General features: G+C 46.9%; 1 protein-coding gene across 6 annotated transcripts; it reads left to right on the top strand.

Moving 5' to 3' along the window:
* Positions 1–10,497: 10,497 nt before the first annotated feature.
* IL1RAP (interleukin 1 receptor accessory protein) lies at positions 10,498–60,377 on the top strand. Of its 6 annotated transcripts, none has more exons than XM_032119645.1 (11): positions 10,498–10,620; positions 27,597–27,664; positions 39,260–39,545; positions 40,288–40,480; positions 42,204–42,369; positions 43,296–43,367; positions 44,526–44,655; positions 45,569–45,717; positions 48,267–48,416; positions 49,273–49,416; positions 59,513–60,377. In XM_032119645.1, the coding sequence occupies exons 2-11, from the start codon at positions 27,598–27,600 to the stop codon at positions 60,235–60,237; spliced, it is 2,082 nt and encodes a 693-aa protein (XP_031975536.1). In that variant the 5' UTR covers positions 10,498–10,620; position 27,597; the 3' UTR covers positions 60,238–60,377. The 6 variants fall into 6 exon arrangements, with proteins under 6 accessions (XP_031975536.1, XP_031975534.1, XP_031975538.1 ...); XM_032119643.1 differs by having other exon boundaries at positions 39,224–39,545; XM_032119647.1 differs by lacking the exon at positions 59,513–60,377 and adding an exon at positions 52,073–55,432 and having other exon boundaries at positions 39,224–39,545.
* Positions 60,378–64,116: the final 3,739 nt, after the last annotated feature.

The raw sequence follows: 64,116 nt of genomic DNA, 5'->3' as shown, positions 1-64,116 counted from the left end.
ACCCTTGTATGATACGTCTGACAAACTGAGTGTTTATTGCACTAGCATGAAACAGGGGTGAGGAGTACTCATCAGAAAAAAGGTATAACTCCACAAATTTGATTTTAAGAGTGTTTAGAACAATCTTTCCACTTTTTTGATTCATCACCTAAGCCAAAAGGTTCCCAGTTCTCCCAGGGAAACTCATGTGTCTGAGAACTGGGCAGGTGGGCCATCAGCCAGCAGCTCTGCTTGCCCCGCCATTCATTAGGCCATGGTGATGAAGCAGCTCTGTTTGGATCTTTAATCCACTCCTTGTTACAAAAACCCATAAGATAGAGCTGTCTTTACCTGGTAGCATTTTATCAGGTAAAGCCCTGGACACTGCCTGGAGGGGAAAAGGGCTGATCTTCCACGTTTCTCTAGGCTAATCTTAAGGTTAATAGAAAGAGGACAACAGATGCCTTGTGAATTATTGCTTTGCAAATTAAACCTTCTTCCTTTTGTTGAAGGCAAGGCTGGAATGTTCCTTATTTTGTTACAGAAACCAGCAGTAGTTGAATTGATCCATAGTACCACCAAATTTTATCTACTGCACGCCCGGAGAGTTTTTTCAGGAGGGGATGACAGATGCTACCAGCAATAACAAAGGTACAAGTCCTTTGGATATGTAACTGAAATGCAAAAGACTTGCTTAGCTACTTCCAGATGTACAAGCACACCTGGCTACAGCAGGAGAGGAAAATTGGAGAGCTGCTCCCTGGGGACTTGCAACAGCTCCCTCTTCTGCAGGCAGGCATGCAGGAGGCCTGTGGGATTCACAAGCTCTGGGTGTCCATGCTCTGCTTTAGGCAAGTCTCTAACAATCCCCTCAGCTTGGTTTTTCACTGTGTAGAACAAACCCCAGAGAGGACTTGTGCCATGGTTTTTGAAAAACCCAGTTCCACGGAGCCACAAAAATTCACAGTGCCAAACACTCCCATGTTAGGGCTCATCAGGAGTTCACGAATGATAATATCTGTCATAAATACTGTTGGGAATGGCAAAACATCACCCTTCATTGCAGTTGCGCCTCATTCTTTGTAAATACCTGCTGAATATTTTGAACAAATAATTATTACACTTCAGACTCTCCCCTTCAAGATATTCCTGAGTGACAATTTTTGCTTCACATCAAAAGAAACTGGTTCTTCATTCAACAAATTAAATGTTTGCCAGAATGGCATATTAAGAATCATAGAATGGTTTGGATTGGAAGAGACCCTAAAGATCATCCAGTTCTAACACCCCTGCCACTGGCAGGAACACCTTTCTCTATCCCACCTTGCTCAGAACCCCATCCAACCTGGCCTTGAACACTTGCAGGGATGGAGCATCCAAAACTTCTCTGGGCAATCTGTGCCAGTTTCTCACCACCCTCACAGTAAGGAATTTCTTCCTAACATTCAGTCTAAAAGAAACCAAACTCTCTGCCCCTCTACTTCCAGGCAGGATGTGGCTTTACCAGCCGGCAGAAAAGGCCCAGCAGTGCATCAGGCAGTAACTGCCTTGAGCCTTCTTTGAATCCCCAACAAATAATCCCACAAATAAGCCAACATTTCTGAGGTAACCATGACCCTTGGGGACTGGACCTGAGATACACAGAGCAGAGGTGTCAGCCCAGAGTCAGAGTCCAAAACACATGAATCCCTTCACAAGCACATGCAACATCTGTGAGCTGTTTTGCCTCGAACATCTGGAACACTTATTTTGCTTGGGCAAGTCATCAGTAAGTGTTACCTTCCCTATGTGTAAAAGAGCACTTGAACTTTTCCTTAATTTGCAGATTCCTATTTAAGGTTAAACGCATGTTTAAACAACAAGTAATTCTTCTTCTTTTAATTAAGATTTATACAGATTCCCATAGGTAGATGAAGCAATGAAGTCCTAATGAGCAGAGAGTCTTAATTATGATCATTCTGTAATTGAAATAGTGGTGTGCCTCAGAACAAGACTGTTATGTTGCCAGATAATGGACTAATGAGCACCAAAGAAGTAGTAAAAAAGGTCTGTAAAAGTATCTTGCCGTTCCTATGAGGACATGCTTATGTGTGAGCACCTCAGTGTAGTATTCAAACACGTATAATGGAATATATAGTGCAATACGTCCAAAGATTTATATCAAGGTGTTGGAAATGGCTGAAGGTCAAGGGCATACCAAAAGCAATGGAATTAATTATTAATGCAAGACAGAAGAAAATAAGCCAGAGACAGCTGCATGAAGTGATTTGGGAGACAGATTAAAAATATAAAAAGGGAAGCCAGTGGGAGGCAACACTGGGAAATGATCAACACGCACCACAATATTGGTCCCATCGGCTGAAACGAGCTCCCTCCATGTTCTGATTGATGAAATACACCAGAGTCCGATATTTTTTCTTGCCTAAATGACCAGCTCTAATCATGAGCTCTACACATTGCTGCTTTCTTCATCATTCAGCTGGTCAGGAAAGAAAAGATAATTACAGAATGTTTGTTTAGTAATTGTCTGCTTCTATTTTGGAGTTTGCTTCTGGTGCTAACGAATGCGACTCCATTATGTCATTTATCATGTGAACAGTCAGGTTGAGGAACATTTTAAATCAGGAACTATTTTGGTTTGCATGAGAAATAACCCCACAGAACAACTGACAGCATGTGTGAGCAGAAAAATTCCATGCCTGAAAAGGATAGGTGAGGTGATTTCACCGGATAAAAAGCTTAAGGAAATATCTCTTCACCAGCAGAGCAGTGTTCATGGAGAAGGGAAGAGTTGTAGCCCCATATTTTTCCTCACAATGAAGTCCAGATTTGAATTTATTTACCTGGCTTGCTAGGTAATGTTTGTTTTCCATTACCTTTTCTCCTATCACCCTTTGCAAGGGAGAGCTTTCATTTCATTGGATGTGTTAAAAATTGTACTTTAAACCTGACTTAAGTACAGGTAACACAGGTTTTAATTATATCTGAGGTGTGGCAAGAGCAGAAAAGTGGAGCTAAAGGGAAGAACCAACCAGATATTACCCACAGATATATCTGGAAAGTGATGGGGAGTCACAGCTTTCTATAAACAGCTCCCTCCCTATGTTTATATCCAAAACATTAAATTTCCTGTTATACTGTAACACCAGGTACCTGACTTCTTCCTGACTTAATGCAGCCCAACTCAATGCAGTTGTCCATTAGGGTGGGATCCCACACATATTCCCCATCCTATGGACAGGTGTAATTCTTGGTGAACCTGAACATGGTGGCTTGGGCTCAGTCAAAAGGCTACTGGGAGCACACAACCGTGTGAGAACAAACTGGAAATTTCCTCCAAGCATATTCTTCATCCTCAATTTGCGAGCTCATTTCACAACTGTGGGTTGAGAAACCTGTCTGAAGTGACTGGCCAAAGAAAAAAAACATCCCTTTAATAGGGTATCCTCCCAGTAATAGTGGAACAGAAGTTGTTTGACAATACTTTGGGTAATGTCTTGAAGACTGTAGATGACTAATAATAGCAGTGCCTTTTTTTCCAGAAATATGAAAGTCACAAAAATGATGGTTTAGAGGGACCAAAACTATTTATAAACTGAAGAAGAATTCAGTGAAGAGTTTTGACTAAAAAGGAGTGGAGGGGAGAATTTTAATGTGCTTGAAATAGAAATGAAATCTTAAGGAAAAAAATGCAAATCTGAAGTATTTTAAGTGGTTTTAAAAAAAGTTGAGTGGCTCAAACATGAAAGGACACCTTTTGTTTCAGATCAGATTAAGATTTTATGTTTACCAGGATGAACAACCTTGATTTGAAACGTCCTCTAACTTCAGCCTTCTAAAGATGGGCAGAGGACTCCAGTTCACCCAGGATCTTTCATCCATGCTACATACAGAGAAAGAGTAATACAGAGAATGTTAACTGAAAAAAATTAAAAGTTCTCAGGAGCATTGACTTACATCATGGGGTTTATTGTTCATTTCCTTTTGGCCAATTACTCTCTTCAGAAGTGTCTCCCGCATATTATGAAGACTAAGTGTTAAACCTGGGAGGTCGTTTCACTTGCAGCCTGTCGAGAACATCTTTACATTGCTGGTTAACGACTTGTGAACTTCATTGTCAGATGCTGCTCTGCGACTTTGCATCTCCCAGCTGATGGCTCCGTGCCATGAGCCGAGCAATTGCCCGGGTTCGAGGGCGCCTCTCGCCCTTGTGAAATTCGAGTTCATTCTTTTTCTGCTCCCCGCGCTTTCTTCCTGCAAATTTATGACTTGCTAACAAATGCGTTGCTCTTGATTCCCTCCTCTTCAGTGATCTTTAAGATCTCTCATTTCATAAGGAAGAGGCAGGTGGGTGATCTGCTTCCAAAAAAAAGAAGTTTCCATAAGCATGACTTGTGGAGTAAGGCTGCTTGTATATCCATCCAATTTCCATTGACTTAATTCAGTCTTTTTTTGTCAAATTGCATAGCAGTAATTAACTGCCCTAACCAAAGTGTTTTCCTCAAGATGCCCACATTCCTGTGAGAGCTGAAGGTTTTACCCACACAACCAGGCAGCAGCCTTTCATCATTCTTCATATAAATTGAATACTTCCTCTGCTTGCCTTTACAGCTGTTGTCTGAACACCATCTACAAAACTAATGAAATGCTCCTGTGGCTCACCCATTCCTTCAAAAACCTTTGTCCAAGCTTGTTATATCCTGGGAGGTTAATATTTTTTGCACCTTTGCAGTGGCAGAGGGCTGCATTGTGCTGATCTGGCACCTGGGAGTAAATAGGAGTAGGAGGAATTACAGCACATTCCTAGTAATTGTGCAAATGCAAATATATTACTCCAAAATCCTCTCTAATGTAAATCCAGTGAGGTCAATAGAGGTCGGGCAAAACTGGCCATTCTGCTTCGTCTGTTATCCGCAGGATATAAGGATTGATAGCAGCTATTAAGAAAAAGGAACTCTCAAATGTCTGGAAATACACCTGGGAAAAGAGCTGCAAGGATGCCAGAAATCACTCTTGGTGAAGATGGGTATTCTGCCTAACCAGAACAATCAGCACTGCCAAACACCTCCACCAGTGTGAACTGCTACATCTCCATTAGCAGGGCTGATTAACAGCAGCAGAGAGTCCTGCCCTTTGGTTAAAAAGAGCCAGCCTGTTACGGAGGAATTCCTGATTTTGGCAAGTAACAGCATCTCCCTACATCAAGGTCTTGCTAACCTGCAGCTGCGCTTTCCAGCGATTGTGTAAGGTTTTCTGCAGTTTCTTGAGTTTCCTCCTAAAATCTTCTGTTGCTTGTGCAACATTTTTATGAGCTACACAAAAGAATTGTTTTCCTTAAGAAGTGCGTAACATATGCACAGATAAACTCAGAGTCTAAAGGTTAATATTGCTTCATCACCGCTGAAGTGAAATCAAAGATTTCAAAAGTCATTCTGCAGAATGATCTTGCATCTTTAGGGGAAAATAAACTGTTATTGACTATAATAATAATATTCTGGAATATGCTAATGGAATTTTTTTTTCATTTACCTTGATGGTCTCTTTTTTCCCATAACCACTGCAGTTCATCATCAGACAGTTATCCAGAGAAGTTGGGTTTTGTTCAGAAAAAAAGACTGTTGCAAAATTATTAAAGCATCAAAACATCGGTACAAACTTATGTCAAGACAGGAGGAGCTCTTACAAATAGGTATGATAAAAATACACTGTATTAAGCCTTTTCTTGCTTTCTTAAGATCTTTTAATTGGCTCCATTTAGCCAGGGAAGACAGTGTGTTAATTCAGTGCCTTTTCCCTTCTGCAATGGTGTCAGCAAACCATCAGCCAGAGAAGCCAGGAGTCTGAAATCATCTCCAGAGACCACTCCCTGTAGAAATACCCATCAGTAGGGAATTGCCTCGATGCCAAGGCTGTATTCAGCCTATCTAGGTTTATTAATCTGCTGACAGCCTGCTGCTTCTCACTGGCATCACTGGGCAAGCGAGGTAAACTGCAGCCTAATTAATGGCCAGGCTAGAGGCTTTCTTCAAAGACTGTCTGAGACAGATGCTGGTCTTGCCCAACAGAAATGCCAACCCAGTTTAAGTGTTCCTGCAACCTCTATGGTCAGGCAATTTATACAAATTTGGTGTGTTTGAATGCATTGTGCAAAAGGATGTTCAGGCATCCTAAACACAAACGGTGTCCAACGTGCATGTACTTGTGGGTCAGATACCTGCCAAAAGCCAAAGCCTTTAGCAGGATGAGAAGATATTCCTCTCCATCACTGATTTGAAATAGCTTTAGTTTTATGAAACACAGACTCATAGGACTGGAAATATCTCCGGCCTTAGGCTGTATCAAAACATGTGTGATGGAGATTTAAAGGGACTTGGATGCAAGTCATATAAGGTCAAGTTTCCGTTTAAGAACCATTTGCATTAGCAGTCCTACCACCGTGGTAACACAGGGGAAGAGACAGTAATGGTATTTAGCACATTAACATGGACAAAAGCTATTTGCTACATCCTCAGGAATAAACACAGACGAACTCATAACAAAGCTGTGCTTCCAATCCCTCCTCATTGTGCAGGGCTCTTATAGAGGTTCACACAAAAGGCTTCACTGGGCAGTGAGATTTGAGATCTGGTTTGGACACAGTCAGTACAGCAGAGAATACACAATCTGCGTCAGTCAGGCTCACCTGACACATACAGTTGTGACTCCTCATGCATTTTGGTGAACAAGCAGTTCATACCTGTCTGAAAGCCATGCTTGCCTGCTCAGCCAGGCACAGGTTCCTTGCTGGAAAATGGTCTCAGCAGAAAATGTTCAGCCCCATGTGTGGGTAACATCAGCTGCCTTGACAGAAGCAGATGGAAGGTCCATGTGCTGCTATGTCAGAAATGTCTGTCATTCTCCTGTTTTCCCTGTGTCCTGTATCTTAGGTTATCAGGCATGCTTCTCTCAATGCCAGTTAAAAGGTAGGTGTCAAACAGAGAAGGCACGTTCATTTATAACTACACAGACTATAATTATATGTAGTCTAGGGCTTATTTCCTGAACTAGGAAGGAGGAAAAATGGGTTAGGTGGGTGTGAATAACGAGCAAGAACATATCTTTTAGAGGTTATGAAACTACCTTGATCTCCCAGTATCAGAAATGCTGGCTAAGAACAAACAAATCAGAAAACCCTGTGCAGGCTGAGAGCTGGGACAAAAACAAGGGAATTTGGAACTGACAAGGGAATAGTAACAAGTTTCTGATCGAGGCTGGGAACTTAGTATTGCAAGCAAAAATGGAGGAGAAATATGAGGTCACCACTACAGCTTATTTGCAGAAAGATAAATGCAATCTTGGGATTACCAGGTGAGGTATTTCAGTGAGAAATGGGGACTTTAATGTCATTGTATGAAGCATTAGTGAGACCTCCTCCCATTTAATACTCTAACTACTTTTGGTAATCCATATGAACTTTAAGATTAATTGAAACCACAGCAGATGGAGGGAAGAGGTCTGAGGTGAACCGAGAGTCATTTAGGAAAGAAGATTGAAAAGCCAGTCCTGTGTAGCTCAGCGAGAAAGGGAGACGAGAACCATCTCCATAAAAATACCTGAGTAAGGAGAAGTGAGCAAAAGAGCTACTGAAATGAGAGCCAGTGCTGGTGCCAGAACATGTGGGAAAAGGCTCCTGACCAGCAGGGACATGGACAGCCTGGGAGAATCTCACAGAGGAGTAACAGGCAAAAACACAAAATTGTTTTAAGTCCGAGCATGGTCCTTTCATGAAAAGGACCATAAACAACATTATTCCTGGCACAGCAGACAGCTGGGCTCTGTGATCCAGGATCCTCCTGTGCTTGTAACTTTAAATTGCCGAACGGGACTAGAACAGCAGCAAAACAAAGCCTTTGGCCACTTGTTACTGGAGGTCTGTGGAATATTTTCACAGCTCTTGCAATGCCAGAAGCTCCAGTGTCCTGGCTCAACACCAACACATTCCTCTGCTACTTAAGTCCCCCCTGTGGTTTCACTTAGTAATGCTACTCTTTGCTGCCTGTCCAAAAATTGTGGAACAATGCTGCCTTTTTGAGCTTAAAAATGTTTTCATTTTACTGAATTGCTCTTCAAAACGTAGTATAATTCACTCTAGGGTGTAACTGTGTTGCATTTTAACCTGCACAGAAATAGCATGTGCAAGTGTGGAGAGAGGATGGGAGAAAAAATAGCAATACAAAAATATCCTTATGACAGCACTGAGCCCAACTGAGCAATATTGCCCTTATTTTACAGTAGGAAATTGTTGATTCTTTTAATCCATAAACAGAAGGGGTTGAAACATTTCCCATGAAAACACAATAAGCAGGTCTAGGGCTTTGCTATCAGCTGTAGCTTTTAACCAGTCTCTGGAAACTTGGTCTTGAATCTTATTTTATAAGCCTTTCAATGAAGTCTAAAGCCGAATTCCGGCTTTTCATCAAAATCAGAGGAAATTAATGACCGTGGCCTAAAGACCCTAATTTGCACTGGCAGGCTTGGGGTTTGGAACAGTATGAATTTCCCAGGGTGTGTGTTAACCTTCATTACCAGTATTGCAACAGTGCCTGTATCCTCCCAAACAAGAATAATGACATGTCCTATCCCAGATCTGTATCTATGGATGGCAGATACTTTGCAGAACAAGGAATCATTATTATTATTATTTAATTCTTATAACAATCACCAGAAGAGATGAGCTACTCCCACAGCTGCATTAAGTATCATGACTAAAATATGCAACCATTTTGTTATTTCATCTTCTATGGGAAAAGTGGACTGTCGTATTTCAACAGATGATTTTAAGCACATATTTCTCAGTAAGTATGTTGGAAAATACAGCTCATAAAATGTGCCTTGCTATTCCAATTTTGTCTATATTCAGTAATGCAGCCAAGTTACACAGATACCTAAAGTAGCTCCAGACAAGATTAAGTCCTGGAGCAGTGCAGGTAGCATGGAGCAAAATATGCACTAATCTGCCCTTCGAGTGGGGTAAATTAGTCTTCACAGAGCTCTGCCTTAACAAGTTACTTTAATATTTGGATGGAATTGTGTTAGAGATGGCTTGAGTAGAGCTGATTCTAAGCACAAGCCAAATAGGCAGATTTTCAAGGGCATTCACCACCAGGACACAAAAGCTGCTGAGATAAGAAACTTTCTGCCTAATTTTGCTGTGCCAGAACCCTGGGAAGGGAAGGAGAGAGAGGTACAGGAGGAAGAGTTTTCCTGCTGGAGCTGCAGGAACAGCACTGGCTTCCCACCACAGCCCCTTCACAGCCAGTGGCGCAGCCAGGCTGCAGCTCCTCTTCCTCAGGGTGGGAGGGAGCTTTAGATGTGCCCTCTTTGGTGAGCTGGAGGGGCTACTGAGGGCAGGGACCCCCTTTCACAGCAGCCATGTGTGCGGCGGTGCCTCATGTGGCAGAGGGATGGGGAGCTGGATGCTAACAATGGCTATGATGCCTTGGTCAGACCCTGCTCCTCAGGACAGGTTTGTTACAGAGGAGCTTCATGGGGTGGGGTGAAATTTGGCCTCCTAGATATCCTGGGATCACCTTCTGAGGATAACAACTGAGGTGCTGAACTCAGTCCAGGTGTTGTAGCCAAGAGTGCTAAGAAGTGCTGCAGCACTTTGAGCAGACAGGAGTTTCCTTAGCACTACAGGCTTTGTGTCCAGCCACTTCATTCTGCTGTCAGCCTGCCAAGATGTGATAAAAGTACCAATAAGGGCAGGTTCCTCACTGCCAGGATGGAAGAGACTCCAGGCCAACCTGAGAGGACAATGAGCTTTCCTCACGGACTGGGGCAAGGGCACTCCTATGCTAGCAGCTGCACTGATAATCGCTGGCCACATTCTCCAGGAGCAGGTGCTAGCCCAAACCTCGGCAGGTTTTACTCCACTCCTCAGACTCCCCGACTCTGCCCTTGCAGCCTGTTTCAGGTGCCCATTCCTCATCCATCAACAATTTCAGCCTCATCCAGGCTGCATCTGCGATACAGTAAAAACGGTGCCACTTCTCTGGGACGAGGTGGCATCAGAATGTCCAGGGAGCCCTGGGAGAAAATTACTGGGAAGGAATCGCAGCACACCAGAGGGGAGAATGGGAAACTTTATTTTCCGGGGGGGCAGGTGGCCCGCAAAGCGCGCAGGGGCTGCGGCAGCGGCAGGGCTGTGTGCGCCAGCCCGCTCCACTCAGAAAGAGGCAGCGGGCCGGCTCCGAGCGCTCCGGGCCAGCTCCGAGGGCTCCGGGCGCCTCTCGGCCCCCGGCAGCTAGCGCCGGCAGGACGGCTCCGGCCAGGAGAGGGAGCCGTGGCCCCGCGCACCCCGCCTCGCACCCCGCCTCCCCCGGCCGGAGCCGCCAGCTGCGGGAGGGACGGAGCCGTGCCTTCCCCGGCACCGCGCCCGGCGGCTCCGACCCCGCTGCCCCGCAGTGACCGCCGCGGGCGGCGGGACCGCCCCGAGCGCGCACGGAGCGCGGCCGCGGGGAAAGGGGCGGGCGGGGCGGAGCGGAGCCCGGGGGCGCGGATCGGGGACGACGGCGAGAAGGCAGAAGAGGAGGAAGAAGAGGGGGAAGAAGAGGAGAACGCGGCGCGCCGGGCACAGCTGTACGCTCCGCTCGTCCTCAGGTGAGCCGCGCTGCGCGGGGCTGCGCGGGGGACGCCCGTGTTCCTGTAGGCGTGGGCGGGGGCAGGGACAAGGGACAAGGGAGCCTGTCCCGCCCCGCCCCGCCCGTGAACTTCCCGCACGCGAAGGGAAAGTTTGAGTCGGAGGAGGCGGATTCCAGCTCCGGCGCGGGGTGCGCGGGCGGAGACGGGCGGCGGCAGCGCGCAGCCGGCAGCGGCCCCCGCTCCTCGGCTGGCACGGGGGGGAGATAGGAGAGAAAGAAGAGAAACCGCTCGGGAGAGCCCGAGGAGCAGCGCCCGGCGGCCACGGGCGAGGGAGGACGGGTGGGCACGGTGAGAGCGAGCGTGCGAGGCCGGGGCTGCGGGAGCGGAGCGGGGGCGGCAGCGGACGCGGTGGTGCCGGTGTCGCCGCGGGACCGGGGACCCCCGCGGACCTCGGGGACCCTCGGCGATCCCTCGGTGTGCGGGGGCCGAGCCGAGCTGCGGGACCGCGGGTTTGTCTCCGCTTCTCCTGCAGCCGCGCTGGCCGTGCCCCCGGTCCCCGACATGCGGAGGGGTTTGCTTTAATTCGCTCCCCTGGCCATGGAGATCTGTGTATTCCTGGCTGGAGCGCTACAGGCACTGAGAAATGCAACTTTAATTTTCACCCGTATTGCAAATTCGTGAGCCTCTGGTACCTGCTCTCTGCTGTCAAAGGGTCTCTGAAATGGAAGTGGGGAGAGGAAGGGATCAGGCTTCAGCCGTAGCAGGGAAATAAAGTGGAAGAGACATGTCCAAGAAAATAGACTGGAAGCGATTAGATGCTGGCAGCAAGATGGCCTTTGCTGTGCTTGTTGGGGGCAGCTGCCCCCTTACGTGAAACAGTTTGGGGGGGTATCTGGAGGGAAACTGGATGGTAGGAATTGTTTCCTGAAAAAGAAGGGGAAAAAGGAAACCATCAGGGCTTCACTGCTTTTCTGTGCCAATGTCGCTTTCCCCTGTTACAGTGGCAGTGCTTGTTCCTCGCTCTGGGCTGGTTTCTTGGAGTGTGCCTGTACAGTGCTTGGCACAACAGAACCCTGATCTTGGGGCCTTAGGATGTCACAGTAAACTGGATTATAAATGCCCTCTCACATGCACACACTCTCTTTTCCTCCTGACCTCTGTTTTGTGAATAGCTGGTTATAATGCTTGGATAAAATTCTGGTTGGCTTTACAGATCTTTTTTTTCTTATAAAATGATGGATTTTGTTCCATGCATTCAGTTTTTTGTCCTAGGAAAGGCTTTTCACTTCTGGATTTGGGAGATTGCAGCAAGCTCCTTATATTTTAAAAAACCCTATCTCCTTTGTAATTAAAAAGTATTATTTTCCTGACACTCCATTTTTAACCATGCCCCTCTCGGGCATGCAGAACTGTCACCCAACATACGCTTCCATACTTAGAAGGATTGTGAGCTGTTATTTATTAACTGTACTGTGGAGAGTCTATATCTCATAACTTAGAGGGTCATTTATAACAGGTTGTATTTGGCAGCTCTGGAAGATTTACTTGCTGTCTTGTATTCCTTGCAGGAAAGGCATCCCTTGTTTTCATGGAGAGCATCACTCCAACCCCACAGGCTCTCAGGTGGGCAGGCTTGATGCTGGAAAGGGTCCTGCTTTCTGTCTCCATTGCCTGCCTGTGGTGAGCAGGAGAGGCCAAGCAGAGAGGATTAAACTCAAATACCCAGATATTCTTCTTCCCTGGAAGTAGGCATGGTGTTGTTGCTGGGATCACCTTGTCTGGAGGAGCAGTTAAGGATGTAGGATAATGAGGGACATGGAGAGTAAGCCTGTGAGGACTTGGGGTGGTGGAAGGCTGCAGGGCACTGCAGTGACCGGGAAATGTTGAGCTGGGAAGGTGGTGCTGGAGCAAGGAAGCTGCTGCATGGAGCTGAAAGAAGGGCTGTGGGGTGAGAGGTTATGTTTCTCACTCAATGCCTCCATGCAGGGCTTGCATGGGGCAGGGCTGCATCCACACAGCCCTGGGATTGCTTTCCACGTCTCTGCTTCTAGCTTGAGTTCAAAGTGTCTGCATATGATATGATGCTTGCTGCTGTCTGTCCATGCCTCCCGAGAGTCCAGAAGGTCCTCTGATCCCTCCACAGTGTGGAAGGAAAGCTTGTGTCTGAACACTTCTGGGCTCTCCCCTTCCAGACTCTGTTGATTTGTGCAGGTATTCTGCATTTGAGCATGAATGCATGAGCACATGCAGTGGGGATGAGTACTGCCCTGTTCTGGGCTCCAGCAGCCTCATCCCCTGGGTCAGGTAGCACTATCCCAAAAACACCTGACACCCCAAAGCACGCATAGATAAGAGAGACTTCAGAGGGTAGGGAGAGTGGTGTGGCAGTAGGTTGGATGGTGCCTGGATACTAGGAGGTGTGGGAAATGCCTCCTTGCTGGCTTCAGAGCTGTAATTTTAAGCTCTGAAATAAGCACATAGGAAGAATGAGGCAGAGGGATTTTGTCCCAGCCTTATTCTTTCAAGACCTGCATGAACCAGATGCCAGCTCTAGGGAGGAAGCATTGTACTCCTTCAGAATAAGAGGCCAACATTTGTGGTTTTATTCCTTCTTCTCACTTACATTTTGATTTCTCTGTTGATTATTTTGGCAGGCACATGATCCATATTTCTTTCCCCATCTGTCCTGGGTCCCGTCTCTTGTCAAGTGTCCTCCCATTTCAGCAAGACTCTGACTTGCAAAAACTTGCCACAAAGCCCTTGTGGCTAGTGGTGTGGAAGAGAAGGTGCCCCAGCTTGGCTCTCAGGTTGCATTAGCCAGGTGGACAGTTAGGAAGATTATATCAGCATGTGAATGCATTCATATCTTTTTTTTTTTTTTTTTTTTTTTTTTATCATCCAGTAACGGGGAGTGCTTTGGGAATAAAAATAGAAATAGGGAAAAGCCTATATAAGCTGAAATCTGTGAACAGCGCCACGTTATCTTGGAGCTGAAACACGTTCTACAGCAGAGCTCACAGTTCAGACATTGCCTGCTCTCCTCATTCCTCCCCTCGCTTTCTCTTGACACAGCTCATGGATTTCGCTGCCCCTGTGAGCAGAGCCTGTCTCCTCTGTGCTGCCAGGCTGATGCAGCCTGGCCAGTGGCATCTCTGTACCCAGTGAGTGAGAGCTGGAGCTCCTTTGGTTGGGCGAAGTGGGACAGATACAAAGGCAGAAGGAAGGCAGAGCTGCCTGTCAGGTGTGCCATGCTTGAGCTGACCCTTCTCCACAGCCTGCGTGTGCTCGGGGGCTGTGTGCAGGTGGGGCTCTTGCATCCACGGTTTGTAGCTGCTTTGTTCTGCTCCACCATCAGTGTGGCTGAGATTCACTGCTCAACTGGAACAAAGCAGCTTCTTTTGGGAGGTATTTTAGGATTTCTCCCCCCCACACCAGTGCTTTTGCCAGGCAGAGGGCTAATCTGACGTTTCTTAGCCACAGCACTGGTCCGTGTGGGGCTTTTGCACGCAGCTGAGCCAGATGAGCTCAGAGAGTGCAGGAAGGGAAATGATTTGGGGAAATTACTTCAAATGGTGCCTACGCTTTAGGGAATTTCGATCTTGGCCAGAGTGTTTACTGTGTTCAGCCTCAGAGATTCCAATAAGACACATGCACAGAACATGATATTCATAAACTCGGAGTCTTATTTTGCAGAAAATGCAGGAAATATAAGTGTATGTATTTTGTTAGAGGGTTCTCTAAAATTAGTTGCTTGTTAAACAGTATTTTCACTACAAGTGAGGAATCATGTCTTTAGTCAGTCCTTTGTCAATTTAACAACTCTCAGTTTCATCAAATGGGAATATATCCCCAGGAATTCCTCTGACACAGGTTTCCCCTGAGTCTGGATGATTATCCAATTACAATTTAAAGAAAATTACAGCAGGGATAATTGGCTAAAGATAGAAGTATCTGAGAGCATTAGGGAAAGAGAAGGAGAGAGTGTGAGAGAGTGAGAGCTTCACTTTCTCATATGAATAAATGAGAATTATTTCAGTCCTTAACTTTTGCAGTGAGTGGATTCAAGGTCCCTGGTGTCTGGATCTCCCTCCTTCTTCTCTCCCTCCTCTTCTCTCCCTCCCTCTTCTCTGTCTTGTTATGTGTCGACTTGATATTTATATGAAAAAGTTACATTGATTCTTATGGAGTCTTTTTACATTTACATGTGTTAACAGAAAGAGACTGTTAACTTAAATGCTCTATTTGCAGCAGAGAGTATGAGATTTCCATGTATCCTGGGCTCATTCAGGGAAGTGGTAGGTGGCTCCTTCTCCTGGGAGCACTAGGAAGGTGCCAGAGAGCCATTAGTTTGGAAATCCCACGCAGAGTAGGGCCATCAAGAGCTACCAGCTCTTCCCATCTCTCTCTAGGTGCCCACAGAAGGAGATCCATTACCGTGCCTGGCAGGAGCACTGGATGCTCCAGCACTCCCGTCCCATGTCCATCATGGGAATTGAGACCCCTGAGCTGCCATGGCCAAGTCTCCAGTCGGTTCAGAAGCATTTGAGGCTGTCTTCAGGCCCACTCACTCTTTTTTTTCGTTGCTAACAGCTTGTTTAGGCAAGGCTGGGCAAGCTCTGCTGTTTAACCCTTGCAGTGTTGGCTGTGGCCACGGGTCAGGGGCTCTCTGGGTGCAGGTGGGAACTCCATGGTGCAGGTCCGAGGCTGGAGTTGGACTCCCCATGCAGCTCCCTGGACAGCTTTGCTGTGCTGTAGCTGAGACATGATGCAACGTGAATCATGCACTTACACAAACACTTAGGAAACCTCTTCAGCTTTACTAAGCTGAGGTGTTATCAGAATTAGAAGAGGGTTTTGAAAAAAGAGTAAAGAAAAAAAGAGTAAGTTTTAATACCTCTCTGTTTATCTGGGAAAGCTGCTGGGTTTGCTTTTGTTTGTTTCTTTTCCTCACAGTTTTGTTTAACCCCTTGCGTGACTGAAATAAAAGTGGAGTATCTTGCCTCTCTTAGGCCTGATGCTGCTCATTTAGAGGGATGTGAGATTTTTCCAGTGTTCCAAGGATGATTCTTAGGTATTTGATCAATTTGTGTGTAAAAGCTTGCAAAACTGTGACTTAAATGTTTATCCTTAGTGCTGACAGGATGCTGTGGAGTTGTTTAACTGTATATTTGTAACAATTATGCTGCTTGGCGAGAAAGACATGTTTTCCTCTCAGAGGGAATTTTTGTTGGTTTTTGGTTTTGGCCTTTTTCTGCCTGTGAGTTGTGGTTATGCTTGCCTTTCTTTATCATTTTACTTTTTGTCTTAAATGTAAATAAAGAGCTAATTACAGTTAATCTCGGTGCAAAGGAATGAAATTTTGAAGAGTGAAAAATAACTCCCATCTGTTGGTTTTGCAGTAACGTTTTGGGGTTTGCCTTCTACTTGGAAAGATGCCAGAACTTATCTTGCTCAATTTAAGGTTTTCTTTGCACTATTTAAACTGGATTTTTAATAATTTATAAAAACAAACAGAAATGGAAATAGCTTTTCAAATTGTGTTTGGCCATGTTCTTTATGTGGTCGTTGCTAAAATGTGAACAGCTCTAGCTGAAACGAGTTTAAATCCCACCGCCAAATTCTATAGGAACAGGTTGAAGACCTTCTGGAAAAGCATCTATTTTTTGTAGTAGTATATTGCATTTCTCTGTTTCCTGCCTGCTGCGGCTCCATGTGCCCAACTAACCGGTCCCAAAACGACTTGTTCCAAGGGAACTGTTGCTTAAGTAGTTACTATATAAGACAGGCTCAGAACCCCAGTTTTTTTGTGGTGGATATGTGTTTCTTTTAGCCCCATCAGCTCCACTGACTGCTGAGCTCAGGGAATTAATCCATACTTTGCACTCATATGTTATCTTTCATCTCAGCATCTCTAAGCACTTTAGAGACTTTTAAGATGCACTGCTGTGGTGTGAGGTGGGGGGAGGCTGTTCTAAATGCGGCTGGGGAAACAGAGGCACAGATTTCAGAAGCCTCTACTAATGCACTCGGTTCAGGGGACAGCCGTTTAGAAGTTTTCTAATGCCTGATTATCAGGGAGGTACTACAGTTTTTCATGCACTGCATTTGATGATTGATGCCTACATATGGGTTTCATGTGCATTAGCCAGAAACTCATATTTCTACCCTAAACTAGAGAAACTAGAGATTTTTTTTAAGTCTTCAACCTTAGAGACTTACAGGAGCCTAGTAAATGGCAGTGTAAGGAGTCCAAATTTCTAGTTATTTTTTCTCAGGTTAGTCCTGTTGCAAGAAGTAAAACCTCACCTCCCTCCCACCATAGTAACATCCAGGGCCCCACCTACATGAATTTATTAGCAGTCTGTTGAGTCAAAGCTCTGAGATATGTAAAAAAAGTACTTGTTTTGACAGTAAGACCCATGCAAATTCACTCTAATACAAATAATGGGATTTGTTCTGTTGAGAAATAGCCCCTCTTCCTTCAAGCACAGATACCTCCCAGTCCTTGTTTTTAAGAGGGATCTGGTTAGTGGGAGGAGGATACTGCTGCCCAGCTGGCAGGCTGTGGGAGTCTTGAGGGCACCCCTCCTCTCTGAATGAGCATGGATGGGCTGCTGGATCCCAAAATGTTTTGTTCTAGCAAATTGTGTTGGTTGCATTTGAGCTGATGTATTGGCGTGACTGAAGGGCAGAACTCAGACTCCACTGGAATAACATCCCTGTGGACTGGGATGGTATTTCCTCCATATCCATTCTCCTGAAAAAATAGCCACAGTTTCAGTGCATTTACCTTTCTCCTCCTTCCTTGTCCTCTCTCATGTTGCTCGGTGGAATTTAGGGAGGCTATTTGACTCTGTCTCCTTGGGAGGCTTCGCACATACAGACTCCCTGACCCCAGGCCATGGAGAGATAGAAACGCTTTTCTCCAGGCTGGTTGTGTCATCCTTTTCTCCCATTGCACAGGGGAGCTGTACCTTGCATTTCATAGTCAGGAGGTTAATGTTTCCCTCTTATAAACTTTTTTTCCCCTCTTATCTGACAGGTTCAATGACTCTGTAGTTGCTGACATGAAGTGTCAAAGAGCAGGAGGGAAACTCAACCAAACTGTGTTGGTTTGCACAGCCTGGTTTTTGGTGGCGGGGGGCCACAGAGGTGGCTTCTGTGGGAGGCTGCTAGAGGCTTCCACCATGTCCAGCAGAGCCAATCCCTGATGGACGTGCTGCTGGCCAAGGCTGGGCCAGTTGGAGAGGTTGGTGGTGCCTCTGTGATAACATGTTTGGGAGGAGGATCAAGACAAAGTGGGGCACATGCAGTTTTAATTCCAGCCAGAGAAGAGAAGGAGGTGAGAACATGTGAGGGAAAACAACCTGGCGACACCAAGGTCAGTGGAGAAGGAGAGGGAGGAGGTGCTCCAGGCGCCAGAGCTGAGGTTCCTCTGCAGGCCATGGTGAGGACCATGGTGAAGCAGCTGTGCCCCTGCAGCCCGTGGGGATCCACGGGGGATGCAGAGATCCACCCACAGCCCGTGGGGATCCATGGGGGATGCAGAGATCCACCCACAGCCCGTGGGGATCCATGGGGGATGCAGAGATCCACCCACAGCCCGTGGGGGAGGTGCCCACACCTGGAGGAGGCTGTGATCCAGTGGGAGACCCAGTGGGAGACCCAGTGGAGAGAGAGGGCCCCTGCTTCCAGGCTGGAACAGCCTGTCCCTGGGGGACTGCACCCCGTGGATAGAGAGACCCATGGCACAGCAGGTTTGGGAGGGCTGTGTGCCCGTAGGAGGGGCTCAGGCTGCAGCAGGGGCGGTGTGGCTGCTGCTCCTGAGAGTGGAGCCACATTGGAGAAGTTCGTGGAGAACTGTCTCCCGTGGGAGAGACCCCACGGTGCAGCAGGGGAGGGACTCCTCTCCCAGAGCAGCAGGAGAAAATCTCGGTGATGAACTGACCAAACCCCCATGCCCTGTCTCCCTGCACTGTCAGTGGGAAGGAGGGAGAGGTTGGAGGAAGGAAGGTGTTTTTTAAGGGCTTGTTTTACTTCTCATTATCCTCCTCTGACTCTGTTAGCAATAAATTCACTATGTACTTCTAAGCTGAGCCTGTTTTGCCCTTGGAGTGTTTTTTCCCGGTCCTTATCTCAACTCATGAACCCTTCATTAATTTTTCTCTCCTCTGCCCAGCTGTAGCAGGGGAGGGTGAGCGAGTGGCTTTTATGGGTGCCTGGCGTTGGGCCAGTGTCAAACCACGACACCCAACTTTCCAAAGACACTCAGTGATTACTTCCTCTCAAAGCAAAGAGGTGAGCCAGCCCAGGGCTGGGGTCCGCACAGATTTGAGAATATGAAGGCATCCACTTCCTGGCACTGAAAGTGCTCAGAAGTGAAAATTTCAGAGGCTTCTCAGATTTTTGGCCCTTTGCAGCGGGGCTTTAGTGCATAGCAGTATTTCCTTGTGTCTCTGCTCCTTGTAGCCTTTGGAAATGTCAGCAGTGCATGTATTGCCTTTTGTTTGTCATTCAGCTGAAGAAATGAATTCATTGCCCTTGTGAGATCAATCATATTCTCCCCAAATAATTAATATTGATGACAATCACAGCATACTGCTGCCTTCAGCTCTGTCTCAGCATTCCCACTGTGTAGGTGCTGTGGGTCACAGAGCAGACTTTCTCAAAGGAGGCTCCTGGACTTCAAATTTCAGGGTGCTGTTCTTTGAAGATTGAATTTCAAGCTGCACTGAGGGGGCCACTGCAGGCAGAGCCTGAGAAGTTCCCTGTGATGGTGCAACAGAATATTTGCAGAGGGAAATGTTAGAGACATGCAAAAGCAATAGATGGGGGGAAGGATTGTCTCATTTCTGTTTCTCTTTTCCTCCTTTTTTGTGTGTGTACACAGCTTTTTCTAGTCCCCTTTGCAGAATGCAGCCATCCTGTGCTGACCAGAAAGGGACAGGTATGCAAAAGAAAGCTGCTCTGATAGTCACCAGGAGGACCGAGTGGGTGGGTTGGGAATGTGGAGGGCTGGAAGAATATCAGGAGAACTGTTTTTAAGTGGGGTGCTGTCCTGGGGGAGGCTGGTAGCTCCTGGCCTTTCTATTTTTATATTGCTTTAAATCGATTGATGTGTAAAGCACACTTGGAGCAGCCTGTCTGAGCTGCCTGACAGGGATTGAGGCATCTTGATGTCTTACTCTTGTTTGCTTTTACTTATAAGGTTAAATGGGATTAAATTAACATGATTAATATAAGTACCAGGTGTGGAAATGCTGTGTGGCCCAAACTTGAAAAACTCCTCTGATTTGATTTTACCCTTGAATATGTTGCTCATCCCAGGATACCCAGAGTCACTTGAGGAGATCATTCTCTTATGCATCAGGAAGAGCTGGGGCTTCCTCGCTGGCAGCAGCATGGGTAAACCTGATAGTGGTGCTGGAGACACTGCAGCTGCCTGAGGAATTTGTGGCACCAGAGGAAAGCAGATTGTTGGGAGGGGAAGACAGTGATGATGTGCTCTGGAGCGTGGTGGTGCTTGGAGGATTTATGCCTGTTGTGTCTCTCTCTGGAGGAACAGGAAGGGAAAGATGTTGTCTGAATATATAGCAGTTATCCTGGGAATCTGGTCCTCAAGCCCGTAGTGATGTAAGGGGGGGGAGATGAAGTGAAGGAGCAGGTATGTAGCTGGCAGCAAGGGCTTGAACTTAAGGAAAAAAGCTTTTGGAGTGTTTTTTACTCTGAGAGCCTGTTCCAGGTGGTGCTGAGCAGGCCTGGGTGCAGCCCCTGGTGTGACAGGGAGGATGCGGAGTGGGACTGCAGGGCACTGGCTGGACCGGGCTGGGCTTGCAAGGAGACATCTCTCCTGGGAAAGCTGTTCTGGGGTTTGAGAGTCCTGGACCTGTCCTGAAAAAGGCATTAAGCCCATCTGAAAACCTGCTTGAAGCTGCATTGTATTCTCTGGGTTTAGAGACTTGTGCTGAGCGAGCTTGGGGCTGCTGCTGTGCAGTCTGTTGCACCGTGTGGATGTGCTGCTGTGTCCACTGGGGCAGTGGGACAACCTCCTAGGGAGGGTAGTGGAGCTGCTTACGCTGTAAAACCATTAAAAAGGTCAGTAGGCAGAATGAGTATTTAAATGCTCGTTGTCAGATGTCTCCAAGTGCTCCATGACAGTTAATTGGAGCTTTTCCAGTGAGGGAGGGATCTCCCTTTGGATTCCTTAAGTCTTCTCTGGTCTTTGAGCCACGCTGATTGCAGATTTCTTTTTTTCTGTGTAAAGATTAGTTTGTCAGTTTATTTTGTGGTAGCACAATATGTGCATGTTTCTCAGAACTCTCCTTTCACTATTAACAGAGCTGTCCAAAATAGAAGCATTGTGTCTGGCTTCATGGAAGATCTCAGCTCTCTTTGAAGCACTGTTGGGAACTTTTCATTCCCTGGCTATTCACACTCAAAAAATAGACTATCTTAGCTGGATACCTTTTGCTTGAGCACAGAAGTGCTCTTGTAGCTTAGTGTTTGAACTGCTCAGTGGCCAGCATGGATCCATTTGTAATCCATGCTGTTTGATTTTATAGCTGTGGCTTTACCTGCCCCTCTCCAGCCCACTCCACAGATCTCTAGGCAGTAGTCCCAGCTGCTTATTTGACTTGTCCAGGTGTGCATATTTTTTAGAGGTGACAGGGAGCTCATTTATTTTCTGTGTATGAAATGCAGTGTGCTCTGCCCGTTAAATTGGTGGCAGAGTATAATCAGTGGCACCCTGGATTCCAGCAGAGCAGTGTGCAAGATCTGTAGCATTTCTGCTTTTCCGAGTCCTTAGAGGACCCCAGGAGAACTGCAAAGGGAAGCAGGGGATGCCAAATCTCTTCAGGTACATTTTCAAGCCCCCCCTCCACTTCTCTCTGCATGCCTAGATTGCACTTTTTTTCTTTTGAGAGGGAGAAAAAAGGCTTCTTCCTCTGAATTCTCATTGTTAGCATTAAATCTGTTGAGCCGAAAGGGTGCCAGGAAATGGTATCTAAATGCCAATAGCAACTCACAAATTCCCTGCCTGGAAATCTCACCTCCATGTCCCAAACATTGGCACTGGCAGAGGCAAATCTTGCACTACCAAGGAAGCTCCCAGGAATGACTCACTGTGAATGAAAGTCTCCACACTTCTCCCCGAGCCTCTGAGCTTGAGGGGAGGCTGCTGCCAGCTCTGCCCTCAGGAGCTCTTGGTGCTCTTGGAAGGGCAGTCTTGCTTCTGCAATTTGTGCTGCTCCGTTGAAGGAGAAATAGCTTGGGATCACCTCCCATGGTGACTCTGGAGCATCACACTGCTGAGCTTGTTCATCTCCATGTTGGGGATTTCATAAAAAGTAATTATTAAAAAGCCATCAGGCTGCAGCCCTTGGCCTGGATGTGCAGGTAGGAAGCCAGGGAGGGGCTGTGGTGGGTAACAAGCAAATGGAGCCACCTTGGATGCCTGGTGTCATGTCCTTGGCTGGCAGTGAGCTGGTTGAGCTGCTGATTAAGGAGACTATTTCCAGATTTCCTTGTTGTGTGTTTGGTTTTGGTTTGTTTTTTTCTTCCTTCAGGGTACTCAGTAGCCCTGGGTGTAAAGCTGTGTGTGAGCACTGTAACTGCCCAGTGCTGGGAGCCAGTGCTTCCAGGTTCTGTGTGCCAATGGCCAAGTCTGGCCAAGCAAGCCAGAAAATCCTTTGTACTAGTGACAGGAGACACCTCTCACCAGAGCAACTTTCCATCTGATTCCCACTAGTTTAATTTTTTTTTTCCCCTCTGCAAAAGCAGGTGTGTAATATCTGCTGTGATTCTAGCTGGTGAAAAGCTTTCAGGCTGCTCAAATTTCAGCATTTCCTTTGGTTCTGATGACATAAATTACTTTTGTAATAGAAACATTTCAGAACAGATTTCTTTCAGCCCTCTCTGCTGTCAGGCGTGCAGTGGCCTGATGACCTGGCAGCTACCCTGGCACAGGTGGGACTCCAGCATTGATTTTGCAGGTCCCTGCCTTGGATGTGTCACCAGCAGATGCAGTGACTGGGTCACACCTATGGCTCTTGTGATATCCCTGATTGCAGGGCAGCTTCAGCCCTGCTTATTCCTGCTGAAATGTGCCTGGGAGCTGCTGCCAAGACAAATTGGGCTCCCTGCCCTCAGGAGAGATGCGAATGTTTTTTCTGAGGACAGCACTGGGGGCCCTCTGGTCAATGTGCCTGTGTTTGAAGTGATGAGTGTGGCGTAGCATGCATGAGAGCAGGGAGAGTGCTGCGTGCTGCTTACGGTGCTCATCGTCAGCCTGCTGCTGGATTCCTCCCTGCTCCGTTCCTGGGAGCCATCTGCAGATGAAAATTGTAACGAATGTGGTTATTCCTCCTGGGGAGTAAAGGCTGGACTTCCAAAACCCATGGCCTGTCTTTCTGCCCAGGTCTCCAGAGATTTCGGTGTCACATTTGGTTCCTCTGGAGGGCTGTCCCTGGGACTGACCAGTTCTCTGCAGGAGAGGCTCCCCTTTGGGCAGGACAGAGTGGGACAGTGCCAGGCAGTGCCCACGTGGCCTCTGGGGGAGAAGTAGGGTAAGAGAGACACTGTGCAAACCCTGGATAAGTGGCACCAAGATGGTTTATGCTACAGTAATTCCTCCTTTTGTCTGACTTACTCCTGCACATGCTGAAAAGCAAAAGTGTTTCCTGGAGGGCTGAAGGGCCTTTTCCCATTTTCCATTAGTGTTTTTGCTGTTACTTTTCTGCAGCTGCTTCTTCAGGCTGCCCTTTTCTGCCTTTTGGATTCTTTGAATTTACTTGAACTTTACATCTGGTTTTTTCCCCATAAGAAAACCCAGCAAACTCATCGAGCAGCCTTCTCTAAAGCTGCTGTGTGATGATGCAGGGACCCAGGGCTCGTGGGCACGCTGTGACTGGGAGCAGAGAGCTGTGCCGCTTTCCTGGGCACCAGCTCTGCTCTGCAGCCCATCAATCAACCTTCATCTCCGAGTCCGTGTGGCATAGAACCAAAGCATTTCCTAAGCTAGCCCACTCTGGATTTTGCTAGCCTTCCTGTGTCTGCATCCTATTTTTTGGGGCTCTCAAATTCTTTTGAGTTGGGACAGAATTACAGAAGGAAAATAGCGTGTAAAACCTGCTTTGGCTGAAGTTATTTATTTCCTCTTTCAGAAACTGCTTTATTTTAAATGCCCTTTCAGTCAGAGCACTTAGTGGCAAGGTTCTGAAGAGCGCTTTTGTTCTGCAGGCCATAGTGTGAGTTCTCAGTGAAAAGCAAAAAACCTATCAGCTCTCCCTAGAGGCCTATGGTTAGGAGGGACAAAGGCGTTTTTCTTGGAAAATGCAGCATTGTTCGAGGAATTGGTACAGTGTCTTTGAGAATAGGTGTGCAGTACTTAGACTGAGTGCAGTTCTCTTCGTTAAGTACTTGACGTCTGTCTTTTGTTTTATAATTGTTTGGAAAGTGCGTGGGCTTTGTGGGGTCCATGCTGCTAGAGGCAGGAGGAATGATGCCTTGCTAAGGTCTGTTTGGCAAGGATGTTTTATTAAGGGCTGTTTTATATGAAAATATTATGTTGTTTCTGACATAAAAACCACTTTTGACCAGTATCAAATGAAAAAACCAAACCTTTCCACCCGCTTAGCTTTTAAGAGCAGGAGACACTTCCATGATTGTGTTTTTCCCCATCCCACTTTTCTTTGCTCCTCGGTAGACAGAAGGTTAAAGTTTGAAGAAAAAAGTGCTCAGGAAGGAAAAGGGAACAATTTCTGATTTGAAAGAAAGTGAACATTTCAAGTTAAGTTATTTAAAAAAAAATTCTAGCAAGGGCTGTGATGGATCATTTTCCCTAACCACTCTATGAATTATTATCAAAATGTTAATTTATGGAGACATTAAGAACACCTCAGAGTATATTGGTCTCGTGAGAAGTTCCTGGAGTGCTGAGGATGTATCAGAGCTCTCCAGCTGCCTTCTGGCTGCTCTGATTGCCTGCTTCCTAGCTGCAGTGTGATTTCTGAGCTGGTAAGCTCTCCTGCTCACTGATTTTATTCCTGGCTCCCTTTAGCATTTCCTTTTATTTGCACTGGGTGGATGCAGTTGGGTGGAGCGCTCTGCTGCAGCCTGGGTTTGCACTCCCTGGCCTCTGGCTCATTTGGTTGCAGCCACAGACGCTGGCATTTTGTTGCAGTGCTACGGAATTGCACAAGAAGTTCATCAGACAGCACTGGAATTGCATTACAGCAGGAACAATGGCAACATGCTCTGTTACGAAACACAGAAGCAGGTTGCTGGGAAAGGCTGAGAAAACTCTTCCAGTTCCTGGCAAGACCAGAGTGGGTTGTAGTCCTGTGATGTCAGGTTCTTAAGGGCATTGCAAAACCCACCCCTCTCTGCAACAGAATGCAATGCTCTTCTCCTGTGTCACCACAGGACTGCTGTGGGAAGACCTTTTTATTAGGGGGATATCACAGCTTTGGGGCTATTTGGTTTTGGGGTTTTTTTTGAGTAATCATGTGTCACAGGAATGGAGCTGGACTGGCAAATGCTGGCATGGTCAGGGCATCCAGGAGGTTGTGATGCCTCCCCTTGACCAGCCCTTGACTCTGTGCGTGTCCCTTCCATGGCCCCTTGCATTTTGTATAGAGTGAGAGCAGCCAGGGCTGTGGTCAACTGTGTCCCTTTTCTGTAATGGAGAAATTGCTGTAATCTGACAGGCTCAGTGTCCATCTGTCTCCACTGCTAAGATCTCTGGAACGCCTGGAATGAACCAGAAGTAAATCACTCTGTGTGTAAGGCTTCTGATTTTATAGCTGGGTAGAGCAAGAAAAAAAGGATTTTCCCACTAGCAGACAGAGCATGGAAATCTTGGATACCTTGCTCACGGGAACAGAAACCTGGTGGCTCTGGGAGACAGTTGAAAGGAGCATGTTCCTGTGAGCATAGCTAATGGATGTAAATATTAGCTCGCTGCAGAGTTCATGTATCACCGAGTGAAATGTAGTAGTTTATTTTGGCCTCAGGCCGCACAAATGGCCTTGCTCAATACAAGGGAAGCTCATCCAAAGTCAGTAGTTGTTCCTGCTTGCTTCAGGGCTGAATTCAGTCTTATCTGAGTGAAATGCAGGAGAGACTCACTGGAAAATAAGGGTGAGTTAGGACACGCTGTGCATTTTAGCTAATGACAAATGGAGAGGAAACCATGAGGGATCTTTATTATGGGAATGATTCCCCACCACTGTTTACACACCCTCTCTTCAAGCATCTCAATTACCAAAAGTTCCTAAATTCCTACCAGAGGTGCAGCATGTTGGATCTCTCTGTCCAATCTGATGGTGTAAAGATGTTTTATCTTTCTTCAGCATTTCCAAGGAGTAGGAGTACTTAATGTTGTTTCTTCCCTATGGAGTCTTAAAGTAACATTGGGAGCTGGTTGTAGGTGGCAATAGAGAGGGGTTTGATAAGCAGCTGGCATTTTAATTTGGAGGAGGGTGGTAAGGGATGATCAACCCTCTCAGCTGGACCCCAGGGGAAAAAAAATCTCACTTTCTTTCCTGCTTCTTGACCATTTTTGAAAGCCTGATGGCTTCAGAGGCAGTGTGCAGCCCTTCCCATGGGCTGTGCAGGGAAGAACAGGCATGCTTCAGATTTCCTTTGTCTCTTTGAGATGAGCCCAGCAGAGGGAAGGCATCGCACAAAGGCTTTTCAGATGTAAGCACTGAAAAGGAGGGATTCAATATCCGCTGCTGGGTTTTGAGTAGTGTAGTTCACGTGTCGCATTCTTGTTAATCTCTGCAATCTGTACAATCTTAGGTGTTCTCTGCTTATGCTCAAAGCCCTTCTGTGTACTGCATGTATTCTGGACAGGTTTTTGAGGGACATGTTTAAGGGAGCTCTGTGGCTTCTCCCCCCACACTTTTAACACACCCTGATGGAGCAGGTTTCTCTGTCATCTCATGAGCACATTCCTGACAGTATCACCATGCTCTCTCCTGCATCTGCCTGGTAGAGCTGAGATGCTTTGATGAAGTTCAGCCTTTTAACCATCTCTTCTCCCTTTGTGATCTGACAGCACCCAGGAATATCAAATGTGACCTTAACCCCTTTAATGAGAGCATCCAGTAGATGTCAGTTTTCATGACTACCAGCTTATAAATTGCTGAAAGACCTAGAAACAGAGGGAAATTTAATTCCAGTGAGTGAGCAGCTCTGAGAGCCGAATGCCAAATACTGGAGCGGGCAGCCAGTGAAACTCTGGCAGTGTACATTTATCTCAAATTACAGGAAATTGTGTTCTGTAGTGGGAATGGAAAAGTTTGGGATTGTTTTTTGCTATCTCTGCTGCTTAGAAAGTGTAAGCTTTTGTTTAGATTATTTCTGAAAAGCGTACAAACCTGGCTCTTGTTTACTCCTGCAAGTTCCAAGGAGGGTTTGACTGGGAAGAGCTGGTGAGGCCTTGTCTTGCCTCCACTGCCTGCAGGAACAGGCTGAAGCAGTCTCTGGCAGCCAGCTCCTTTGCAGGTCACTGGCAGCAGACCCTGCCAATTTGGACTGCGCTGGTGTGGCCGTCGTGTCAAATTGTCGAACACGTGCTCAGTGTAGATGTGCCACAGCCACCGCGAGTGCTCTCTGCACTTGTTCTTAGAGATGAGCAGAAGGAGGTCTTGGCAAAGGACCTTCTTTAGGGAGTCAAAGCTTGGGATTTCTGGCCTACAAGTGTCCATTTAACTCCTTGTGCTCCTGGATGTAGACTATTCGGGTGACTTAAGTCAGTGAGCTGGGCTGTCCTCTTCAGAGCCATCACCTCCCCAGCTTGTCGAGCTGCCTGCAGGCTGCCACGTGGGTGCTGTTGTTAAGGAATCTTAATGAAATAAAACAGGGACATGCCAGAATTAAAGGATCACTGGGTGGGTGGAGGGATAAGCACATATATTCAGAGTTAAAAACATGGCCTGCAGTGGTAAAAGTGTCAAATAACCAGGTCTGTGTGCTTTGTCTCCCAGGATGAAGATGGTCAGTGTCCTGCTGGTTTCACTCTGGCTGTCCATGGTCACCCTCGGCAGAGGCTCAGGTAAGGACATGGCATGTGATGGACCTGCCCACTTACTGTGCAGAGAGGAAAGCTATCTGCAGTGAGCTTTAAGCATTTGCAGTATTTCTGGATTAAATGGTTGTGTGTAGAATACTTTAGCAAAATGCACGAACACAATGTTAGTTCTGGTTGGGTGTTGTGCAGTGCTCTGTGTAGAGACGACCAGTGTGGTGTGAACAGGTGCCTTAGCAAATAGCAGCATCACCTCGACCTAAAAGTGCTTTGCAAACTCATTCTGTGCCCTTGGTCAGTATCGTTATTGCCCTTCTGTGAGGGACGAAACCAGGGCTCGGCCCATGGAGCTGCCTTGTCACTGAGTTGCTGGAAGAGCCCGGGCTTGAACCTGAACTCTGTTATTCCTGGTTGGATCTGAAGGGGACTGAGATTCAGCTCTCCAATTCTGACTCGTGTCTCAGCAATGCAAGGGGAGAGGGGAACTTCTAGAGTAAGAGGAGCTCTGATACCCGTCTCACTGACTCACTTTCCTGACAGGAAATATGTTGTCATGCTCGAAGCTCCTCTGGCACTCGTTCAGCCCGGCTCTTGTGAAGAGGCAGATTGTGCATGTCTCGTCTCCGGACTTCCTATTTGGGGGTGGAAGGAGACAGCATGATTTGCAGGAGGCGAGTGGAAGGGGGGAGGGAAGAAAGAACAGGAGCTGGTTTTATGGGGGAAATGTTCAGAAATAAGGGCTGTGCAGGGGTTTGACAAGTCCCCCCATGAACCCTTGTCCCTCTGCAGTGCTGGCAAACAAGCAGTTACAATATACCCCGAGCAGAAGAACAGCTCTTGTGTCGTTCTCTCTTGGACCACACTGAATTATTGTGGCCGGATTCACAACGTGCACTCTGGCAAGGTTCATTTCAGTGCAGTGGCTGAAGCCTGGGAGGTTCTTCTCCTTGGGCTGCCCAAGGGCTGCAGGCACTCACAGTAGGCTGTGATCTTCAGCAGGGGATGTCCCATCCTGGCTAACAGGGGCTGGGTAGAAGTGGTGAGCAAAGGGGAAACAGCAAAGGAAAAAGAATACACAGCCTAGGTCTCCTTCACTAAGCCCTAGGTAGTAGGAGTGCCTGGGGAAGGCATGGATCTCTGCTGCTCGCTGGGAAAATCCCTGCTTTGCTTGTGCTTCTGGACGAGCTGTTCTGCTCTCCACCAACGCAACATCCTCCTCCTGCTGAGGCAGCATTACAACACCCCACGTGCAGTCATCTTGGGCTTTTGCAGAAATGAGAGGTAGGTGCAATTGAATCAGGATTGCCCAGGAAATGTTACAGCAGCTCTAAAAGCTGACGCAGTCGGCTGGGAGGATGCTGATTTCACTCAGCTGAAATGAGCACCCTGGCATTTGGGTCACACAGGCTCATGCCAATTGATCTGGCAGAACCAGAACCCTCCATGCATTTCTGCAGGGTATTTGGTACTTTTTAAATATTTCTCCTTTAGCAGAGATTTGCTGTACGGGGTGGTCAGAACCCTTGTAAAGTGCTGCAAGGATGTAAGTCAGGGGGTGATACATGAGTCTCGTGATCAGTTAAAATACACTTCTCCTGCAAATCCACTGCAGGTCTGTGAGTGTCAGACACACTCTTCAGTTCAAAGCTTCCTTTTTGGGCCATGGACTTCATAAACTGGTTTTGGCTGTCAGAATGTCCTTTGTTATTCATGATGGGCTTGGATGGCTGTACTTGGATGGAGGGGCAGCCGTCTGTGCAGCCCTCTGTTTCACTGCGGGGGTTTCCTGGGACTGGCACCAAAAGGAGACTGGAGCTGGTTTCACCCTTGCAAAGTCATAAATACAGAGCAGTTTGGGAGACTGGCCCTGTTCTGGGAATGTTACAGCGTTTGCACTTGCTTTTCCTTCTCGAAGCAGGGAGTGTAGGTAGGAGGATCAGAGCTGAGCTTATCTGGAGTGAATGCAGAAGGGCTGTGCACAGTCTACAGCTGCCCTGGTGGTCCCCTAACACCAAGCACGGCCATGGAGATGGGTAGCTCTCACTGGGGAACCTGGCTCCTGGGATATTTAACATGTGTAACATGGTAGGGATTTGTCATTTCAGCTGAGTCCTTTTCGTGCTTTGACTATTAAGTCATGTATTGCTGTATTGTTGGGACCAGCTCTCTCTCCAGCCAAGTTCTGTTGTGGTTTGCTGCCACTTTTCCTGCCTCTGCCATCCTTCCCAGTGGAGCAGTCTGGTCAGCAGCACTGACCAGGGACTGCCTAAGCCAGGGGTACCGACTCTGCTGAGTCCCAAGCTCTGTGAGGAGTCCCAAGAGGAAGTGAGGAACCAACACTTGCTAAATTTTGGCTCTAAAATGCCAGCACTGCTCTGACTGCACGTGGTCTTTCCATCCAGTTCAGTCACTATGGCTGTCAGTATCTCTGGCAGTGTGTCAGAAAGCTTTAGCATTGTGCTTCACCCTGCTTCCTACTGGAGAGACAAACTCATAAACTTTATTTCCCCTCCAGATTTTGCCTACAACACTGTGGCTCTAAACATCTGTTCTCTGGGCTCTGCTGTTTCTGCTGCGTATGGAGACGGGTGCTGAAACAAAATCAGTTGCTGAAAGGGAGGTGCAAGCTGTACGAGGGAAGAAATGTGATCTGAGTAGTGTAGAGTAAAAGATGTAGAGCCTGAGACTGAATTGGTGCCTGAGTCTTCTATTCGCTCATGCTGAACGCGTGGGCAAATCATTCCTAGTCTTGAGAATATACATGATCTGCAGTGTATGGGCTTGAATTCCTTACTCGTGACCTTCGGGTCGCTGTTTGCAGTGGTATTCAAGGTCTTCTGCTCTCCTTGCCTAGCTAAGCCATCCTTAAGATGGAACTCATGTTGTAGGATGCTTAATGAACCCAGATGTTCTGATAGCCAGAGAAGGATAACAAAAACTGCTGGACCCAGGTCTGGTCTTACAATGGTTTCTTTGGCACTGCTGAAGTCATATGAATATACACTGGCTTAAAAGAGATAAAAAACCAGTCGGACAAAGAACATAACAGCCAGTTGGAATACAGAATAATGTTATCTTCCTACTTCTGAACAAAGCCGGCCAGTGTTAGACACGGACTTATTTATAAGATGTAGCTGTAATTGTGCTTCTTGTTCCATTTTTTTCTCTCTGCTAACCAGGCTGCTCTCTCACCCTCCAAGAGTTCTCAGCTTTTCTAGGGTGAGGGCTGGGGAGATGACCGTGGTTGGGAATATTGTCTTAGCAAATTGCAAAAGCAGAAGAATATTGGTGCCAGGAGAGGAGGAGCAGCCTCATGCTGATTATCCAACAGACCCACATAGTGTGAGCAGGTACCTGCTGTGCATAAATAGCCCTTTGGTGGGGGGAATCGTCATGTTTGCATAGGAAATGCCTCTGTAGCTCCCTTGGGGGCTATCAGACAGACTGTGTGGTAGGATGAGCCCAGGACTGGGCCAGAATGATACTCCAGCATGGCAGGTAGTGGCTGGAAGGCAGCCAGGAGCTTCTGTCCTGGGAGCTTTATTTCAGGTTTTGCTGTTACTTGCTGGATTGTGAACATGTCTATTTACACTCCCCCATATCAGAGGCTTTCAGCTACTTTGGTTTTGTTTGCTCTGGAGTTGGCTCCAAAGTGCTAGATGTCACCAATGCTTCTGGATTCAGGTGGTGGCTGGAGCAGTGGAGTTCTGACTGCAGTGAGAAAGAAACAGAGGTCTGGCTCCAGAGGTCAGAGCCACTGCCTGCACTGTCTCTCCCGAGAGTTGAACTGCACTGTGTGTCTCTCATGCTTAGCAGAGAGGCAGAACAGTTACTTTTGGCCAGGGGAAATTTGCAGATTAATAAATTACTGTCTGTAAAACACTTTGAAGATGGAGAGCCCTGTGTAGCTCCTCAGGATTATAACTATATGGCTCTTACTCTACTGATGGGGTTCCAGTGGCTTTATTTTCATTACGATTTGTGACAGCCCCAGAAGCTGAGAAGCTTATTTTAGTGTGTAAAGTCAAAAGAAAAATAGATTAAACTGTATTGTTGTTTTCTAAAGAGACTAAATCCCTCCCCCACCATCATCTCCTGGGATTTCCTGACTTCCTCCTACTCTTCCAATCTCAGCTTCTTGCTGTCCTAATTTAGGACATGATTTTATAACCATCCATACCTATCTGTGAGCTACTGTGGCTGTAGAAGTTTATGGTGCTTGGGGGCACGAAGTCATTTGACACTGAGGGTGTTAAAAGGTGCGCAGCCCTGGAGTGGATGGAGATAAAACCCGTGGTGCAGAGCTGACCTGGGTGCAGACGTGTCTCCGCAGCCGCCGGCCTCCCTCCACACCAGCCAGAGCTGTGCCCGCTGAGGAGATAAAACCTCTTGTCTGCTTCTTGTCAGCTGAGGAAATGGGTTGTGAGGGGTGAGCTCTGTGCCGGCGTCATCGTGGTGTGACCTATCTGCATTGAAGTGTGTGCAGGAAAGCAGCCCTTTTTGGGTGTGTTGCTGCTATGGTATTGAACAGTCACTTTGCTCCTCTGTGTGTGTCACGTAGGGCATCAGGGAGCTGTCATGTCCCCTTCCAGAGCCACAGTCGTGCTCTCACTGTGAGACGTTCTGTGGCACCCAGGTGACTCTGCCGGACTCTTGGACTCTTACAGTGCATTTTACCGCCTGCGGAGTTTTTTCAGTTGCCATCCTCGGGCAGCTGCTGCAGCATCTTTGTAATGCAGACGTCCCTGTGGGATGGACAGGGAAGAATTGCTGACTGTATTTTAAAGCAGGCAACAGAGCACCTGGCTAAGTGCAGTAGCTGGGCTGCAGGTATTAGCTAAGCAAGCCTGTTGGCAGAGCCAGGAGTTCAGCCTGGACCTTGTCAAGTCCCAGCATGATGTCCCAGGCACACAGAAGAGCCCCTGCCAGCTTGAGCACAGCTCAGCATGATGCTAATCAGGTAAGCCCCCTTTTCATGCTGCCTCTCCTACAGATGACTTTTGCAATGGGGTGTTCAATTTCCTGTATCTCTCCTCTTCCTATGCTGCTCTGCTTTGCTTCACGCAACAATTTTCTCAATGAAGCGGGATGGAAAGTAGCTGTTTGCTCTTCTTATCCTTCAGGGAAGCAGTTCATGCCCCTACCTTTATCGTTTGGATCTCAAATTTAAAGAAAGCCTCCAGGAAAATATGTCAAGCTTGCTAGAGAAATCTGAATATAATTTTTTTTTTTTTTTTGGCCCAGTTGCTGGAGGTAACCAAAATACTCTGTGCCACATGCAGTAAACAGCTTTATGCACAGATAGAGAGTGAAGTCACAAAGCTCACTGTGGAGGAGTTCTGAGAGACACAAATAACAACTACCCCATGTTACAGGCTGTGCTTGATGAGATAAGGAGATTCAGAGTCAGAAGCTCTGGGCTCCATTATGAAATCATGGTTTTTTGGATGTCTTGCTTTGGCTGCTTCCCCCAAAGTCAACAGTTTATGCAGTCAGCTTGCTTGTTTTTCATGACTTTGGCAGAGACAGGTTGTCACACCTGTTTAAATTAGACATTCGGGGCCTAAAGTTAATCAGCCACAATGCACAAGTGCTTTTTGAAACTGAGCCATTTTGCAAAAGGAAGTCATTTTCCTTCTCCTTTTCTCAGCTGTCCTACCTATTTAAATGATAAAAGCACTTGGGAAGAGAGAGAGACTCCATCCTAGTGTGCAGCATCCAGATGAGCTGCTTCTGGGGGGGCATCACAGCTCAGTGGCAACACAGGATGAATATGATGAGACTTGGGAGAAGTGTAAAACCATGTCACCAGTGTCATCACAGCAGGACTGCATGGATGAGGCTGGGCTGTGTAGGAAGTTTGTGCCAGGACCACTTCCACCTCCTTGCTCTGCTGGAGAGGCTGTGGGAGGAAGGCAGTGAGGTTATGAGAGGCCTCTTTGGATGCGTTTCCACTGGAAGGCAGATTATAATTTTCTGCAGAGTTGGCACAGCTTCTAGGCTGAGCCTCCAAGGCAGCACTGAGCTACAACCAGTTTTGAGGAGTTCTGTGACCACCGTCACTGCTGCAGAAGTAGTGAGAGCAAATGGTGAGAGCCAGCTGATCTTGGCTGGGTCTAACCCAACTCCTGCATCATTCCCACCCATCTCGGTGTGTTTGGGTCTGTGTCTCTTCTCCCAGTTAAGGGCAGAGCTTCTCATTTGTTTTGTTCCATGCTTCTCTCCCTTTGCCATGCTGTATGGTCAGATGGGATACTACTGAGCAGAGAACACAGCCAGGGAGCAGGGGGTGGTCTCCTGCAGGGTGGAAAAGGAAGGATGCAGACTCAGTGGGGAGAGTGGGTGCTCCTGGCACCAGTGTAAATGGGAGACGCACCCACGCGTGGTGCTGGGCACAGCTGATGCCTCCTGTGCTCACAGCACAGCTCTTGCATTTGGCCCGGCTTCCTCTGCTTCCATCTAACTGACTGAGCGTGAAAGATGGTGGTGAGGAAAATTTTTTTAAGGTAGTAATGATTAATTCTTGCTTAATTGCTTTGCATGATCAGCTTTTTCTGCCTTATTGATGCTGATTCGTGCACCATGATAACGGGCTGGCCTTGCTGTGCCCCCCGGGTAGAGGCTGACTCATACCAGCTTTGCTTTAAGGTAATGCAGCAGGGCCAGATGAAGAAAGTAGGAAGCTGTTGAGATATGGCTTGGCAGCCCCAAAAAGCCAACTGTGTCCTGGATCACAGCAAAAGATGTGTGGCCAGGAGGTCAAGGGAGGTGATTCTGCCCCTCTACTCTGGTGAGACCCCACCTGCAGTGGTATGTTCAACTCTGGGGTCCCCAACATACAAGGGACATGAATCAGTAGGAGTGAGTCCAGAGGAGGGCATGAAGTTGATCAGAGAGACCTGGAGCACCTCTCCTATGAAGACAGGCTGAGAGAGTTGGGGCTGCTCAGCCTGGAAAAGAAAAGGCTCTGAGGAGACCTTAGAGCCCTTCCAGTACAGAAAGAGGCTACAGGAAAGCTGGAGAAGGACTTTCCACAAGGGCACGTCATGATGGGACAAGGGAGAATGACCTTAAGCTTAGGGAGGGTGGATTTAGATTTGATATTAGGAAGAAATTCTTTGCTGTAAGGGTGGTGAGGATACCCAGAAAAGTTGTGGATGCCCTATCCCTGGAAGTGTTCAAGGCCAGGTAAGATGGGTCTTTCAGCAACATGGTCTAGAGGGAGATGTCTGTGCACCCACACCAGGGGTGTTGGAACTGGGTGATTTTTAAGGTTCCTTCCAACCCAAATCATCCTATGATAGTACAGCCCCATCTGATGCCTCAGCTGAAGTGGTGTGAAGGGCAGGGATCATTCAGCTGGCAGCCCTGATGGCTTCGTGTCCTGCTGCCACTGCACGGTCCCAGTCTGTATGCAAGGCAGGCCCCTGAAGGCACATGAAATCAAGGTGGGCATCCTTATCCTCACACTTCTGTCCTGCCTGAAGTTTCTCTTCCAGTTCTGATTGTTTCCTTCTACCATGCTGCCTCCCTCTAGCCTATATGATCCTCACTCCTTTTCCTAAGCAGGGCTGTGTGAAGAGGACCATTTCTTGCCTTTTTCCTGCAGTGTCTGTCCTGGGTAGATATTATGGGTCATAGACTGCCTCACTGTGTAGTTGCAGAGCATTCAGCGGTAAGAGGGGTCAAGGCATCTGCAGTGCTCCTGATTGGCACTGAGAACAAGGTGGCTTCTTTCAAAATCATTTTGTAGAGGCATTTCTAGGAAGCTGCATTTGTGGGATGGTGTATTTTTAGAGAATTTTACTGTGTCCCTCAGGTGTGTGTGTAGTGCTCCATTTGCTGCAGCACAGAAAAGACGGAGTTGGATATAGCTCCATTTCCTCACTAGTTTCCATTTGTTAGCAAACCTTTGGAGTCACAGCATGAATGCTGATCCCACTTGATTTAATCAGGAGCTGCTCTTAACTCCAGCAGCTGGTTTGTGTGGGAAACATTTCAAGAGAGAAGAAACTCGCTTCTGAGGCTTAGCCAGTGAAAACAAGTGTGAGTTGCTGCAAATGAGCACAGCACCATAGAAGTTAGTGTTGTTTCTCACAATTAGAACTGGATCCTTGCATCTTCTCTCTGCAGTGCTCCTTCAAATATTGTTACTGGAATCAGGATATATCAATGTGTGTGTATATATTTTTTTTTTTCCACAGTGGAACTGCTTTATGCCAGTGAAGGGTCAGTCATGCCATATATATTTTTTTTCACAGTGGAACTGCTTTATGCCAGTGAAGGGTTAGTCATGCCATTTTTTTTCAGGCCATCTCCAGTTTAGACTGACATACAAGTAAGTGGCATGCTGATGTTAGCAGCAAGTAGGGTCTGAGTATCCATAGAGCTTAAAATAGTGGAAGGAGCACAAAACGTTGTGGGGAACTGTTGGACGCAAATAAAATTATAATGTGAGTATCCCCTCTACTTTATGCATGTGTGTGGACATGTTGCCCCATCTGCTGGGGTCTGCTGCAGAAGTGCCACCACAGCAAGGTTGCTGTTGTCACAGGGAGAAGAGCACTGTCACAGCTGAGGAGGAAGAGGCTCACAAAGGTGTATGTGAGGGGTGCCCTGCAGTTCTCACACATTTTATCAGGCAGAGCCCGGCTATCTCGGGCGTGAAACACCCCAAAATGTAGAAATAGCAGTATAACTGTCAGCATGGCACAGGGGGGAGGGAAGCTGTGCAAAGCACCACTGTCCTCGTTGTTTTATGTGTTACGAACATCTTGCTGCAGTCTGTGGTGTTCCTGCCATCTCTGCTGAGTGATGGGTCATGGCATTGGCCCCTGAGCCCGCGGAGTCATGCTTGGGTGGCTTTGCCCTGGCAGCCAGGAGGAGTCCTTGCCTTGGGAGGGAGGCACAGCCTGGGATCTCTCACTGCATGGCTGCTCCTGTGCTCTGGGTGCAGATGTTCATGACCAGCAGTTATGTGCTGTGTCTGGGGTTCAGCTCAGAGCCTGCAGCACCCCAGGGCAGGGCACATGTGGGGAGCCTTAGCACCACCCGTTTGCTGTGACAGTGTCCCTGAAGCCAGGCCAACTCTGAGACAAACTCTCCAGGTACAGCACTTACAGTAAAACTGCAACAGTCCCCTCTTCCAAAGCCAAGAAGACAAGGTCTGGGCATTGTTTTAGAGAAATGTAGGAAGAAAAAGAATAAAATAGTTGTATTTATTTTCAATAACTCATTCAGGTTGAACGGGTAAGTAGTTTTACAGTGCTGATTTATGGACTGTTGCAAAATGCAAGAGCTGCTCATGATTGCAAATTTCATTGATTTTGACTCCAAGAATTTCAGTACAGTAATGTTTTATATAGTTTTCTCTCTCCCTACTCCTGCCATTTGAAGTAATAACAATGATTTGCCTTTATGCAGCCCAAGAGCAGACACAAGTCAGGTGGTGGGAAGAGAACCTGGGCATCCTGATTTACAGACCCAGGTCTGCTCCTTTCAGAGGGGAAGCCTTTCTTTACAGAAAAAATGCCCTGTCTCCATGAGCAAAACCACTACAGCAACAATCCATGCTTTATCATGCAGTTAGCAGGCAGTCTCTGCAGGCTCATTTGTCTTATTACCACTCTAAGGACACTTGACCATGCCTAATCCATGGCCCCACCAGCATAAAGCAGCGTGCTGGTTCCAGTTGGCCCTGATCGTGGTGCTGATGGGTCGTTATGCCCCTTCCCATGGTGTAAGGCTTCCAACAGTGGTTTGGTCTTTCAAAATGAGCCTTGGCTCTGGCTGTGGTAGCAGCCATGGTGTGTGATGCTGTGCAGTTTTGAAAGATCTATATGTTTTTAGATGATGAGCACTCTCCAGCTATTTGGGTTCGGGGTTCCTATGAACAAATGCTTGTGTTCTGGGTAGCTTCACTGCCTCTTCCTAGCCCAATTCGTTCTCTTCCTGCAGAAGTAGCACTCCGTCATATGGGTGTTTGGCATACTGCAGGAGGAGCAGTGCAGCTTGCATTTACATTTATGTGTAAACCCGCCAGAAAACATTTCTATTCTTACTGGCCCAGATTCCTCCTGCCCATGACTAACCATTGCTGAGCCACAGGAGTTAGCATCATTGCCTTTAAGTGCTGCAGGCCTGTCTTCTCAAAGGTTTATCTCTGCTTTTTTTTAATTAAGTATGAATTTGGGGGCAAGCTACATCCCACTGTCTATTTAGGGAAGAATAAATGCCAGAAATCCTGCTTTGGGCATGTGAAGTCAGTTCAGAAGAATTCAGAAGAATTGGTCTCAAAGAGCATATTGTATTCTACTTCTCCTCTCAGTCTGAGTTCTTCTAGTATCTGCAAATGTGAGAGGCTTTGCAGTGTTGTCTCTGGTGAGCCTGTGTGTGATGTGCTGAGACACTGCTCCCAAGGACTGCTGCAGGCAGCACACCCCTCTCCTGTTTGACTCATTTCGGGTTCTCAGACGTCAGGCTGCCCTAGCAAATGCCTCCCAGCAGCTACAAGAGAGGGACTGGGAAGTGTGCCATGCTGTGCTCTGCCTCGTCAGTGTGGGGAGACAGGAGGTGCAGTGACAGCAGCTCCTCCGTGTGTCTCAGTTGGCTCCAACAGTGCAGGTTGCTCTCAGGTTTGCTGACACCCTGGTACTGTGCTTTGCTTGCACTGAGTCTCTGCCTGCCTGGACATCCTGATGGGTAGGAGGAATGGAGTGGAGTCCTCAGAAGAGAAATGGGTTTAGACTGTGCTTTTTGTCATGAAACTGTTTGCTAATGACAAGAATATTTTTTCTAAAAAGTAATTAGAAAAAAAAAGGCTCTGTACAGCTTTTTCTCTTGCTGGCCAGTTTCTATGTCAGTCCAAGTCTGCTGTGAGCCATGCTGAGCCACTGCCTGTTGTTGAACTGTGCTTGGGGTTTGCACCTGGGCACTGCCTGGGAATACAAGAGAACTTGCTGCTACCTCCCCCATACCGTCCCTTCTGCTCCTCAGCCTCCATTCCTAAACTTTGCTATCAAGAGTCTCTCTGTGTCACTTACTAGTGCTTGTGCTCATTGTGTTATCCTGGTGTGCACAGGTGTCACATGAATCCATCACAGTCCTCACTTCTGGAACCCACAGTGTAGCTTCTTCTGCCAGGGAAAGTGACCCACAGCTCTAAGGGAGGGTTGATGTTTGAGGTTTTTTTTTCTCTTCCTATTTCAGCACATCTATTTTCATCTTCCCTATCACTGTGTATGGATGCACACACACCTCTGGCATTATTGTCATCCAAATTTTATCTTCCCACATAAGACTTTTTTTGTGGTAAATTTTCTTGGAGCTCTCTAGGAAGTCTAGTTTTATGCAGGACTATCCTATTCTATTGTCCTGATGTGAGATGAATAGCTTGGCAGAAACGTAGGAGGTGTACAAATGAAAACAGAAGTTTCCAGTTCTCTAGAAATGAACACAGTGTTCTTGCTCTGTTTTATAAAAGCCCAGTTTGCTTTCATTGAAAACACTATGGTTTTGCCTCTGATTTTAATGGGGGCAGGACCAAGGGCTGTGGGGAGCATGGGCAGAACTGTTTTCCTCCCACAGAGTTGCAACTAAGGCACCTTGTTCTTCCGGCTGCAGAGCGCTGCGATGACTGGGGTGTGGACACCATGAAGCAGATCCAGATTTATGATGGGGAACCTGCCAAGATCAAATGCCCACTTTTTGAGACCTTCTTGAAGTACAACTATAGCACAGCCCACTCTGCTGGCTTAACCCTGATCTGGTACAGGATCGCGCAGGACCGGGATCTGGAGGAGCCCATTAATTACCGTCTACCGGACAATCACATCAGTAAGGATAAAGACACCCTTTGGTTCTGGCCTGCTCTTCTCAATGACACTGGGAATTACACCTGCATGCTCAGGTAGGTTGTGGGTGCAGCTTCTGTACCTCTTCAGTGCAATCAAAGGACTTTAGTGGAGGTGGGGAAACAATTCTGTTAGCACCAGATCTTTCTGTAGGGAGACAACCATTTACATAAGCATTAATAGGAAAAGAATGTTACAATTATAAGACCGCTCAGTGCTGAGCCAATTTACATGGCAATAATGCTTGGAGCCTTGCAGACGTTAATGAGCGTGCCTCTCCTTGCTGCAAGTGTCCGTGAAAATATTATTGCTGAGCCCATGGCAAAATCCACAGGCGCTCACCATTAAGAAGTGATCTGCAAGTCTAGAGTAAAAATAGCTTCAGATGCAGGGGTAATGTTTTGACTGCACACTAATTTGGCAAAGATTCATGAGATTCAGACTTCGAGGAAATTAAAAGTGTCTAACTGTGGTGCAAAATGAACATAGCATCTGCTATGCACAAGAGCTCTTTTTGATCTTCCTCACGTTGTCTTTTGTCTGTGTCTTTGACCTTATGATCTGCTTTAGCAGCAGGGGAGTGGATGTTGCTTGTTAGTCATCTTTATAGGCTTTTCTGAGCTTGTGTGGCCACCTCTGGTGGGGTTTTCTTTCCCATTTATAAATGAGTTAACTAAGGCTGTACATACCTCATCAGCACTATGACGCTCATTATTGCAGATGTAATTTTTATTTCACTCCACTGCTGTAGGAGTAAACAAGTTTCAACTAATCAGCCCTGTTCTCATCCACCCTTAGGAACACAACCTACTGCAGCAAAGTTGCATTTCCCTTGGAGGTTGTTCCAAAAGATGAGCACTCTTGTGTGAGCCATTCCATAAAACCTCCTGAGGAGATGTTCTACTTGGAGCACGCCAATCAGAAGATCACATGTCCAGATATTGATGGGTTTTACCCTGCCAGCGTGACACCAACTGTCAAGTGGTACCTGGTAAGAAGGACGTACTTGGGCGGCGGGGGGATGCAGTGGTGTGTGTGAAAAAGCAGTGGTTGGCATGACAGTCATGGAGCTGCATTTCAGAGTCTCCCCAGTGACAATGCTGTTAATGAAGCTTTACTAATTTCAAGAGCTTTGCTTCCATTGAGTTCAAGGGTAAAACTGCTCTTGGAAAGGAACTGAGAGCTAACACTGAAGCTTTTTTGACCAGCGCGCACAAGTGAAAAATACTCCTAGGAGGGATTTAGGTGGCTCAGTTCAGTTATGGGCAGTGTGCCTGACCTGCTGTGTGAGCCTCTCAATTCCCTGTAAAGGAAACTGTCATTCATATTCCCTCTTCTTTAAAAAAACCTACCTATTAATGAAAATTGCATCCTTTCCAAAATCCTCTGAGGTCAGCAAGTGAAGTTGTACATCAGGCTCTGCAAGGACAACGGGTATCCTGTTTGACACAGTTCAGCAAACCTCTTTTCTAAAGACTGAGACATCTCTACTCCACCCTTCATACTTTTCTGATGATCAGACTGTCTCCAGCCATCCTCAGGCTCTTGCCTACAGAATTACTGCTCAATTTTATTAAATTTGATCTCACCCATTCTCTCTAGGTGGATGCCTTTAGTCAGTAGAGAATAAGAAGTCTCAGGGGATGTAAAGTCAGAGAGATATGGGAATAAATTCTTTAATAACATCCTATAAAGTGCTTTTCTATTTCTAGGTAAAACATTTTGTATAAGTGAATTTACTAATAAAGGAAGTTGTCAACAAATGTATCTGCTGATTAAAAAAAAAATTTAAAAAGACCCAAAAGAAAAACCCCACCTCTAAAACTGTGCAGGAAAAACTTCCTCTTGTATCAAGAGGGGCTGTTTCACTCCAGTAGTTTAAATGCTTTACTTGTATTGTTCATTGAAATTCACATCTCGGCAATCAATTAGCAGAATGAAACAAAAAGCCCCTTGGAAGTAATTTTTCAGGCAGCAAGTCATCCCATGCCTAATAAAAATCATTAAAAATGGTATATGACCCCTGTCTTAAACTACCCCATTAGGATGTATCTGATTTGGAAATGTACCATTCAAAAATAATCTCTTAGAAAATGTGCACATCTTTGGGCTTTATGACAGTCAAGATGTTATCTGCATAACCTCTTTCTGAAAAGGGATCTCCAGCTTGGTATTTTGGCAGAGTTTTTCTGTCTCACCTGACAGAAAGAGAGGAGTTATTAAGGTTTATGTACTACTGATTCTCGTTTGCTATTTGCAAACTCTGGGGCCTCATCCTCTGCTGAATTCAGCCAGGAGAGCTTGATTAGTCCCAAAAGATGGACATCAACAGGGTACATGTCCTTTAGTTTAGTATCCATTTGTGAATATGTCATCGTTTTCTTCTTGTCACTTTTTACTTTTATTCTTCACTCTGCTGAGGTGCTCACTTTGATTGCCAAGGTACTTCTGGATCAGAGATCTCTTTTTTATAAAACTGTCTGTGTTTAAAGTGGGATAAAGCTGTTAGGGTGATCTGCTTCATCACTTCATTTTCAAGGTGAACATAGCAGTCTATATTCCAGCATGCTCAAAGTTCATGGTATTTAGGTCTGACCTACATCATGATCCCAAGTGTCATATTAACAGTTTAAAATCAGATCTTTGTAGTAGCATTTAAGCTGGTATCTGTACTTTTAAATCCCAAACTCAAGTGTTTTTCTGCCTGACTCCAGAACTGCAACTCGGTGGATAACTTCTATGAGAGATATCCCCAAGGGCCCAAGCTTGTCATTGGCATTGTCCGCAGTGCATATAAAGGGAATTACACTTGTATTGTGACATTCAAGGACCATGGAAGAACCTATAATCTCACCAGAACCATAAAGATGAAGGTGGTGGGTAAGAATGACTTTAAAATGAGTAAAATGCATGTGGATAACTGCAGAAGTGGTAAAAACAGCTGGAAGAGTTTGTTGCAGGATCCATTTGTGGTTGTATTCAATCTGCATTACCCAACTGACCTGGTGTATTTTTTCTTGCTGGGGTCAGACTTGTGTGACTGCCCAGAACATACTGCAGTAGAGGTCTCCCCCACCACCATGTCAAATACCCCAAACACAGAGAGTGGCCAGGCTCAGGCTGTTGAGGTTCAGCCCATGAGATGGCCAGGGGTACCCTCTGCTGGCATGTGAATGCATAACCTTGGCACTCCTGCTCGTGGTCTCCTGTGCCCTTTGCTTGTCATTGTTTGTGGGATTGTCACTTTATAGCCAACTTGTCTTGATCTTCTTGGAACCTCAAAGCCATTTTTGCTGGGGTTGAGACTGTTAATCAGCCAGGTAGAGCTCCAGGTACCCACTGCTTGGATGCGTCTGTCCCACACCTGCCAGGGAATTGTAGAGTTGAAAAACCTAGTGAGCTGTAGGATACATCCTGAGTTCCACGGGAACATCTGATTTAAGAAATGAAATAAATATATGTGACAGGAAATGATGTTTTTATTTTGTTTTTTAGAAGCAGCAGTAAAAAGAAACCGGTGCAGGTTATGCCTTGAGGGAGATGAGAAGGGTGTGGAGCTCTTCTGATGTGAGAGGCCCAAACTAGCTTACCTAAACTTTGGAGGATCCTCAAAATCTGGATCTGGCCCTCAGTTTGGGGACTAGGATTAGATTTGTGTATGCATGGAACTCTGCAGCAGAAATGCATCAGGAGTTAGATTTGGGAATGTGCTGTGTGGTGTGAGGGCATTGGGAGTGAGGCTGCAAGGATTCCAGGTTTTCATGAAGTGTGGGTCCCCATGGGGGGCTCTCTGTTGTCTCCTGCAGGATCTCCGAACAAGGCCTTGCCACCACAGTTCACCTCTCCAAATGAGAAAGTTTTGTACGAACTGGAAGCAGGTAAAGTCCAACACTCGCAGCCTGCCAGTGAGACAGGGAGACCCAGCCAGGCACGAAGCTCTCCCCTGCCCCTGCATCCCCGCTGCTTTCCCTCGCAGAGCACACGAGCTGCCATGAGTTGCCTGGTAGACAGTGTGGGATGCCAGTTCTTGATGCCAGAATAGGAGAGCACAGCTTTAAAAGTTGATTTTTTGCAAGCACAAATAAAGACAGATATTCAGGCACAGAGATACAGAGCTGCAGCTGCAGAAGCAGATGAAATGGGGACACCCAGCTGCTTAGAAGAATTCCTGTAGGACCTTGTCTCAGCCCTGGCCCTGGCTGTGGTTTGCTCCCATCCTCCCTCATTCACCCCTAGAGTGGCTTCAGCCTTCTAGCCAATTCTTGCTCATCTCTCCCTTTCTTTGGCTGATGACTTCCTAATTAATGACAGCTCTCCTTCTGCTGACCTCGCAGCACTGGGTAGTGGGGTACCACACCCTTTCCCTCACCCCTTCCCCCACACCATCAGTTTTGCCTAATAGCTTTTTGGAGCAATTCCCTATATCAAATGGATTGTGTCCCATTACATTGCTGTAATAAATGTGGTGCCAATGATGATGATTAGCACCAGAGTCTTCACTTTAAAGAACAGCTCTTTTGGCTCACAAGGTCAGATTTCATCCATAGTCCTCTGTAAGATAAAATCACTTACAGGCTGATCACAAAGATATTCACACTCCCAAGTCTGATCTTAAGCAGAAGTCAAATTCCAGAAGTATTTCCAAACCAAAATGCTTTTATGGAGCTTGATCCTTCACTTTATGGCATCTGTCCCCTGTGCAGTGGGTTTGATTAACACTGCCCAGCTTTCCAAGGATGTGGTTGGCATGGAGCATGTCCCTTTGGGTGGGTCACTTGGTGCAGTCAAGGAATTTGTAACACATTTGAGAAGGCAGGATATTTTTTTCTATTTATCTATCTGTCACAAATCATCATGTCCAGGGATGTTAAGCTGTTATTACAGTTTATGTCAGAAAGTGGATGTTGGCCTCATTCCTTCCTGCAGGGAGGCAGAGCTCAGGCTGGTTAGGTTTTGGACAGCACAAAAGTAAGCCTGGTGCTGTTCCTGCTCTGCAATACCTTTTTTCCTAGGAGATGATGGTCCTTTCTTTGCAGGTGATGACCTTATCCTGCCCTGTGAGGTTTTCTTCACATTCCTGAAGGACTCCCGGACTGAGGTGTGGTGGACCATAGATGGGAAAAACACAGATGACATCACAGACCCCAAGATAAAAGTCACACAAAGGTAACACGTAATGTGAACCTTCATTTGTATCTCTGGGTCCTGTGTGGGTACAGGCATGTGACAGTCCTAATAGAGTGTGGAGTCTCCCTGTTAATCAGAAGCCCCTGTGTTTGCACCATGCTGTGATGAGCAGCAGGAGCTCCAAGGAGGGGGCCTTCTGTGTCATATCTTATGGATTAGTTTGAGGGAGCTTTGTTAACCAGTTCTCATCATCGTTTGTTCAGGTCCTGGTAGTGATGCCAATAGGTGGTGCTGTTGTGGGACTCACAAAACAGGGGCAGACAATGCTATTTAGAGGAGTGTTCCCAAATAGCAAAAGGGATAAAAGTGTTTCAGAAAAACAGAAGCTGAAAACAAAAATTTAATATTAAACATAGTATTGATTAGGAAGAATAGAGGTTCAATCACATAAATAACTCAAATGAGGATCAAAGTCCCGTTTGCTGGATGCTGAATTACAAGTGGAAGGCAGTCACTGCCCCAGTTGATTTGCAAACCAGTGTAGAAAAAGGAAAGGCAAAAGGAAATACTGTATCCCCATTTTGCAGATGGTCAATTCAGGCAGAGAGAGACAAAGTGACTCATCCAGGACTGCACAGAGAATGTGACGTGAGCTCTGAATCTTGAGTTCATGAGATCTTCTTGTTTATAGGCAAGAACTTCCATTTCCTCTAAAAGGCAATGTGGCACAGCTGCAATGAGAAAATTATGAGTGGTAAAATAAATATTAAGGAAAATCAGATAAAGGAATAGCTGCAGCTGTATTAAAGGCTGAAGTGTATATTGATTTATAAATATCATTTTATGTGTTTTGGACTTTTTAAAGAAAGAGGTTATATCAGGGAAAGGAATATCTGTCGCTAAAAGCTTGCTGCACTTTCACATGTGTAATGCTCTAGTTTTTCTCTTACAGTGAAATTACTAGAGATTTCGAAGACAAAACTCTGATAAGGACTCTAACAGTTGCAAAAGCCACAGCAGAGGACCTGAAGCGGAACTACACTTGCTATGCCAGGAATGCCAAAGGCGAGGAGCACAGCCAGGCTGTAGTGCGCATGAAAGGTACGGCACCTGCAGAGCAGGGCTGTGCACGGAGGGGTGCTCAGGGGGGCTCTTGCTCCTGCCTTGAGGCTTGCCCTGCAAAACAGTAAGGGAGCAAAGAATTCCATCAGGCTTTTTTGTCTCACACAGTCTGTTCTGTGGGCTCTGCTGCTTTATTGCTGTCATACTGCTCCTCTTCTTGGAGGCAAGGGAACAAAGGGCCCTTCCATAGGCAAGTGCCTGGGGAGAGAGAGGGGTGGACAGAGCTGTTGTCCTCTCCCCATCCATGTACCGCAGCTAAAGCAGAGCTGAGGGGACAGGCAGCTTGAAATTATTTCAGGTTACTTGATTGCATGATACAATAGCTAGTTGGCATCCTGCAGAAGACAGACTGCACTCGCTGGCATTGCTCAGGGAGTGAGACAGTCACACCATGATGCTCTGTGGTTTTATTCCTTGCTGTCATGATCTTGCAATCTAGATACAGCCACCTCAGCATGGATGGTATAGACTGATTCAGCTCTCTTCTGTGGGGCTTTTCCTACATCTTTTTTTCATCACAGATTTTGTTCTTGTTTCCCAGACCCACCTCCCAGTAATAAAAGCTATGTGAGGCTTTCTGATTAAGGTGGATTTTTCTGCCTCCTTATCAACCTCATCTAGAGCTTCAACACATGCTTTTACTCTAAGTCAGACCTCCCCTCTCCCACAAGAAGTGATGCCATGCCTTGCGTAGCTCACGCCAGACACCTTCTTCCCTCTACTCTGCATTACAAGCACAGGAAGGCTCATGGGAAGGCTCACTGGAAGATCTTTTTCTTCTTGGTACTTGTCCTCCTTTTTTAGTCTCATTCCTCTGAGACAAACCTTTTCTGGATTGTTAGGAAGGAACAATAGACCAAACACATAACTGAGAAAGGCTGAAACCATCTGCCAGTGTGTTCATACTCCATATGTAATTCTTCTGGGGTGATAATATTTGTACATGTAACAGAAGTGAATCTGAAATACTCACATTCTTTCTCTATATAACAGTGCCTAAATACTGGTTCCTAGTGAACTGATCCTCTCTCTTCCTCCCCACATCTGTTCTTGGTTAGTTGACTGGGTTTTCTCTGAGCAGACATGGTTATCCATCACTCCTTCTTCCTGCTCTTGCAGCAGCAAAATCCAAGAACCATAGAACTCTAGCAGCAGCTAGAGAACCTTAGGCTAAGCTCTCTGCAGCCCATCCCACTGTACATCCCATGAGAGCATCAGGCATGCCAGAACCTAACCCCTCAGCACCTGCCTTCCAGTTTTTAGCAAGTGGCTCTATATGTTGGCTCTAATTCTTTCATTACATTAGGTCATGTACATTTCTTGCTTTTTCCTGGATGATGTCCCTCTCCTTCTCATGTACTTCTGCTGCTCATCACCTAATGAACATTGATAAATTCCTTCCATTTTCGATTTTGTAATTCAGTTTTATTAGAAACGTATTAAATATTGGAATGTGGTGGTGTTTCTACTCCCTTTTGTTCTTTTATTGTGCAGTTTGTCAGTGTGCACATCAACTGCCACCAACAGAGTTGCCCAGGGACACAGTTAGAAATTTTCTGTTCTTAGTACAAAGAAACAGCAGTGGTGTGACAGACAGTGTATAAGTTGGAGGGGGTCTGTGATATTCTGGCTTGATGCCCACAGGTTGTCCTGTTTGTTTGCAAGCATTTCAGTTTTTCTGTAAGGAACTCTGATTCTTCTTTCATTGTAGAAAACAGTCAGGCCATGGCTAATTATATCCTGGGTGTCAGTCTGGGACAAGCCACAAGACCTGTGTCTGTTTGATAGGGAGGGAGCATGGTAACCATTGCCTTTATTTTGATGCAGATGCTTTACCTGGATCTCTTAGAAGTCAGAGCAGTTGTGTGTGAGAAAGAAACAAGCCTGACACTGCATAAAATTCCTGGGAAGCAGGGAAGAAAGTAGATTACACACTATCTGAGAACAGGAAAGGCGTCCCGTTTTCTTTGAAGCCTGCAGACCTTGAGGAAACGAACAAACTGTCAGGCCGACGGATTTATGACAGGCCTGCAACGGGGTTGTGTGCGAAGGGCTGAGCAGAGATTCTCACACTGAGTGTATAAGTACTGTCTTAACTCTGCAATAAACAGATTCATTTTGCTCTCAGCTTGTGAGTCTCACATTCATACGCTGACTGTTGTGTTGCCCCAAGAGTTTGCTGATACTGCTGAGAAGGTCATGTTCCTCTTCTGGCTTTGGACTGTGCAGGTTTCTTCCACCAACAGGTCATTCTACCACTGGCTGCTCCCAGGGCCTCGCTCAGAGGCAGAAGTCCAGCCTGTGCTATGGATTTGCTCTGCCAGCATAACCAGACCTAATAACCCAGAATGGGGCTCCAGGGTGGCCAGCCATCATGAAAAGCCTTGGCCACCTTACTCTGAAGGGTCACCTTGGCACCTGGCTGTTCCTCTGTGGTGTTTGGCTGTGTGTGACACAAGTTTGTTCCTGCCTAGCTGAAGGCCCAACCTGTTCTTTAAACCTGACCCCCTGTTTATTTTTGTCCTCAGTTGTAGCACCCAAGTACACCGTGGAGCTGGCCTGTGGTCTGGGGGCAACCATCCTGCTTGTTGTGGTGCTCATAGTCATCTATCATGTGTATTGGCTTGAAATGGTCCTCTTCTATCGGGCTCATTTTGGGACAGATGAAACCATTCTAGGTAAGGATTTAAAGAGCTTTCATTTATTCATCCTGCTGCAGGCCAGGCCCTTTGTTTTCATACAGGATTTTTCCTGTAAGCTATTTTTAACCCTCTTCACAGCATAATGACGTTTTAACCTTCCATTTCTCTACCTACATGCAGTTGTGTGGGTCATTTTAGAGCAAGAGGAGTCAGGCTTTTGGCTCAGGGGAAAGGAGGAAGAAATTCTCTCTATTCTCTGCAGAGCTGGAGCATAGACATGGCAGGTTCCCAGAGCACTGCCCTGCTGATCTAGCTGTGTCACCCAAGCTAGATTGTCAGCATAAGTCATCAGGTTTCAGTATGTCCCGGGTTTCCCTGGTGACTCTATCTAAGGATTCATGATCTGATCCAGAGTGATCTGCTTTAAAATGTGGGAAGGCATCCAAAAAGGTGGATGTGGAAATCACCGTTCTGTCCTCAGTTCTTCCACAGCTTCCCTGTGTTACTGGGAGTTCATTGCTAGGGACTCTGAGGTGAGATTTCCTCCTCTGGAGGAGGAGGAGGGTGTTTGAGCCCTTGCAGCTTGTGGTGTGAACCTGCCACGGGGGTGCGGCAGCTCTCAGAGGGTGTAGGCAGGGTGCAAGTCTCTGTCTGGTGGGACTGCTCATGTGGATAAACAGCAACTAGAGGGAGCAAAGTCAGAGATGTCAAAAGACAAAAGATGCCTGGACAGAACGGGTTGGTCTGTGGAAATCTACATGCCTTAACCTGCAGTGCCTGGGCTCCAAGTGAGCCTTCCTAGCTGCTTCTCTTGCAAGTCAGAGGCCCGGCATGGGCAGTGTCACAGGTGTCCCTTCTGCCGTTTGTGTCTCCCTGTGCTCCCGCTGCCCAGACGGGAAGGAGTACGATGTGTACGTGTCCTACGCGCGCAACGCAGAGGAGGAGGAATTTGTGCTGCTGACACTGCGGGGAGTCCTGGAGAACGAGTTTGGGTACAAGCTGTGTATCTTCGACAGAGACAGCCTCCCTGGGGGAAGTGAGTATCTCACAGGGGCTGTGCTCCATGCACCTCCTCTCTTCATTGTTCTTTGAGTTATTGATCATTGATTGCAACAAGCCTATCCAGATGATATCTTGGATTTTTTTCCCCATCACTGTTAATGTACTCTTTTTGGTGTCTTCTGATGTTTTGGCTTCGCATGACAGTGTTGCGGATGCTCCAGGCCATGAAAAGGGCTGCTGTGGGCAAATGATGGTGGTGGTTGGTTGTTTCAGTTGCTCTTTCCAGGAGTGATGTGCAGGAATGTCAGCATGGGGGACCGGACAACTGACCTTCATGCAAGCCCTCTGAGCTGCCTTAAAAAAATGGGATAAAGTCAAAGCTAGAAGAAAAGAGGCAGGAGAAGTGTTATACTGGATCAGACTGGTAGCTCACAGAGGGTAATGGTGAATGCTTGTAAAAACCAGGAGTGTCTGCCTCAGGAAGGAGTGGAAGGTGCCAAAATCAGTGAGAAGATAATGTGCATCCCATTCATCCTCGTTAATTAGGGAGTTTGTGTCTAATATGGCATACAATTAAGCTACTATTATTCAAAAGTACTATGTTGCAGGTAGTGAGACTCATCTCTTCAGTAAGATCAAGTCTTTTTCACTGTTTTGAGATAAATCATACAAGGTTCTGGACATAGTGTCTGCTGCAGGGAGGTAGGGAATCACCAAGAATGGAAGTTTGTGAAACTCTCCAGATACACATACCTTCACACAAGTTCCCCAGCAAGGGCACAAATCTAGGCAACACTCTTGATTTTCAGTTGAAAATCAGGCTGAGTTGGCTGTATGATCCTGATGCCTATTAAAAGTTCAAAGTCTGAATTTCTGCCAGTGCAGACCACCCCACTTTGAAGTCATGGGCTTTGGCTCAGGACCCCACTGGTGACAACACCTGTGCTGAGAAAGTCCATTGAGGTCCCTTTTGAGTAGGAGCAGGAGGGGCAGCTGGGTTCTCAGCCCGCTGCCTGACGAAGGGAGCAGAATCAGTCTGGGTTCTGTTATCTTTGTCTCCCAGATGGTTGCCGGTATCTAGGAGCACCTTGAAGTTTGAGGGTAAATAAATATATATGTCTCAGTGAGACAGCTGCAATCCTGGTGCTGTTCCTTCTCGAAGAGAGCCTGAATGACATGGCAAGGCACCCTCCAGGCTCAATTTGCTTCATGCCAGCGTCAGGCTCAGAGCAGCTTTGCTCTGAGCCATTTTCACCAGATGTCCATCTCCCTCCTGTTCCCTCTGCTGTGTCATGCCCTGTTCATTTTGGAGGGTGTCATTTTCCTCCCAGCACAGCTCTCCTGGACTCTCTGTCCTTCACCCTTACCCCCAAACATTCCCCTCTGTGCCCCCCTCAGTCCCTGCCAGCCTCAAGCCGGCGCCAGCCCTGCGGAGCGCTGCCGGAGTGGTTTGTCACTGCGCTGCCGTCTGCGATGCTGCTGGGGCTTCCCCGGTGCTTCTTAGCCAGGATTTGACTAATCTCCTTCTCAGGAAAACACGGCGGGCCAGGCAATAGCTTTTGGCAGCTAGTGTCATGCCTCCAGAGTGTGCATCTGAGTCATGGGTAGAGTTATGTTGTCCTTGATGAAGAAACAGTGGGAGATGGATTATCCTGCAAGTTAGCTGACAGAAACGAATCAAATGTGCTTGACAGCTAAATGAAGTTGTCTGTCAGCGTTATTTTACTCTCCATCGTAATTTCTGACCAGTCAAGAGTGTTCCCTTATCAGGGGAAGTGTGGGCAATCCTGCAACAGAGAGTACAAGTGCTGGGATTCACACTTAAAAGGGATTTTCACATTAATTGCAGGAAGGTGGCCAAGGACAGTCTACCTGCAGGTGTTAGAAAATTAAAGAGGAGCCACAATTACCGTGACGTGTCTCCAGCTCAAAGGGTGTCATTTTTGGGACACTTCACTAAAAGTCCTCAGAGTCAGTTCTAAAAATGCTCTAATCTGCTTTCATAGGTGAAAGCAGCAGGAACAGACTGATGAGTAACAGGAGTTAGGATGGTAGCATTACCAAAGCAAATTATCCCATGAGGACACTCGGGGATGATGTAGATACTTATTTTGCGTGGGGAAACTGTGGCAAGAAGAGTGAAGGGAGTATCCAGAGTCATTTTGGACATCTGCCAGAGGAGGATGTAAGCATAGACGTTGAGGCTTCCTGAAGCCTCTTCAGGGTGACTCTTTCCCTTGAGTTCATGTGTTGTTCAGCTGGCAATTTCCCTGCTTTGCTCCAGAGAGCCTCTTTTTCCCCTCTCACTAGAAGGAAGCTAAATCTGAGCCTGAGATTAGCAGCCCTCTTGGCCACAAGGCATGCTCATTGTACTGGGTGGTGTCACTGGTGTGTAGTACAGTGACTTTCAGGTGTAGCTCTCTTGGTTATCTCTGTTAGCATGGGAAGGAGGAAATGCATCGACAGGTAGTCTGGAGCTGTGGAGAAGATGTCACTGTATGGGGTGGTGGGAACCAGCCCTGATCTAGGAGGTCCCACCTGGAGTCACTTGCAGGGTTGGGAAGCACCAGTGTAGTCTAGAGAGGGCCTCCAAGGGATTTTATTGTCCCCTTCAAGAGGCACCTGGTGTCACAGCAGCAGCTCAGATGTTCTTGGACATCACTAACCACCTCAATGTTTCTTTCTCCCAGTTGTCACAGACGAAACCCTGAGCTTCATCCAGAAAAGCCGACGTCTGCTTGTTGTCCTGAGCCCCAACTACGTGTTGCAGGGGACACAGGCCCTGCTGGAGCTCAAGGCTGGCCTAGAGAATATGGCCTCCAAGGGCAACATCAAAGTCATTCTAGTGCAGTACAAAGCCATCAAGAAGAGCAAAGTGAAGGAGCTGAAGCAGGCCAAGGCAGCCTTGAATGTCATTAAATGGAAAGGCGAGAAATCCAAGTTCCCAAAGGGCAGGTTCTGGAAGCAGCTGCAGGTGGAAATGCCAGTGAAAAAAATTAGCCGGAGTTTAAGCCTTGATGGGTTGATGCATATCCCTGAAAAATGTTTGACACAATCAGAAAACAAACCAAAACACACCCCAAAAATCCACAAGTTAGGCCAGGGGTGGGGAGGAACTCAGGGTTTTTTCCGTGAAGGACCATGTCCCGAGCATTTCAGAGGATAGTCATGTTTTCCCTGCAGCTTTGATATTGCTCTGTCAGTAGGGAGACCAAAGATGCGAACACCTCCTCTCTGCAAATGTATGTCCTTGTTATCAACCACACAAGCCCTGGGCTTAAGGTCTAAGTTTGCTATCCAGGTGCGATGCATCCAGTACCTTGTGATAGCATGGCCAGTACTGCTAGATCCAGTTCCTATGGGACCTTCATGAGCATCCAGGACAGAGCTTCTTTCCTCTCCTGAGTGACTTCACTCCTTTCTGGTCCTCAGTCCCTGCTGCAGAGGCTGAGGACCAGTTTGCAAGGTGTCTCCAGTGTAGAGCGTTTCCTGCATGTCCCAGGTCTGTAGTCCCAATCACTTGTGGGATCACAGACTTCTGCTGCACTGCAGGGAGCGTAGACTCTTGAGGCTCCTCATCTTTGCTCCCTACATTTCCTTTGAAGCAGATGCATCCAGGTAGTTTGGCAATGGGAAATGGCTGTTAGAGAAGCATTAAAAAAACCCCACAACTCTACTGGGTGCTATTTGTATTCTAGCACATCTATTAACAAGTGGTCAGTCTCTGGGACTCTGCAGTCTCACAAGTACTCCAGATCCTTCAGGGCTGCTTGTAATCCAGGGAAATCTCTCATGAGTACAGGCCATGGAGCATGTCTGAGAGATGTTTCTTTGTAAACTCAGGGACTTCACAAGCACTACAAGGAACCCCAATGTACTACTGAACCTGCCTACTGTCTCTGCCACTGGCTGGGGGAAAGCGTTGTGCAAGGTGCTTCCAAGGTCTTTGGGATGACAATGGATATAAGTCCAACTCACCAGGACACCCTACAAACTCATTTGAACTTACTAAAAACTACTAGTTCTGTCCATGTAGGCAAGACTATGAGGACAGGCTGAGAAAACTGGGGATGTTCTCCCTGGAGAAGGCTCCTGGGGGACCTTATTGTGGCCTTTCGATACTTAAGAGAGGCTTATAAGAAAAGTGGGGACCGACTTTTTAGTAGGGCCTTTTGCAATGGGACAAGGAGTAATGGTTTTAAACTAAAAGAGGATAGATTCAGACTATGTCTTCCTTTACAATGAGGGTGGTAGAAGACTGGCACAAGTTGCTCAGAGAGGTGGTGGATGCTCCATCCCTGGAAACAGTCAAGGCAAGGTTGGACAAAGCTGTGAGCAACCTGATCCAGTTGAATATGTCCCTGCTTATTGCAGAGGGGGTTGCCCTTTAAAGGTTCTTCCCAACCCAAATTGTTCTATAATTTTATGAAGACTCTGTCCTCTCTGCCTGGTTGTGAACAACGTTGCCATTTCTAATTCAGGGTTTAGGTTTAAACTATCTTTGGCTTTACAAAGCAAGTCTCCCCCCATCTCATTTCCAGCCCAGAGCTGCAGAACAGAGGGTGTATCTCAGCTTTTGCAACATTCACACAAAATGGAAACACAAAAACCAGCTGTGTAGCTGTCCTTGCTTCAGCAGGAGAGGGCGTGGTGAGTTAACCCCCATCACACAGTTCCTGCTGAGGAGGGGAGTTTCCTTTCCCTTGTAGGACAAACCAAAGCACAGTAAGTGCTTTTGACTGGCATTGACATGTGCTATGGTTCACAATGTTTTCAAGTAAAACTACATGCTCGGGGGCTGTCTCCATACCCCTGTAGTTCCCAGTGCAAGGACCTGCCCACTTAATTGTGGACTTCAGCATTACACACACCAAGTGCGTGCTTATTTTTATTGATGGTGGTTGCTCCTGAGTCACCTTTGACTCATGCAGTTGCTCTGTTGGTGTCCAGTGGGTGAAGCATAAGCATTCATAATGGCACTATAAAAGCACTACAATTTGGAGTCTATGCACTATTCACCCAGCTGAGCTGGGAGCTTTGCAGGCGTCCCAGTAAAAAGCTCAGCCTTAAAGGTGTGGTACTGAATCCTGGTGTCAGGGAAACCTTTTGCCCTTAGCATTTTATGATTAATAATGTTATTCCAGGGCTGCAGGGAGCTACAGCCCCCCCTGCCCTTGGTCGGGTGCTGTATGTCGTGTTTAGGAATGGTACTGCACAATTCAGTGCTCTCCATGAATCCATGTGCCCCTCATTTTTGCCATCTCCCTCCCCCTGCAGAGGGCAGGAGAGGAGAATTGGAGGCTCAAAAGGTAAAGATCCTGCTGTGAGAAAAGAAAAATTTACTGGAAACAGCAATGAGATAAGAAAATGAACAGTAACAGCAACAATACTGATGACAGAGGGTACAGGAAGTAAATGATTCACATGGAAAAAACCCCAGCAATAGACAATACCTGGCTGCTCCCTCTGCCATGCTGTGCTGGCCCAGAAGGGACCCTTTCTCCCTAAAAGAGACCCCCTTCCCCCCACCCCCCCCCGCAAATGTGAGGTGGTGTAGAGTAACTTCGGTGTCCTGGACACTGCAAAAACTAACCCTGTCCTGGCCGGAACCAGGACACTGTACAAACATGGAACAGATAGGGCTTCTTTCTTACTGTCCTCTTCATCCTCCCCACCCCATGTAAGCTTTGATTTAAGCAGGTAAAATTGCAGTGAGCTTCACTGAAGGCAGTGGAGCTCCTCATCTGCTCAGAGGTGCTTAAAAGTTCTGTTATGAGCTTTTCTACTGTGGTTGTCTTTGGAGGGACAGAGCTGCTTCCCACACTCCAGAAAACGTCATTTATAAGAGGTAGCACCCGAACCCATGCTCAGCTTTGTGAACCCATTGCAACCGTGTCATTTTGCCCGGCTTCACCTTTTTGTTTGTGTTTTAAGCATCTCTGTAATCAGCTGCCAGACCTGCAGGCAGAGGGAAAGCCCTGAGGCCAAAGCGGAGCTGTGTTAGATTGCCACATGATTTTTAAAAAATTTACTCCAAAATACTCATAAATTGAATTGACATCCCAGACCTCACTACATCACGTCTCACTTTTGGCTCAGTTACCAAGAGAACTTCTACGACAGCTGGTGAGGGGTCAGTAGCTCTGACCAAGGAAGCTGTGACTGGTCCGGAGAGATGGTCCCAAAAGGAATCGCCTTCCCGAGGCCTGGTGTCTCCTCTCAGCTGCTGGCTAGGAGGGCCCGTGCAGAGGCTGTCAGCTTTTCAGTGGTTGTCAGCTCGTGATTTCAGCTCAGCTCTGCAGGGCAGCCCCCAGGCCAGACCAGAGAGAGAGACGAGAGGCCCCTGTAGCTGTTCCGCATGAAGGCAGCTTTATTGGTCCATACTCCGGAGAAGGGGAACCAGGGACAGGCTCTCTCTGCCCTCACAGGGGCAGGGGGCTGGCTTTATACGGATACAGGGGTGGGTATCAGGGGGTAAGGGCCAATGGGTTACAAAGGATCTGCATAGGGTCTCCCAGAGGATTCTGGGTTTGTCTTCTTGCCATAACTAAGAGTAGCTCCCTTTCCAGGGGAGTTCTGCTGGGAGGTTTAGGCACTCTCCTTATCTCAGCAGACGTCTCTACAGGGCAGTGTCTGGGCATACCCCACAAATTTCTGCTGATGTTTTAGTAAATCTGATCATTTTAGGAAGGTAAATCCACCTCATGTATTTTTTCTGCTTTTATTGAAAGAGTTTTCCAAATAATTAATAGACCTGGACTTTCTCAGGCATACACTGCAGTAGCCTTTGGTGTCATTGCAACCCCAGAACAGGATTACTGAGAGACATCAGCAGAGCACCCACAAGGCGAAAGGTGTGATGGTTTGGAAGGGGCCTGAGAGGTCAGAGGGAGCAGTGTGGAAGGAATAGTCCTGGAGCAGGTTCCACTCACCTGTGAGCTTTACCCCTGGCTTTGCTGGGATCTGTCAGGCCAGGGGTAAAGCCCAGTCCCAACTGTAAAGCAGATCTGCAAGCACCTCAGATATGCCTCTCGTTTCATTCTGTGCCACAAGCGGTTTCCATTGTGGGATTCTGTCACAGCATCTGTCTGAATCAGTTGATTCATTTGAGTTTCTGTGCTCTAACCTAACATTTATCAATATGCAGCTTATGAAAAGTTTGTCATTGTTATTTCATGGGGCAACAGCGTGGCACAAATTGGAAAAAATATCTTCCTTCCTCGTGCTGTTTGATGTCGTACAGCTGTTCCAGAGTTTTCCCTTTTCTGTATGTTTTTGCCTTTGTGTGATTTGGTCTGTGAAGTGTCAGTATTATTTTATTTTGCTTTTCAATAAAACATTTTCATTTTTGCATTTCAGTCCTTGTGCATTTGTCATAAGTACCATCTTCCCATTACATCTGCGAAATGCTGTTAAAGAAAGATGATTGTGTGTAGTCCAGGCGTCAAGACCATTTGGGGCTCCTCCTTGGAATGGGACATTTTCCTGGCTGCTTCATGCAGTGCCTGCAGAGGCACCTGAGCACCAGAGCCATCCAAGCAGAAACACGGTGACACACAGCATTCAGATGTCTCACAGCAGTGGACACACACACAGAGGAAGTCTCTGATCTGAAGCATGCTCACTTGGCAATCACAAGACAGAAAGATGGGAAGGAAGCATAATCTCTTTGCTTTAAAGATCAAATCAGAATCTTAGAAATCTGCCCAAAACACAGTAATCAAACTCACTCAGGCTACTTTGCCCATCACCTTCTAGGTTCAGTTGGCTTCATATTTTCTCATCCAAGTCACTTTCTTGCCCATTTCCCATGTTTGCCTGCCAGCAGGTAAGTTGAGAGCCCAGCACTTCCAGACCACTAGCAAAATGAGTACCTGTGACAATCTATGGATTTGAGGTCTGTGGTTATGGGATCTGTGACCATAATCCTTACAATCTCTGTTACATCTTTGGGGTGCATTGGGGAGACACAAGTAAACCAGTAGAAATACGTAGTGTCTTCTGCAAGCATTTAGTAAAGATGGAAAGTTTTTTAGTATAAAGCAGATAACCAAGAGTGTTGAACCCCCAGGTCCCTGCAGTGTTACTGCTGCCTGTCCCATCCAGTGCTGTTTCACTGGGAGGGAAGATCCTACCTGCACACTGTGAAGTGTCTGCTCATGAGCTGGGTAAACACTGCAAACTGAACATCCCTAGGTATCCTGGTCAGCCAAGTCTAAATGCATCCCATTCTCAGAAATCAAATATATCTTTGGAAATTTGAGCGTTTTCCCCACCAAAAAAAAAAAAAGTCTCAAAAAAGTCTCAAAAAGTATTTTAAATTCAAAATTGATAAAAGAAAACCAGCACTGTCACCTCAATCAAAACATTTCATTTCAGTAACATCAGAGTCATTCATGTTAATTGAACCTGGGCTTTTTGAGCAGGCAGGTAGAATAGATGACCTCCCAGGGGCAGCTCCTGCTTACATTTTGCTGTGGTTCTGTGATTCCAGTTTCAAAAAGAAAGACCTTTCAAACCAGCAGAAGAACTTTTTCTTTCACAAACTGTTGAAGCCTGGCTGTTTTCAAAATAGATTTCAATCAGTTGTAGAGAAGTTTGAATGAGGTCTAGACTTAGTAAACTGGAGATTGCTGCCAATTTTTTATGCCTTTGAAATAGGGTGATAAAAACATGTGATGGTGGTAAGTGACAATCCTGACAGAACTGACTGTCATCTACTTTTGGTTTCAATGAACCAGTGTTTTCCTGTGTGTGTTGGGGTAAAAATCCCCCCCAACTTCATATACAAGAAAAAAACTCTCAAAATAATTTGATTTTAATTCCAGTATTTTGTTAACAGTGCTGTACTTTCTCCATTAGGATATTACTGTATGATCATTTTTCCTATCTTGGTCTCCAAATAATCTAGTGACAATGAGTTTTACAGCTGGTCATACTTCTTTGAAAAGTATTGCTCTGTACAATATTAAAATAAGGTGCATCCAGTGCACCTTCTGCTGTGAGATAAGAGACAGCCAAGTGCTTGGCAGAATAAGAGGCATTGCCATTGCAGGGAAGGAGCAGTGTTTTTATTCATATAAAAGACCAGTTTTCCACTGTCAGGGAGAGAGGAGAGTCTTCAGCCTGAGGAATGAAGGCTTTAGCAGTGTGAAATGGAAGGGAAGCAGAAGAGCTCTTTGAAAGACATTCCTAGAGGTAGATTTTTCACTCTGAATGTGCAAGAGCTCTTGCTCTAATGATCCTTGTCCTGCTTGAACACCAGCTTGTCCTTGGGTCCCCTCTCATCTCAGGCACCAGCACTTAGTAAGTGTATGTGTTTTTAAAAGTTTTTACGGTTTTATTACTCAGCTTTTGTTAATTTGCTCTCTGCCACAGCCCTATAATTCCCATCCTTTCCACTGCTCACCCTTTAGCCACAACACCTTCAATATGCTTTCTGCATCCTGAACCACAGGTAGAAGTCCAAGGACATCCTTCAGGTTTGCTGCTTTTCAAAATTTGTAATAAAAGAGATGCTGCTCTTGCCTGGCACCATTCCAGCTAAGCTTCTTGCTGAGCTTTACAACTTGCAATTAATCCCAAGAAATGCTTTGAAGGACAGTATTTCCAACCCCCATGATGCCATGGGCAGCTGGTGGAGGGGTTTAAGGCTGACATTTTTGCTTTCTAAATTTGGAGGTTTCTACTTAAAAGATGAGAGAGCATGACAGGGGGAGGTGGGTCAGCCCCTGCAGTTCGATCTGTGGCAGGATGAGATGATTGCTTTGATCCCCTGATGCAAAGGGCTGCTCAAGCTGTGTGCAGGTGGTTCCCAAGTAAGAGCCACCCTTTATCAAACGCCTCCACTTCCCTGGGCAGGACTGATGCTGTGCAGGGCAGAAGTCAGAGTACAGTCATGGCATATCCTGGCTTCTCATTTACTGCCTCAGCCATCTCAAAAACCCACTGCACAGCAAAAATGCTGCCAACAGGAGTGTGGGCAAGTCAAAAGTTACAGGGCTTGTGCCACGTTTCCCTCTGTGGGAAGAGGGATCTGTGCAGGTATGCCACCAAGCAGCTTCCTTAGCTTTTCTCTCCCCGCTCCCTTCTCCTTGTGCACCCCAATTCCTCTGCCCTTGTCCTCTTAGATACCACTGAAGCCGTGTTTGACTTCATCCAGAGGAGCCGCAGGATGATCGTGGTCCTGAGTCCCGATTACTTGACGGAGAAGAGCATCAGCCTCCTGGAGTTCAAGCTGGGCATCATGTGCCAGAATGCCATAGCCACCAAGCTCATCGTGGTGGAGTACAGGCCGCTGCAGTGCACCCACCCCAGCATCCTCCAGCTGAAGGAATCTGTCTCCTTCGTCACCTGGAAGGGGGAGAAGTCCAAGCGCTCCGGCTCCCAGTTCTGGAAGGCATTGCGGCTTGCGCTGCCTCTGCGCAGCCTGAGCGCCAGCACTGGCTGGAATGAGAGCTGCTCCTCCCAGTCGGACATCAGCCTGGACCCCGTCCAGAGGAGAAGGAGCCGCTTGAAAGGGCAGCCCGACCCACGGGGTGCCACACCTGTGACTCTCACTCACGGCGGGACGGCCTCGGCCTCCGAGTCAAAGGCCAAACACCGAGCCAAGCGCTTCCTGACGTGCCGGTGTTGTGGGACCTACTGCAATGGCAGCAGCAGACTCAAGCACAAGCACCAGGCCGTGGCTGAGCCCAGGTGGGACAGTCATCTCTGCAACCCGGGCTCGGGCAGGCCCCCGGCACAGGGGCTTCAGGGCAGGGGTCGAGCCGAGCCCCCACCGGCACAGGCCCCTGCTCTTGCCCTCTGCCATTACAGTGACCTGTCAAACAACAATGACTTCTACGTGCTCTAACCCATAGGCTGAAGCGCTGCTGGTGCTGGGCCAGTGGAAGAAACTTGCTGCAGCCTCAGACAGGATGTTTTTACCATGCCACAGGCACGGTGTCATGAAGTGTCAGTCCCATGCCTCCATGGAGGACTGCAGCAGTATCACTGCTGGTGACCTGGGCCAGGGACCTGCAGCCATGCACAGAGCAGCAGCTGGGGGCTTCCTGCCCGGGTGCTTCTCCTGAGTTTAAATTGCAAAGTGGAGCTGAAAACATGTTTCTCTGGCGTTGCTTTTCCCACACCATGGCTGTGTTTGTGGCAGGGCTGCTGCTGGCGTCGGATGTGGGAGGGCAGGTCCCCAGCTGGGGCCCGGGAGGGAGGGAGTGGGGAGAAGCCATCCTGCTGGCAGTAACCTCTGGAGAAAGGGGAGCAATCCTGCATTTTGCAAAGGCTAAAGCTTTGCTAATGAGGGTAACGGGAGCCCCTGCCACTGCAGTTATCCACTGTGGTCTAAAAGAACTTGCTCAACAGTTTTAAGACAAGCCCTTCCTCTCTAAATAAAATTGATTTCTTTAACCTGCTGTTGTAAAAAGTTCCATAGGAACTGGTAAATGCTGGAGCACTGTTCACCAGGCAGTGCCGAGGGATACGGTTTGCCCAAGCTGGCTGGGGTCCCCTCCTGTTTCCAGAGCTTGCAGTGTGCTCCTGGGCTTGGTCCCCATCCTGGCTTCACCGTTACGATGAATTTGTTCTGTCAGTTGAGTGGCCTTCCACGCAGCAGGAAAGAAAACCATTAAAAATCTAGGGAAATGTGATAAAAAAATTCTCTGAGTAGTCAATGAGCTCAGGGATAGGAGCAAGACCTCAAAGGCTCACAGAAAACCTCTGGCGCTGAAGCCGAGGGGTCAAAACTCAACCACACTTCATTAAATAACCAAAAGAGCCTTTGAACAGTCTCCCTGGGGCTGCTATTTCATCAGTCCATCGAGCTGGCTGTCAGCAGTGTTTCCTACTCTTCTCCTGCAATGAAAACTTCATTTGTCTCATTCCACATTGTGTAAGGATTTCTCTCCCCACCGAGGAAGGGTGCTAATCCTGGGAGTCAGCTGCTCACCTTCAGCTGATGCTCTGGCATGACAGACCTGGTAATACACTGCATTTGTTTTCTTTCCCTGAGACCAAAAAAGGTCTCCTTCACCACTCTGCTCAGTCTCGTAATTGCCTATCAGGTTGACAGGTAATTATTTTTCTTCTGCCTTGAAAGTATGATTTGAGCCCTTGGGGTACAGGGTCTGGTAGCCCCCAGGACCCTTATCTGATGGCCTCAGGTGAACTTGCTGGAGCTGTGAGGAAGGAGGGGGCCATATCTCACCCATTTTAATAGTGCTGAAGTCCCGTTATAATTCACGTATCACTTTCCTTCCCTCAGCAGACCCTCTTCCTCAGTATTGCCCTGACTTTTTTGATCCTTTCCTTCTGAGATCAAGCACAGCTGACAGCTCTCCTGTTACAAGTCTCTGTGAGCTGAATCCTAACAGCCCGCTGCAACAGACTGAGAAATAGAAACCAAAAAACCTGGTGCTGAGTCAATCTAAATAAAACAAGGGCGATAAACCCCTACCAGCTCATAGGAGTTAAAAATTCAGACGCTCGAGAAGTTTCCAGGTGTGGATTTCTCTCTAATTTCCATCAGACACATTGTAACTTGCTCAGAAAAGCTTTGTCCATATGTGGCTATTCCCAGTGATCAGAGGAGAAGCAGGAATGAGATATTTGGAAGGCAAGCTGATACATTGCAGGATGCTTTGTGAGACACAATCAAAATACCATTAAATGGTTAAATGATTCCAGTTGCTTACAATTAGATGTGGGATGGTACTGTCAGTGAGTCTGGTAGTGCTGAAAAGTGCAGCTACAAAATATAAATAATTTGTAATCAATCAGCCTCCAGAGTCAACATACTTGTTATTTGTTGGCATTTAAACAGCTCTTATTTACAGACTTTGCCCTTATTTGAGTGTGGTATTGTCTCGGTTGACTACAACAGTGCAAAGATAGAGGAAACAACAGCTGGAGCTCCTCACAGATGCACAGAATGGCCAAATGCAGCCTTTTGGGGCAAACTGTCATCTCTTCATGAAAGAACAAATGCAAACTAGTAATGACCATTGTTTTTCCTTATGCTTCAACAGAGCCAGTGCAATTTTACCACTCCTTTTCTGACCTATCAAATGGAGCCAGGGTCTTGTTTGCTTTCACCACAAATACCGAGACATGGTGGGTTCCAGTGTGTGTGCAGAGACCCTGTCCCTCAAGGCCAAGGTCCCAGAGGCCGAAGGCACATCTCATTGGAGGGGTGTCTGAGCAAGGACATGGGAAACAAACCCCAGAACCAATTCTGCTGTGTTTGTCTCTCATGCTAAGGAAGTTGTTAGAAATACCCTAAGTCCCAGCTTGATGTCCTACTTTAGGACCAGAACAAACTCTTTGCAGGGTTGAATTCTGCTCTCTGAAAATCTGTTAAAATCTGTTCATGTCCCATCTGACACTGACTGATGCAGATGGACTGTAGTCCTTCATCCCACATAGTTCTTTCAAAAGAACAGTTCAGCAGGAGCAGAGTTAGTATATATGTAGAATTTCTACTATATCCTAGTGTAAAAACATTTGTACAATGTTGACTATCCTACCTATGGCATGCAGTGGTAGAAAGCTACCAGGTCATGATGTGCAGAGCCATTTCTACAATATTTGCACTGCTACCTAGAGGTTTTTAAACTGTGGAAGGCTGGTGCTGTCAGGAAGACGCTGAGCATGGGTAACTAAACAGTTAGGGGACACAGACAAGTCACTCAATCCATCTCAGCATCAACCTGTCTTCACTTTAGTGACTGCAAAGGTCTGGTAGCTAGGAGGTGTCTCCCTAGCAAGTGCCACTGGACATGTCAATAGTGGGCTGCTCCTCACATCTGAAATGTTGGATGAATCACTAACCTGCAAGAACTAAAAGAAACTTTCTTTCTAACATAAAACAGAATTTTATTCTCATGTCTTACACTAGATGCTGATCTCAGAGCATCTGATCTAAGTGTATTTATAGCAGACATTTTCCCAAACAATGACAAGATTGTGAAGGAACCAACAGATGCCAGAAATAGGAAAAAAAATGCTTCAAACCTTTAATCCTTGCTCCACATTTATATTTTTTCTTCCATGATTGATTCACCAGCAATATCTGTGAAGGGCAGCACCACCTGTAAGACACTGTTTGCCCTGTGGGACACACCCAGCCTAGGAGTATAACCCAGAGCCATGTCAAGCAGGGGAGGGCAGACCATATGAGGGTGCACAGGTGCTCCCTGCTCACCACCCAGGCATTTGGCCTCACCTGGCATCCCGAAAAATGTGGTGCTGTTCTGGAAATGCACAAGTTAAAACATTATGGACTGAGCAGGGAGAAACAGGAATGATCCTGCAGCTGCCTGTCCAAATCCACGTGAAAGAAATGCTGGGGTTTGACTGTTGTTCACATGGGTGTTCACACTGGATACCATCACTGGTCATGCTGGGGAAAGGCTGTGGCTCTAAAGTGACATCATAAATGCACCGTGCAGGCTCCTTTTGCAAAGTTGTTAATGACACAGAAATGCTGCAGAATGGTTTACAGAGGACATAGCACCAGACACAGTAATGGCCAGACATCAGGGGACACAACATTTACACTGGTATGCCTGTAATCAGGCTAATGATTTGTGCTTCACTAAAATGTATGTGCCACAAAGTCATTTGGCTTGAAAACATCAGAGTTTTCCAACTCGTCAGTATTTGTTCAAGTGAATAATCAGCCTCAGCCTTAATATTGTGCCTGATGGTTGTGTAACCTGGGTTTTGCTTCCAGATGGTT

The sequence above is a fragment of the Corvus moneduloides genome, chromosome 10 (assembly GCF_009650955.1).
Source record: "Corvus moneduloides isolate bCorMon1 chromosome 10, bCorMon1.pri, whole genome shotgun sequence".
Lineage (NCBI taxonomy): Eukaryota > Metazoa > Chordata > Aves > Passeriformes > Corvidae > Corvus > Corvus moneduloides.
Note: the sequence above shows the minus strand (reverse complement) of the source record. Positions and strands in the feature narration are given on the sequence as shown.

What these genes read in the sequence shown, in the direction of transcription:
- IL1RAP (XM_032119643.1), top strand. Translation starts at nt 27,598, where the DNA reads ATGAAGATGGTCAGTGTCCTGCTGGTTTCACTCTGGCTGTCCATGGTC. An exon ending in CACCCTCGGCAGAGGCTCAG is followed by an intron (nt 27,665 to 39,223) that starts GTAAGGACATGG and finishes TTCCTCCCACAG; the next exon opens with AGTTGCAACTAAGGCACCTT. An exon ending in AGACAGCCTCCCTGGGGGAA is followed by an intron (nt 49,417 to 59,512) that starts GTGAGTATCTCA and finishes TTGTCCTCTTAG; the next exon opens with ATACCACTGAAGCCGTGTTT.